Here is a 69,614-nt window from a genome sequence, read left to right on the forward strand (position 1 = left end):
AGCTTTCGTTTTTAATCGCAGAAAGATTTCCGCTGCACTAATTCACCCCCCCCCTCTTAGTGCTCTCGATCCTAACATGAACCTCCGAATGTCAGGCGATCAACAGGCTCACTCCGACGAACCCCCAGCCGTCAGGTCGCACACGGCCGACGCAACGGAAGAACATCCCCGACAGGAGGGAGTTCGGGACGAGCGCCCCGCTGCGATCTCGGAGCGCTATTGGCGATTGTTCAACGACCTGGGTCTATCGCCACCCATCGCCAATCCCGGCGGCCCGTCACCCGTGCCACCCGAAGCCTTCTACGACCTCACTCACCAGGTCCGGGCTCTTATGGGGGTGATGCAAACCATCGTCCCACTGGTCTCTCATCCGACGTCTTCGCACTCAACCCTACCTCCACCACGGCAACGGCCCGCCGCTCAGACCCCCGCACCGCTTCCCAAGTCTCCCGCCTCACCTCCGGGACAATCGACCCGACCCGGGAGTCGAGGAGCGGAGGATCCAACGGCGCGCCCGACGCCCGTGGCCCCAATTTCAGACTCGGCGGAGGGCCTATGGGCCCAGCTGCGCCTCGTAGGCCACCGACTGGACGAGGTGCAGCGTGAGGTTCGCCAGGCCAGGGGAGACACGGGGGCCGAGCAACGCCAGGGGTCCCCTTTCACCCCCGAGATTCAAGAGCAAGCGATCCCGTCGCATTTTCGGCTCCCTTCATTGGATGCCTACGACGGAGCCACCGACCCGGCGGACCACGTAGCTGCTTTCCGCGCCCAGATGGCGCTATATGGGACGTCCAACGCCCTGATGTGCAGGGCATTCCCGACAACCCTGCGAGGCCCAGCCCGAGCGTGGTACAGCAATCTCAAGACCGCGACCATCGCCTCTTTCGACCAGTTGGCCAAAGACTTCGAGCTTAACTTCCTGGCTCACGCCCGGCCGAAGCCGTCGGTGGCAATGCTTCTCGGGCTCAACCAGAGGGAAGACGAGCCCCTTTCTCACTTTGTGAACCGCTTCACCACACAAATTCGCGGGCTGTCTGATGCTCACCCTTCTTTGATGATGCAGGCATTCATGATGGGCCTGCGGCCTACCCGATTCTTTTGGTCTCTGGTAGAGCGACCCCCCACTTCGGTACCTGAAATGCTCCAGCGTGCGAACCAGTTCATCGCGGCTGAAGCATGGATGGTCGGCAAGCGCGACGAGCGCAAGAGGCTCAAGCCGGAGCAGTCCCGGCAACAACAGCCCGCTACCTCCCGGCGTAGGGCCAGCGGCCCCAACGATGCGGTACCTAGGTCCCCCCCCCCCGGGCCTGAACTCCTCTCGGACCGAAATATTTCTCCACATTAAGGAGAAAGGCCTTCTCAAAGACCCCCACCCGATGAGGAGCCCGCGCGAGCTCGCGGACCGCTCTAAATACTGCCGTTTCCACCGACAGCCCGGTCACGACACCGAGGAATGTCGAGAATTAAAAAGGCAAATCGAGGAGCTCATCCGCCGAGGGCACCTCGGCCCCTACCTCCGGCCAGTTAAGGAGCTTTCACCACGCCCGGAGGGTCCCATCGAGCGGCACATAGATGTCATAACCGGCGGGCCTGCGTCCGGAGGAAACTCTATGGCGGGCGGAAAGGCACGCGCCAGGGCCTCCCGAGCTGAAGCTTCCAACATGCAAAAGGACCCGAAGTCACCTTCCCGACCGGGGAACCTGGGCTAGCCGAACATGATGACGCGTTGGTGATATCAGCCAGGATCGCCAACGCGCAAGTGAGAAGGATCATGGTCGACATCGGAAGCTCGGCCAATATACTTTATTGGGACGCCTTCCAAAAGCTCGGCCTGGTCAAGGAGAACATGAAGCCGGTATGCTCGACGCTCACGGGGTTCACCGGCGCCTCAATCTCGTCACTTGGGGTTATCACCCTGCCCCTAACTTTGGGAGTTTTCCCGAAGACAAAAACAGTGATGACCTCCTTTCTGGTGGTCGACCTCCCCACGGCATACAACGCCATCCTCGGACGGCCAACCCTCAACAAGATCCGAGCCGTCATCTCAACTTACTACCGAACCATCAAATTCCCGACCCACGATGGGGTCGGGGAGGTAGCAGGGAACTCCTGGGAATCCGGGCGCTGCTACTTGACTGCCGGGTCGCTAAACAAGAGAGCGAGGGTCCAATCCCCGCTAGAAGACCCCCGGGAGGGAAAAAAAGCTGACTCCCCACCCCGAGCCGAAGGAATTCACCATCGACGTGCCGCTGATCAAAGGCAGCCCCGACCAAACAGTCAAAATCGGGTCGGGACTGCCCGAACAGGAGCAACGGCAGCTCGTCGACCTTCTGCAAGCCAACGCCGACATCTTCGCTTGGACGCCATCTGACCTAGTAGGAGTCCACCCGGAAGTTGCGCTGCACCACCTAAACATCTCGTCCGACGCTCGTCCGGTGAAACAGAGGCCCAGGCGGCAGGCCCCAGATCGGCAGCTGGCCATCCGAGAAGAGGTAAACCGACTTCTGGCGGCCGGTTTCATAGAAGAGGCCAGGTACCCACAATGGCTCTCCAATGTAGTCCTTGTCAAAAAGCCTAATGGAAGCTGTCGGATGTGCATTGACTATACTAGTCTCAACAATGCTTGCCCAAAAGATTGCTACCCCCTGCCGAAGATCGACCAGCTAGTCGACGCCACGGCCGGCCACGCCCGTCTCTCGTTTATGGATGCTTTCTCCGGGTACAACCAAATCAGGATGGCACCCGAAGACCAAGAACACACAGCCTTCCTCACCGAACAAGGGGTATATTTTTACAAAGTCATGCCGTTCGGGTTGAAAAATGCCGGGGCCACCTACCAGAGGACGGTGAACAGGATGTTCGCCCGCCAAATTGGACGAAACATGGAGATATATGTCGACGACATGATCGTGAAGAGCCGAACAGCGGAAGCTCATTCTTCCGACCTGGCTGAAACATTCGACACCCTGCGGAGGTTCAGCCTGCGCCTCAACCCCGCCAAGTGCGCCTTTGGCGTAACCTCGGGAAAATTCCTCGGATTCATCATACACGAGAGGGGGATCGACGCCAACCCGGAAAAGGTCCAGGCTATCATTGACATGCAGCCCCCTCGGACGATCAGAGACCTACAGCACCTTAACGGGAGGCTAGTCTCCCTATCACGATTCCTTTCCCGATCGGGAGATCAAGGCCTCCCCTTCTTCAAGGCCTTGAAGGATCCGAAGAACTTCCGATGGACGACAGAATGTGAGAGGGCCTTCGAGCAGATGAAGCAACACCTGGCCAACCTCCCCCGACTCGCTTCAGTTTCCTCGGGGGAGAAATTGAGTCTCTACCTCGCCGCCTCCCAGCATGCGGTCAGTTCGGTTCTGGTCAAGGAAAACTCCGGCGACCAACTGTCGGTCTACTATGTCAGCCACATGCTGAGCGGGCCAGAGGGATGCTACCCGCCAATTGAAAAGCTGGCGCTGGCGCTCGTCCTGTCAGCACGAAAGCTCCGCCCTTATTTCCAGGCCCACCCGATAGAGGTAATAACTGACCGGCCGCTGCGGCTTGTTTTGTCTAAATTCGATGTTGCAGGGCGTCTCCTCAAATGGGCAGTAGAGCTTGGCGAGCACGACATACAGTACATACCTCGGGCCGCCATTAAAGCCCAGTCCGTGGCAGACTTTATCGCGGAGCTGACCCCGAGCACAGGCAGAGAACTCGAGCCACCACGTGACACGTGGACTCTCCACGTAGATGGGTCGTCCAACGCAAAGGGCGCCGGAGCAGGGCTGGTGCTGGTGACACCTGACGGCCGCTCGATTGAGCGCTCCTTCCGCTTCGGGTTCAGGGCCACCAACAATGAAGCAGAATACGAAGCTCTCCTAGCAGGGCTCCAATTGGCACTGGAAATGCGGGTGACCGACATACGCGTCATCACCGACTCATAGCTGGTGGCTAGGCAGCTCGACGGCGAATACGAAGCCCGGGACCAGACCATGGCGAAATATCTGGCACAGGTAAAAAGCCTTGCCACCAAGTTCGCCCAGTTTGAATTATCGAATGTTCCCAGGAGCGAGAACCAGCGAGCCGACACTCTGGCAAGACTGGCGTCCGGCTCGGCACCCTGGGCTCGACCCGAGACCGAAGAGCTCCCTCACCGAGCCATAGAGATCGTCGCCACAGTCACGGGCGGCGCGCCGGCCACTTGGGTACAGGAGATGCTACGCTTCAAGCGGGACGGAACCCTACCCGACAATGAAACTACGGCTCGACGCTTGCGTCGGACGCAGGCGTGGTACTCTGAAGAAGGAGGGCGGCTGTACAAGCAGTCTTTCTCGCGCCCCTTGTTACGCTGCCTAGAGCCGAACGAAGCCCGGACAGTTCTGTCCGACATGCATGAAGGGGCCTGCGGGGAACACATAGGCGAACGAGCCCTGGCGCACAAGATACTCCGACAGGGATACTACTGGCCGACCATGCGCCAGGACGTGAAAGCTTTCGTGCGGCGATGCAACTCATGCCAGGAGCACGCCCGCACCGCCCGACGGCCGGCGGTCTTGTTCACCCCCGTCGACTGTGCTTGGCCATTCGCGCAGTGGGGACTGGACATACTCGGACCTCTCCCACCCGCTTCCGGGCAGCGGAAATACATCATCGTAGGAGTGGACTACTTTACCAGGTGGGTCGAAGCCGAGCCCCTAGCAACCATCATGGAGTCACAAGTGAAAATGTTCGTGTGGAGAAACCTCGTAACTCGGTTTGGTCTGCCCCGGTCCATCGTCACCGACAATGGACCTCAGTTCGCCGGCAGGAGGTTCCAAGAGTTTTGCGCCAAGCACAAGATTCAGCTGAGGTTCAGCTCGGTGGCTTACCCCCAGGTGAACGGATTAGCTGAAGTAACCAACCGGTCCATCATCGACGGTCTCAAGAGAAGAGTGTCCGCTGCCCGATCGGCCTGGATCGACGAGCTCCCGAGCGTCCTATGGGCGCTGCGCACTACCCCTAAGACCCCAACGGGGGAGTCTCCCTACAGCCTCACGTTCGGGACCGAGGCCGTATTACCATCCGAAGTGGCTGTCCCGACTCCGCGGGCAGCAGGCTACGGTGAAGAGGCCTCGGGCGAAGGGCTCCGATCCAACCTGGATTTGCTCGAAGAAAGACGGGCCGACGCGCACCGGAAAACCCTTTCTTACAAAAGAGCCGTAGCAAGGGTCTACAACCGGAGGGTACGACCCCGATCGATAAAGCTAGAAGACCTGGTCCTGCGCAAAATCGAGGTCAGCCACCCGACCCGAGTAAGGGGGAAACTGGCCCCGAAGTGGGAAGGACCCTATCGAGTCATCGGAGTGTCCCGACCAGGGACGTTCCGACTCGCAACAATGGATGGCGACCCCATACCCAGGACTTGGAACATACAGAACCTTAGGAAATACTTCATCTGAAGAATGCAGACACTACGCAAACACAGAAACTGGAAGAAAAGAGCATTTTATTTTAAAAGGGGGTACAGAAGCGTAACGGTAAGGAACAGACAGACCCCTCACACCCTCGACCCCGACTCCGACATACAAAAACCAAACTCATCACTCTCCTGGAGTCTCTGGGCGATCGTCGAAAGGCACGTCCTCCGGCATGTCCACCTCCAGGTCCACGGGATGAGAGGCAAACGGGTCCCTTTCCACCTCAGAGCCAGAAGGGCATGAGCCAAAGCGACCTAGGGTGATTCTATATCCATACTCGTAAGATACTCGCCCCATTCGGGTCAGTCCGAGCTCAAAGTTCTCGGACTTCTTATAAGCTTCGACCGCCTCTTTATCTTTTGACGGGCGAAGGCGAACCTCCTCGGCTAGCGCATCGGAAGAAGCGCGGGCCTCAGCTTCGGCCTTCTCCGCCCTCTTGGTGAGGCCAAGTGCCTCCGACTTCAGTAGGCGAAGCTCGGCCCGATCCAAACGAAGAAACTCTTGGAGTTCCTTGACTAAGTTGCCCGACTGCTCGAGCTCTGCCTCCAGACGCGCCACCTCCTCCTCGGATTCAGTCGCGCGCTTTTCCGCGGCCGCTACCGCCTCTGGGCCCGAACCGGCCCGAACTTCCTCTAGCTGGCGGCACAACTCGAAGTTTTGCTCGCTGAGGGTCCAGATTACCTGGCCAGCGTTACGCACTCGGTCCATCAGCGCCGTCGAGTAGTGGAGGCCCTGCCACAGAAAAAGGAGGGTCAGCGCGCAGTTACAGGGATGCCCGAAGTTAGCAAAACCCTCACCAGTGTCAGAAACCTCCCCGCCTTGTTGAGCATGGCCTCCGAGGGCAGGGTATATAGGTCCCGAGCCAGATCGGGGTGGAGCACGCCCCGAAGAAAAGCAGCCGAGGGATCTCCCCCGGCCCACACCTTCTCCCCTCGGGACAGCCCCTTCCAGCGGGCGACTAGCGGGTCGGAAGCCTCCCCCGGTGGAAGCTCGCCCATCACCAACGACCACAGGGGCTCGTCGGCCCCCGGAAGTAGCCCGCACAGGTCATCCACCGTAGGCAGGCTCGACCTCTTCCCGGCCGCCCCTTGGCTAGGCCCATCAACTCGGGAGGGCCCTTCGTCCCGAGCGGTCCCCTTTGCGCCCACGGTTGTCGAAGAGGTGGCCCCCGCCTTGACTTTCCCGGGACCAGCCGTCTTCGCCTTCTTTGACGGGCGCCCCTCCGGAATCTCTAATGGAGCACCCGCCGAGCCGGGTAACGGGTCGCTTGAGGAGTGCGGAGAGGAAGCAGCGGACGGGCGTGGGGAAGGAGCCGACGATGACCGACCACTGCGGAGTGACAGAAGCTTCATTCCTACAAAGGAAACAAGCAAACCATCATAAACTACGGAAACAAACAAAACACGGGGAACACCCGCTATAAACATACCCCCGAAAGCCGGGCTAAGACCCGCCTCGGCCAGCCACTCCTCGGTCATAGCTCGGATGGCCTGAGAACCGGGAAGGATTGCCCGAAGCCTCTTCAGGTCCCGACGCTCCTCGTCGTTCAAATCCGGGACTGTGTTATCTATCACCCTCACTGCCCACCGAACTCCGAAGCCCCAATCCTTCGACCAGCTAACATAGAAAAACCGCCCCTTCCACCCTTTGTTGTTCGAAGGGGCTCCCCCGACACGAAAGCCAGCCCGGGCTGACACGAAATAGCCCCCCGGCCCCTTGAGAAGGCGGAAACAGGAGAGAAAGAGGTTTCGGGTAGGGGTGATGTTAGCATAATGACATTCCCCTAAGAACGCTACTAGGTAACGCCATGAGTTAGGCGCCACCTGGGAAGGTGAAACCCGCCACAAAGAAAGACAGGAGACAATGATAGGGTGAAGGGGGAGGTGCAACCCAGCCTCTAGGGCATCTTGAGTCAGCACGAAACCTCGGGGGATCGGGTCGTATGACCGCTGCCCCGGATCAGGCGCAACTAGGACAAACTCCTCCGGGATGTGATAACGATCCCGGAGCTTCTCCAGCGACGACCCACTCACCACCGAGTCAAGGTCGTGCGGCCACATTAGAGCCTCAAGGGCTCGCACCGCCTCCTCGTCTGGGGAGGGCGGAGGCGTGCTCTCCCGGGCTCTGTCGGGGAACAAAGGTGAAGAGACGGGCGAGAGGGGCATCCTTACCGGCTTTGAAACGAACAAGAGGGACGACGAGGGAGCGACTGGGGAATGACGGCACAGGAGAGGAGAAGGTGCGATGACAGAAAGGACGACGAGGGCCGAGGCTCAGCAGCAAAACTCATGAGACGGGCCGAATGCGCCATTTATATAAGAAAAATCCTGCCAAGAGAGACGTCCCTTCGTCTCCCCATAGCGGCCGACAGCTCATCCGCACCCTCACTCGTCGCGTCAGGGAAGTCCAACGAACATCCTATCATAAATGCGGACCCAAGGTTACTGCAGGGGAGGGCCAACGGGCCCCTCGGCCGCATGTCCCCGAGACCACGTCCTCGGCGCGGCCAGCCCGCCCGAGACGTGCTCCTCGGCCGCATGACCCCGAGACCACCTCCTCGGCGCGGCCAACCCGCCCGAGACGTGTTCCTCGGCCGCATGACCCCGAGACCACCTCCTCGGCGCGGCCAACCCGCCCGAGACGTGCTCCTCGGCCGCATGACCCCGAGACCACCTCCTCGGCGCGGCCAGCCCGCCCGAGACGTGTTCCTCGGCCGCATGACCCCGAGACCACCTCCTCGGCGCAGCCAGCCCGCCCGAGACGTGCTCCTCGGCCGCATGACCCCGAGACCACCTCCTCGGCGCGGCCAGCCCGCCCGAGACGTGTTCCTCGGCCGCATGACCCCGAGACCACCTCCTCGGCGCGGCCAGCCCGCCCGAGACGTGCTCCTCGGCCGCATGACCCCGAGACCACCTCCTCGGCGCGGCCAGCCCGCCCGAGACGTGTTCCTCGGTCGCATGACCCCGAGACCACCTCCTCGGCGCGGCCAGCCCGCCCGAGATGTGCTCCTCGGCCGCATGTCCCCGAGACCACCTCCTCGGCCGCGGCCAGCCCGCCCGAGGCGTGCTCCTCGGCCGCATGACCCCGAGACCACCTCCTCGGCGCGGCCAGCCCGCCCGAGACGTGCTCCTCGGCCGCATGTCCCCGAGACCACCTCCTCGGCGCGGCCAGCCCACCCGAGACGTGCTCCTCGGCCGCATGACCCCGAGACCACCTCCTCGGCGCGGCCAGCCCGCCTGAGACGTGTTCCTCGGCCGCATGATCCCGAGACCACCTCCTCGGCGTGGCCAGCCCGCCCGAGACGTGCTCCTCGGCCGCATGACCCCGAGACCACCTCCTCGGCGTGGCCAGCCCGCCCGAGACGTGCTCCTCGGCCGCATGTCCCCGAGACCACCTCCTCGGCGCGGCCAGCCCGCCCGAGACGTGCTCCTCGGCCGCACGTCACCCAAAGCGCCTCCGCAACGCGGCTTTTCCGCCCCGGACATATGTCTCAATCATGAACCGCGAAGAGAACCACCGCCTACCGATCAAAGCCACGCCTCGAATCCCCTCCATCCGATGCCGAGCCATGGCTTCCTTTGGGGGGGGAATATGATATGACAAAAAATGGCAGACCCCACTCCCGGCAACATCCCCCGCACGTGGACAGGCGCGGCGCCCAAGGGGAAGCAACGAGGGTGACGACCCACGTCCGGACGTCAGCCTCACTGAGCCCACAGCCCCTCGGTTGACCCAGCACAGTCGGACGGGACAGAAGCAGGTAACGGTTGAAGCTCGCCCATACCCTGCGATCCCCGCTCCCCCACGCAACATCCTCGGCGATGTCGGACGCCATCAGAGGTACGGCCCCGACCGACGCGATGGCACGCCCGGTAAGGCCGAGCCCCCCCTATAAACATCCCCGAGCGAAAGGGGAAGGGGGGAGAAAGAAAAGAGAAACTCTCCCTGCACCAAAAAAGGCCCCCACATCATTCTCTAACAGTGATCGTCGGAGGGGTCGGGTCGAGCACCCCGACCCGACCTTTGTGTAGGTACAAAGCCCGGGCCCCCCGTCCGGACGTGCAGGCGAGAAGTCCCCGCCCGGGAGGAGTCGCAGCGACGCCCCGAGTCCGAGGCCGCACCCGACCTCCTTAGTGGAGCCGAGCAACGCCCCAGGGAGATTCCCGCCATTCGGACCCCCGAACGAGCCGAGACGCCCCCCCCGGGTCACGGCTAAGAAAAAGGTGTTTACATTAACACTACTTATTGTTAAAACTGCCCTCTTATACTCTGGTGTGTGGGATTGTCTGGACCTTTGCAAGAAATGGTAAAGGGTATGCGCTTATTACCTGCTATGTGGGGTCCCGCTCTGTGGGATATTCTGGACCTTTGCCAGAAATGGTAAAGGGTATGTGCTTAGAGCCTGCGATGCTCTGCCGGCCCCCTCTGACTTCACCTAGACGTGGGTGGATGGAGCTCCCAGACGTGGGAGACTTTTGTCAGGTGGTCATTCAGAAATGGATGAATCACATTCTGACTGAGATCCCACTACACCTTCTATATGTTTGATATGACATCCAGAGTTTTGGTGAGTTGTTTCTGTTCATGCTCTGGATAAGAATGATATGATTGCAACGTCAAGGACGACGTTTGAGCTTCTGTACGATATTTGTTTTTGGATATGCTCTGAAATGCTTCATTCACTGATGATTTTGCTTCGAAATGTTCCACATGCCGTTGATATGCTTCGGAACATTTTATATGCCATTGATAAGCTCCGATATGTTTCCTTTGTTACTGATATGCTCCAATTACTCTATGCCCCATCTGTCAGGAACCAAATATGTAAGATTGAAAGGACCATTGTGTTTCTGCTCTTAATGATATTATGTCTACGAAATCGTATATTCTGCCTTGTATTTTGAAACTGTATCTCTTTGGAAATTGTACTATTTTGATATGGATATGTTAGTCACTTGCTGAGCTCTTTATGCTCACCCCGTTTGTTGATAAATTTTTCAGGATAGCGTATTGCTTGCTTAAATGTTAAGATTGGGCTGAGGCGGTGGAAAGTTTAGAAGATTTTGGGCAGATCTTTGTTAGCATATGTGTATTTGTTGTATAAGATACTCTGCATCTTATGAAATGTGACGATGAATCTAAACCTGTGGATTTTGTGTAAGATAAAGGATCCCTCATGTATAGGATTTTGGAATGTTAAGTTAAATTCATGTAATGATATGATCTTATGGTAATCGTTGGTTTGGTGACTGCATAGACTTCCCCACTTGTGAATTTATGTTGTGGTTATTATTTTGATGAGTCGAGTTCAGATTGTATGAATTATCAAGTGATGTGTGGTATGTTTATGAATTGCACAGGGTTATGAATTTGTAGACTATAGAGGTGAAATTTTGATCTGAATGTTTTCTTAGTGACCTCAAATGTGTGTTTGGATCCTGGGTTTGTTGTGATGAAAATTTTAAATATTGTCGATATTTTGGAGGGGCGTGACAGACGCGGTCGGGCTCGCCGCGCGCGTGCGACCGAGGGGTCGAGGCAGCGTTGGCTGCGCACGGTGCTGAGGGGCCGAGGCAGCAAGCTGCGCTGGCTGTTCGTGCGCGGGGCGCCGACGCGGGCGGGCTGTTCGCGCGTGGGGTGCCGACGTGGGTGGGCTGTTCGCGCGCATGGTGCCGACGCGGGCGGGCTGTTCGCGTGCGGATTGCCGACGCGGGCGGGCTGTTCGCGTGCGTGGGGCCGACGCGGGCGGTTCAACCGTGCGCGTGGGACCGAGGGGTCCAGGCGGGTGGGGCCGAGGGGCCGAGGCGCGCGGTCTGGCCGCGCGCGTGGGGCCGAGAAGCCGAGGCACGCGGGCTGGTCGCGCGTGGAGCCCCAGAAGTCGCTGCTGCTGGTGCAGGTCGGCTGTAGTGGAGCAACCCAAGAGAAGGCTAACGTACTGTCATTCCGGGCCCTCCTTCTAGCGCCAAAATGTTACGGTAGGTAACTTTTTAAGCCGTGGCCTCAGGGCCGACGCGGCTCGGTTCTAGGGTCCAGATGTCGGGGATCTCGGGAGACGTCCCTCGGGGTTTCCTGGCGGCCGAGCACTGTGGTTCGGGGCGGTAGATCGGGTCGGCAACTCCGCAGGAGCACCGAGAAGAGGCCACCTCGCCTTCGTTCCTGCACACAGGTCGGGTCGGAGGCTCGGCCCGACCCCTCCGACGATCAAGTTAGCGATGATGTGGAGAGGGTTTTGGAGGAAGAGAAGCAGAAGTGTTCTCAAATGTCTTCCGAGTCCCCCATGAACTAGAGGGTGGTTGAAGAGGGAGTGTTTCTCTGTCCGTCCCTTTTTCTTCTAATGAGCGAGAGGGTATTTATAGGGAAGCAATCTGCTTCCTAAGCTGCCCACTTGCAGGGGGCAGGTTGACATTAATATGCCTTGGTCAGCGTGTTAGACTTGACTTTTGGCAAGGAAACAGACTGGTATTAATGATGCCTCGATCAACGTGTTGGCCAGTTTGACCCGGTGCTGAGGCGTGATGGGACAAGTGACGTCAGCCAGTCTTGTTGCCATTATTTCCCTCATCAGGCCCCATGAAGCTTGCCTGGGTTCAGACGCCCCATGATGGAAGTGGCGCTGCTGACTTTAATGGGACCATAGAAGAAAGAATAGGGGCGTCTCTCTGTCCCAATGGAGTATTATATCTCCTTCCTTCTCACCTAATGAGCTGTCGGAGTCGATGGGCTTCACTTGCCTTCGCCTGCCTTTCCAGGGTGTGTACTTATGATGGCGCACGAGGCTGTCAACCACTCACCACAGCAAACTGCAGGTTGGGGGAAGCCCTAAGGTAGTTGTCCCATCAATCGAACACTGATAAGGTAGCGCAGTACCAGAGCGAGCGTGTCGATAAGGCAAGCCCTACTCCCGTTGCTCTCGTCCGAAGTGAAGCGCTGCAGCAGCGATAAATTGGACCGAGGGCACCCGACTTGCGCCGCCAGCAGCCGCATCAGCGACCAGCAACGAAACCCGAACGCGGCGGCGCCTCTACTGCAGGCGATAGCCGCCGCAGACATCTGGATCGCGAAGTGAGAACTCGTCCGTCCGATTCGAGATCGAGGGGGATGAAAACGAAAAAAGGAAATATATTGTCGCGTTCGCTATCGACAACCTTTCTTCTTCCTGTTGCTTAGGCCGCGAAGAGAAGGGTTTTATTTGGCTTCTTGGCCCCCTTGGGCGGTCGGGCGGTTGCTATGATGACGAAGACCGTTCCCATGGATGCTAACGAACTTTCTCCACCCGTTCCCGTAGCAGATTTTTATTGATTTACCAAAGTAATCAATTTTCTTTTCTTCGCTGAAGCCTTTTAAGTTTCTCATTTGCTTTCATTTTGTCAGGTACATGTAGATCATAGTATGTAGGGTTAGAATTGGTAAATCAATCATTTGTCCTTGGGGATCTCCTCAGCCGCTTCTACACGCGAGGGACTGAACGTGAGAGCCGCAATCTGACAAGCAACAACACATATAGAAACAACAGTAACGATGCAGAACTTTGTGGCATCATATTTTGCTGCGTCTAGCTGTGCCCTTAATGCAAGGATTTCCTGGAAAATTTACAAAGATAAACCAAATTTAGACATACTAAACCAAAAACTACGGACAGAATTATCAGTAATTTTTTTTCTCCTTAATCTAGGAAACTTACCTTCTCGATTTTGGTAATAAGTTTTGTGGTTTCTGCATTTTGTTTGGCTAACTTGTCACGTAACTTGTGACGTATGCGCCTAAACAATTAGAAAAAAGAAGTTAAAATTAAAGCTACTACATTCATCCGGTACAGCACATTAAAAATGAAAAGCTACTTGCAATAAGCACATACATAATCATTGATCGATGCTACTGATGGTAGTCCTATTTGTTTGCTCCAGGCATAACAAAGGTGATAAAAAATGAACAAAGTCAAATGAAACATTGGATCAACATTAGCACAGTGATCTAGCAACACTCAGACCAGAACGTCTTGATGATAAATCAGAATTCAAATCAATATGAACTCTTGTTTTTTGTTACCTACAACATGAACTCTTCATCTGAACTAGCATGGTTAACCTAGTTGTTAAATTAAAAAAGTGTATTTTCTGTAACAAATATGGACAATAATTCAGCCTGAGGTATCACCACATATTCCATTATCAAATAGACATTAACATCCCTTACCGTCTCTCGAGGATTAGATCCAAGCGCTGCCCAGCAATTACCTTGTCGATTTCATATCTGTTTAAGACAGTGAGTTTAAATTAAAGAAAGAAGTATTAATCTGGATATAATTGGCTTACTAATCTGTTATATACTTCAATGCAAACCAGACCTAAGTTCACTACGCATTTTCTCGATATCAACTCGAAGATTTTCTTCAGTCTCTCGTTGCAGCATTGGATAGTGTTGATCCTGCAATCATATGACATAAGTTTAAAAAAAAAAGAGTATATAGAGTAGAATCTGAACAGAGTGCCTAATGAACTGTAAATCGACAAACTTGTTACCCTCATGTAGTATTATAATAGATAAATCAGCTATCAGTTGATACATCACAAGACTGACTAACATGTTCACAATCCAATTGAGATGTACCTTTACTGAATGATATTAATTCCATGCTTTGATGTCCAAGCTTGTTGAAACTGCTAATTTCAAATATGGCATGATAAAGTTCAACATGTTCACAAGTACTTTAGGGTGTCTTCATCAAAAATTTCTGAAACGTTCCTTTGGGAAGAATATTTATGGAAATGATTGCAAATGCTTGCGATATGTCTAATCATAAAAGGTCTGTTAACTTCGAAGTGATTATCTGATCAAATAAGTGTTTAGTAAAACAACTTCTTAACAAATATCGGTAGTAGCAAAGCTACTGACATTGGTGGAAATGGCAGTGGAAAAAATACACACTAATTGTTCAATTTTTTCAAGCTAGAAAAGTATCAGTTCTGGAAGTCTGCCATAAATTTTCATGCATTATGCGTCACTTCATAAAATTGCAGCATAACAAAAACATAGCTAGAAACACTTGTGCATGCAATATTAGCTATACTAACAAAAAAGATGCTTGTTGATGCTACCACACAGACTTGTGATCAAATCTATCCAAACTAAATCAATAACTTAAACATAGATTGAAGTTTCTAGACTCATTTTAAACTATTCTCACAGTGGATGTACCGAAAACTCATGCTCAGTTTGTCAATTCACAATAGAAATAACTAATATATAGTGAGCATTCAATTACTTAAACTGATATGAAAAAGGTCTCAAGAAACATAAAAAGAGATCAAACCCTCTGTATCTCGGGCTTGGACCCAAGGGAGCGGGCGATCTCGTTCAAAACCTTCGTTATGGCCTCCGCTTGCTTCGACGGGACCCCTTCCTTCTCCAACTTCTTGACCTACACAAGCAAAAACACAAACACCTGTAGCGCAACCAAGACCCCCTCCCATCAGTCGAACACCGATAAGGTAGCGCAGTACCAGAGCGAGCGTGTCGATAAGGCAAGCCCTACTCCCGTTGCTCTCGTCCGAAGTGAAGCGCTGCAGCAGCGATAAATTGGACCGAGGGTACCCGACTTGCGCCGCCGGCAGCCGCATCAGCGACCAGCAACGAAACCCGAACGTGGCGGCGCCTCTACTGCAGGCGATAGCCGCCGCAGACATCTGGATCGCGAAGTGAGAACTCGTCCGTCCGATTCGAGATCGAGGGGGATGAAAACGAAAAAAGGAAATATATTGTCGCGTTCGCTATCGACAACCTTTCTTCTTCCTGTTGCTTAGGCCGCGAAGAGAAGGGTTTTATTTGGCTTCTTGGCCCCCTTGGGCGATTGGGCGGTTGCTATGATGACGAAGACCGTTCCCATGGATGCTAACGAACTTCTTGATTTACCAAAGTAATCAATTTTCTTTTCTTCGCTGAAGCCTTTTAAGTTTCTCATTTGCTTTCATTTTGTCAGGTACATGTAGATCATAGTATGTAGGGTTAGAATTGGACCTATTTGAATCAGATTATTTAATCCTCATCATTCCTAAGGAGTTTGGTGTCCACTAAACCTAGTGTCTTCTCTGGAATCAAGTTTGGAGATTCTATGCAATTGAGTGTGTTTTGATTATATTGTAAATGTCATTATTTGAGGAGTATGCATAAAAGAGAATAAACATGTAAATAGGAAAGCAAGCTCAAATAGGATGAGAGAAATCAGAAGCTTCCATACGTGATGAAACAAAAGAACAAAGCATATTATGTTTATTAGCACAATAACAGATGTTTCAACTCAAACACATGGAATTAATTTTCAGTCCTTAATAGTCAAAGATGGTTTGAGCACTTATGCTTATATTGGTTACCAGTGATATTTGTTTTGCTTTGGGCAATTGCTTCTTCTACAGCTGGCTTTTTTACTTGCGCATTATATTATCCAGATTTGTGAAGGTAATGTATGTGAGCCAAAGTACATTTTAGCTAGTGATCCTTATCATCTGATACTTCCTGGTCACCCCTGCCTCGATCAACGTGGGCGGGGTGACCGCTCAGGTGTGTCTCGGGATGCGTAAAGCTGAGGGCCGAGGAGCACAACGTGGGCGGGGTGACCGCTCGGGTGTGTCTCCGGATGGCGTAAAGCTGAGGGCCGAGGAGCACAACGTGGGCGGGGTGACCGCTCAGGTGTGTCTCGGGATGCGTAAAGCTGAGGGCCGAGGAGCACAACGTGGGCGGGGTGACCGCTCAGGTGTGTCTCGGGATGGCGTAAAGCCGAGGCGCTCGGTTCGGGCAGGCTGTAACCGAGGCGATGGCCCCGGTTGTAACACGGACGAGGCGATACTTGGCTTTCGATCGGTGTTTTGGTCGTTTTTGACCATTGTGCGGGCGCAGTCAACCGGGTTGCCTTTTGCCTGGGGAAGATCAAAGGGCCACGCCTTTCGGGCGTCGTCGGTTTTCGAGGTTGACATGATTAGGGGCTCCGTACTTCGCATCGCACTGTGATTAAGAGCCGTACCAGCCGAAGTTATGGCGATACAGCCTTTGCGTCTTCGTAGCATATCTCAGGAGGGGAAGGGTCGCCGCTTCGGCGGGAAGCAGGCTATAAATAGCGCTCCATCGGTCTCTTTCACTTCTTGGTACCTGCATTTGCTTCAACCCCTTCTCTGGGTGACTCGACCTAGCACTCTTCAGTCGCCCTGCCTTCCCAAAAGCTCGGTAAGGATGGCTTCCCCTCCGTCGTTGTCTCCTTCTTTGCCTCCTTTTTCTGGTGCTGCTGGTGAGGTGGCGTTGGCGAGCCCCCGCTCGTCGTCCGAGGAACGGGCCACCAAAGCCCTTGAATCGCTGATGTGGCCGCACGACCTCGACTCCACTGTGAGCGAGTCGTCGCTGGGGCTCCTTCGGGACCGCTATGGTATCCCGCCGGAGTTCTCGCTCCTTGCCCTTGAGCCGGGGCAGCGGGCGTATGATCCCATTCCTAGGGGCTTTGCCCTAACCATAGATGCCTTCGAAGCCGGACTACGCCTACCGTTCCACCCGGTCATAACCTCCTGTGTCGCGTGGTGGCGCATTTCCCCTTCTCAGATGGCGCCGAATTCTTGGCGCTACCTGGTGGCGTTCCTCGGGGAATGCTACTTCGCCCGAATCACCCCGAGCCGGTCTCTTTTCCTTTCCTGTTTTCGCCTGTCCAGGGGGTCGGGGGGCTATTACTTGTCCGCCCGACCTGGTTTCCGGGTCGGCGGGGCTCCCTGCAGCAACAAGGGGTGGAAGGAGCGCTTCTTCTATGTCTGCCATCCGGAGAGTTGGAGCTTCGGGCTCCGGTGGGCCGCGCGCGCAGTCGATAACACTGTCCCGGCCTTGGATGAGGGGGAGCTCCAAGCCCTTCGAAGATTGAAGGAGATCCTCCCATCTTCCAGAGTCATCCGAAAGATGACCGAGGCGTGGTTGGTCGAGGCGGGCTTGAGCCCGGTACCTCGAGGTATGCCTTGAGAAGGTGGCGGTAGGCCCTCATGTTTTATTTTCTTCTTTCGGGGTGCTCACCGAGGCCGATGTGTTTTTGCAGTGATGGTGAAACTTGCTGTAGTGCGCGGAGGACGCGTCCCGTCCGCAGCATCTCCGCGGCGTCAGGTCGGCCTAGGCGCTGGTACAAGAGAGGCGCCAGTGGAGCTCGAGGATGCCCGCCCTCGGAAGAAGGCCAAGGTCGGAGCTTCAAAGAAACCGACTCCCCCGCGGGCTCAGGAGAGCGTGGGGGCGGCGGAGTCGGGCTCACACGACAGGCGAGGGCGAGGCAGGCCCGAGCAACGAGGCGGGGAAGGCGCCGCGGGAACCCTCGATCCGGGACTTGTGCCGTCTGCCCTCGGGGCCGCCAAACGACTCCTACCAAGCGCGCTTGATGGGCGAGCTTTCCGAAGGCCAACCCTCTGACCGGTTGGTAGCCCGCTGGGGGGGGCTGACCCGCGGGACCCGGGTGTGGGCCGATGCGGAGACCGCAGCTGCATTCATCCGAGGGGGGCTGCATCCCGACCTGGCTCGCGAAATGTATATTCTGCCGTCGGATGTCCTGCTCGGTAAATCCGTGAAGTCGCTGTTGTGGGTAAGTGCTCTGCTGTTGGCTTTCGATCTATGACGCAACCGAGGGTTCTGACTTTCCTCCCGCAGGGTCAGCACTACGCTATGGCGTTGGCAGATCATGTTCGCGACTCGGGCCGGGTCTTAGGTATTTTGTGCGATCGCAACGCCGAGCTGCGCAGGCAGCTTGAGGAGGTTCGTGCGGGGGCAGCTCCTGAGGCGGTCGCGGCAGCCGAGCAGCGTTCCTTAGAGCTTGAAGCGGAGGTGACGCGTCTCCGGGTTGAGGCTGGGGAGACCGAGGCCGAGGTCCTTCGCCTAAGGTCCGAGGCGAAGGCGGCTGAGGAGGAGAAAGACAACCTCCGAAGGCTCCTGGAGGGGGCACAGTCCGAGGCTTGCCTGGCCCGAGGCGAGGCGGCCGCTCTTACCCAGCGGCTGGAGGGGGCTTTGGCCGACGCGAAGGGGGCCTCGGAAGCCCTGGCGGCCGAGCGGGAGCGGCGGCCGGAGAAGGAGAGGGAAATAATCGAAGCCTACAAGCAATCCCCCGGCTTCCAACTCGGGCTGGTTCGGTCAGGGCAGGTTACCTATGAGTACGGGTACCGGATAGCCCTGGGCCGATTCCGGACGTGCCATCCCGGGTTGGGGGTCGAGGCGGATCCTTTCACCTCGCACCCCGAGGACTTGGACGTAGACATGCCGAAGGAAGTTCCTTTCGACGATAGCGTCGGGGGCCCCGACGGCTTAGGGCAGTCTTGAAGTCGGCTCAGCCGAGCCGTTTTTGCTTGTAACTTTTGTGGTCTTCGGGTCAGGTCGTAGTTGTAATCATGTGCTTCGTAAAATCTTCCCAGTGTGCCTTTTTGCTTCGAGAGTCTTCTTGTATTCTCATGCTCCAGAAATAAAGGTCCTTTCCTCGTATGTTTTTGAGCTTCAGAAATTGCATAGCTTCGACTTGGGAGACTTGGGAGATGCTTAACACGGATGTTGACCTCAGACAAAGAACTTTTTGAGGTTCTGGATGTTCCACGTTCTCGGCAAGGAGGAACCGTCCATTGCTGTGAGTCGATACGTACCCGGTCGGACCACGGCGGCAACTCGATATGGTCCCTCCCACTTGGGGGCCAGCTTCCCCCTCGTTCGGGTCGGGTCGCTGACCTCGGCCCTTCGTAGGACTAGATCGCCTAACATGATCGGTCGGGGTCGCACCTTTTTGTTGTAGGCCCTGGCGACGGCTCTCTGGTGAGAGAGGGCCTTCAGGTGCGCGTCGGCGCGTCGCTCCTCGAGCACGTCGAGGCTGGCGCGAAGTCCCTGGTTCGAGGTTTCCTCGTCGTAGCTCCTTGTCCGACGCGTGGCGATAGACATCTCGGGTGGTAGGATGGCCTCGGTTCCGAACGTCAAACTGTACGGGGATTCTCCAGTCGCAGTCTTGGGAGTGGTTCGCAGCGACCATAACACACTAGGGAGCTCGTCCGTCCAGATCGATCGGGCCGCTGACACTCTTCTTTTGAGGCCATCCAAGATGGACCGGTTGGTTACCTCGGCCAACCCGTTCGTCTGAGGGTGGGCCACCGAGCTGAACCTTAGTTGAATGCCGTGACCGGTGCAGAATTCCCGAAACCTTGTGCCTGCGAACTGAGGTCCGTTGTCGGTGATAATGGCCCTGGGCAACCCAAACCGAGTTACAAGGTTCTTCCACACGAATTTCTCCATCTGATGTTCCGTGATCGTCGCCAGTGGCTCGGCCTCGACCCACTTTGTGAAGTAGTCTACTCCTACAATTATGTACTTCCGCTGTCCAGAAGCCGGTGGGAAGGGACCGAGGAGGTCCAGCCCCCACTGGGCAAAAGGCCATGCGCAGTCGATGGGGGAGAGCGGGACCGAGGGTTGTCGGGGTGCGCGGGCGTGTTGCTGACACGATCCGCACCACTGCACGTAGGCTTTCGCATCTCGGCACATGGTTGGCCAGTAGTAGCCTTGGCGGAGTATCTTGTGCGCCAAGGTTCGTCCGCCGATGTGTTCGCCGCAGACCCCCTCGTGAGTTTCGGCCAAGACTGTCTATGCTTCGTCAGGTTTGAAGCATCGCAGGAGGGGGTGGGTGAAGGACCGTTTGTAAAGCCGACCACCCTCCTCGGCGTACCACGCGTGTGTGCGGCGTAGACGTCGAGCGGCGACTTCGTCGAGAGGGAGAGTTCCATCCCGTTTGAAGCGCAGCAACTCTTGCACCCAAGTAGTCGGCGCACCGCCTGGGGCCATAGTCGCTACTTCGATGGCGCGGGCGGGGAGCTCCTCAATCTCTGGCCACGCCTCGGGGGTTTGTCTTGACGCCAGCTTAGCGAGCGCATCGGCTCGCTCGTTTTCCTCCCTCGGGACATTAGATAATGTAAAGTAAGGGAACCTCGCGGTTAGGTCTCTTACCCGTGCCAGGTACTTGGCCATGGTTGCGTCCCGAGCTTCATATCCACCGTTGAGCTGTTTGGCCACAAGTTGCGAGTCGGTGAGGACGTGTATTGCGTTTACCTGCATCTCGAGGGCCAGCCTTAATCCCGCTAGGAGTGCCTCGTATTCCGCCTCGTTATTAGTGGCTTTAAACCCGAAGCGGAGGGAACGCTCGAACGAGCGTCCGTCAGGGGCGAGGAGGACCAGCCCCGCTCCGGCACCACTTGAGTTAGCTGAGCCGTCCACGTGTAGGATCCAAGCCTCGGGGGTTTGCTTGGGATCTCCGTCCATGGGAGCCAGCTCCGCGATGAAGTCGGCCACCGCCTGGGCCTTCATGGCGGTCCTGGGTGCGTAACTGATATCATGTTCACCGAGCTCCACGGCCCATCGGAGGAGTCGACCTGCAACATCGAATTTTGTTAAGACCTGCCGGAGAGGCTGGTCGGTGATGACTTTCACCGGGTGCGCCTGGAAGTAAGGGCGCAACTTCCGAGCCGAGAGCACTAGGGCGAGTGTGAGTTTTTCTATCGGCGGGTAGCGCTCTTCAGGTCCACTAAGGACGTGGCTGACGTAGTAGATCGGTAGTTGCGGGCCGGAGCTTTCCTTGACAAGGACGGAGCTGACCGCATGCGGGGAGGCCGCTAGGTAGAGTCCCAGCTCCTCGCCGGGGGAGACAGAGGTGAGCCGAGGGAGGCTGGCCAGGTGCTGCTTTATCTGCTTTAAGGCCTCCTCGCATTCCGATGTCCATTGGAAATCCTTCGGGTTTTTGAGCGCCTTGAAGAGCGGGAGGCAGCGATCGCCCGCTCGGGCGAGGAAGCGGGACAGGGCGACAAGTCTTTCGTTGAATCGCTGTAGGTCCTTAACCGTCTGGGGGGTCTGCATATCGATTATTGCCTGTACCTTCTCTGGGTCGGCGTCGATTCCTCTCTGGTGTACAATGAATCCTAGGAACTTCCCGAAGGTGACGCCGAAAGCGCACTTTGTGGGGTTGAGCCGCATGCGGAACTTGCGTAGCGTGGCGAAGGCCTCGGCCAGGTCGGCAAGGTGCGTTCTGGCCTCTCGGCTTTTTACGATCATGTCGTCTACGTAGACTTCCATGTTTCTGCCGATTTGATGGGCAAACATTTTGTTTACCGTCCTCTGGTATGTGGCCCCGGCATTTTTTAACCCGAACGGCATGACCTTGTAGAAGTATATCCCTTGATCGGTGAGGAAAGCCGTACGTTCTCTGTCTTCGGGCGCCATCCTGATCTGGTTATACCCTGAATAGGCGTCCATGAAAGAGAGGCGTGCGTGTCCCGCCATCGCGTTGACCAGCTGGTCGATCTTCGGGAGGGGATAGCAGTCTTTAGGGCACGCACTATTGAGACTGGTGTAGTCAACGCACATCCTCCAGCTTCCATTGTGTTTCTTCACGAGAACTACATTGGATAACCACTGGGGATACTTGGCTTCTTCTATGAAGCCTGCCGCTAAGAGTCGGCCCACCTCCTCTCGTATGACGCATTGTCGGTCAGGGGCGTGGCGCCGGGGTTTCTGTTTCACTGGGTGAGCGTCAGGTGGGATATTGAGATGATGCTCTGCGACCTCTGGGTCGACCCCCTCCATGTCCGATGGGGACCAGGCAAAGATGTCGGCATTTTTCCGCAGAAGACCGACGAGCTGTTCCCGTTCCCGTTCGGGCAGTTCCGATCCGACCCTTACCGTTTGGCTTGGCCGCGCTTCCTGCAAAGGAACGTCAACAGTGGATCCCCTCGGCTCGGGATGAGGAGCCAGTTTCTTCGCTTCCCGCGGATCTTCCAAGGGCGCCCCGGCCCTAGTTCTCTTGCCCAATGAGACGGAGGTAAGGTAGCAGCGCCTGGACTCTCGGGGGCTTCCGGTGGCCTCCCCGACCCCCTCGCGAGTCGGGAATTTGACGGTCCTATAGTAGGTCGAGACAACGGCTCTGACCTTGTTGAGGGTGTTGGGAAATCATAGGGGGGGCGACATCATATGCGCAGCGGAAGAACAAGAAAACAAAAAATCCCCGATTCCCAAAAGGATGTTCATCGTCGTGCGAAGATTGGTGCGCAAAATCCGCAAAAACACAAAACTGCGTATAGAGATTGTGTTACCTAGGGAGATCGTATATCCCTGTTTCCTTGCAGATCCTTAGGAGAGGGTGAAGGAGGTCAAGCGTCCTCCTCTCTAGCGGTGATCCACACAGCAGGGTTGCGACGACGCTCCTCAAAACTCCAGGCCTACTCTGAGGTGGAGAGGGAGAGGAGAATAGGAAGGGCAAGCAAAGACTCTAGCCTATGAGGCTGTGAATCCCTCCTATTTATAGAGATCCCGTGTCAAAACCCTAATGGGTCCTTCCCTAGTGGGTATTGGATCTGCATCCAATAAGACAAGGGCTCCGTCGGATATCTCATATCCGAACCTCTACTCATCGCAATGCCTACCATATGTGTGTGACCCTCTAGGCCCAATATCGAGCTGGCCGTGAGTCATACCTGTCAGAACTCCTTCTGACTGAGTGAATTATTATCTCTGTAATAATTCACTCGACTCATCGACTACGGAAGTACTAGGCCACTACGCCGTAGTCCCCAGACGATACAGGGGAATCCAATCCATTGGACCTGTCTGTCCTCAGTTACCATGTACCTATAGTCCCTCATCCATCTAATATCCCAGAGACCGTATATCGAGCATGGTGCTGTCAGACCCATACGGTTTCTACTCGAGTCTCGCTCTAATCGGATTCTCCCGGAGAACTCTTTCTCTCTCAACCCGAATGACCCTGGCCAGGGATTTGTCTGAGCAAGAACACATGGGATATTCCTCTCATTATGCCGAGAGTGGATGATCCTCTGTCGACACTCAATAGCCCTCGTAAGGTCGACTACCACTCCCAATGACCAGCTGTACTAGATCTGGGAACAGTCAAACCTATAAGTCTGGTATCAAAGAGTGGAGCACTCATACAGGACATCCTTGGTGTCTCAAGTCTAAGGACCAGATACACCACTAGGACTACGGAATCGCTGTATGACAATAAGGCATCATCAACCATCCAGCATTCCGTAAGCGGATCAATCAGTGAACTCATTCTCCAATGAGCACCTGTACTGTATCCCTAGTGTCCCTACACGAGCAGCTATGAGACCAGCTGCATCCATCATATGGACGGGTATACAGCACACCAGTCTATCCGGTTATCACGATGTCCCTCTCGAGTAACCTATGACCGGGATTATTTAGGATATGTGTTTAAAGGTGAATCGATCTCATTATCGTGATCTCATCACGATCCGATTCCCATTGCACAAATCCAAGGACATCACAATATATATGCATTTATGCAATAGTTATAAAGTGATATACGCCAAAATATAATAAGCAAAAAGATTCTGTATCAAGTCACACGTGCCATCACTCACGTGATTGGCTTGCTGGGCACCTATGACTAGCAGAGGGTCGGTCGACCTAGTATGGCATTGTAAGCGGTGGGAAGGTCGACCACCAAGAACGTAGTCATTACGGTCTTCGATCTTGGCGGGGTCCCCACGGTCAGAGGCAAGGTAATGGCTCCCAGGGGCGATATTGAATCTCCCGTGAAGCCGGTGAGCGCTGAGCAGATCGGGCTTAAATTTTCCCTGGCCAGGCCCAGCTTCTGAAAGGCACTGAAGTAGAGTATGTCGGCCGAGCTTCCCGTGTCGACCATGATTCTCCTCATTTGCGCATTGGCTACCCTTGCCGATATCACCAAGGCATCGTCGTGGTCGGGTCGCTCAGCAGCTCCGGTTGGGAAGGTGATCTCGGGCTCGGGCTCGGGCTCGTGTCCCGAGGCTTCGTCGGGAGCGGACCAGGCGTACGCCTTTCTGCCCGACATGGAATTTCCTCGGATGCGGGGCCTCCGGCTATGACATCGATGTGTCGCTCGACAGGGCCTTCTGGGCGAGGTGACTGCTCCTTGTTCGGCCGGAGGTATTGGCCGAGATGACCTCTGAGGATGAGCTCCTCGATTTGTCTCTTCAACTCGTAGCACTGCTCAGTGTCGTGCCCGTGTTGTCGATGGAATCGGCAATACTTTGAACGGTCTGCGAGCTCCCGCGGGTTCTTCATCGGGTGAGGGTCCCTGAGCATCCCCTTCCCTCTCTCGTGTAAGAATATTTCAGTCCGGGAAGAATTCAAGGCGGGAAGAGGAGGCCTGGGGTCGGGCCTGTCCAACTTTCGCCGGGAGGCGGTAGGTTGTTGCTGTCGGGGCGATTCTGACTTGACCTTTTTGTGCTCCTCCCGCTTTCCAGCCATCCAGGTTTCCGCGGCGATAAACTGACTGGCACGTTGGAGCATTTCGGGGACCGCGACGGGGGGCCGCTCCACGAGTGACCAGAAGAACCTGGAGGGCCGCAGGCCAACCATGAAGGCCTGCATCAAGAGAGAGGGGTGAGCATCCGCTAGTCCCCGGATTTGTGTTGTAAATCGGTTCACAAAGTGGGAGAGGGGCTCGTCCTCCTTCTGGTTGAGCCCCAAGAGCAACGCCATGGACGGCTTTGGCCGGGCGTACGTCAGGAAGTTAAGCTCGAAATCCTTGGCGAGCTGGTCGAAGGAGGCGATGGTCCCTGGCTTCAGGCCGCTGTACCACGCGCGGGCTGGTCCCCGCAGAGTCGTCGGGAACGCCCTGCACATCAGGGCGTCTGAAGTCCCGAATAGCGCCATCTGGGCCCGGAAAGCAGCCACGTGGTCCGCCGGGTCGGCTGCGTCGTCGTACGCATCCAGTGAGGGGAGGTGGAAGTGCGGCGGGATCGCCTGGTCCTGTATCTCGGGGATGAACGGAGATCCTCGATGTCCGTCCGCCCCGAGCTCTCCCTTTGACTTACGAACTTCCTATTGTACCTCGTCAAGCCTTTGACTGACGAGGCGCAGCTGAGCTCGTAGAGCGTTCGTCGAATCGACAATCGGAGCCTCAGGTTCGGGATGGCTCACCGTGTCCTCTGCTTCCCGACTCCCGGGATGAGTTGTGGGGTTTCGAGGCGAGCCAGGAAGTTCTGTGAGTGGCACGTGGGTCCGGGCGGGGGGCTCCTGTTGCCGCGAAGGCGGCGCTGCCTGCGAAGACGTTCGCTGGGAGACGATGGTCTGCACTATGCTTGTCAAAGTTTGGACCTGGTGGGCGAGGTCATGAAAGGCCTCAGGTGGCACTTGCGACGGGTCGGCGGGTGCACCGCCGGGGGGCGCCAAGCCCGGGTCGTTGAACAGTCGCCAGTAGCGTTCTGATACCGCTGCGAGGCGTTCGTCGTGGGTTTCGTCACGCTGTTCCCCTAAGGCGGGGAGCTCCGTATTTGAGGATCCGCCGAGGTGGATTCGCTGGTCGCCTGACATTTGGATGCGGCCCTCCTTCTAGCACCAATCTGTTACGGTAAGTAACCTTTTAACCGCGACTTCGGGGTTGACGCGGCTGATTCAGGGCTCCAAATGACTCGGATCAGACGTGACTCCCTTTGAAGTCCCGGGGCGGCGGATGCGGGGGATCTTGCCGGGGAACTCCGTCTTGTCGAGCAGGCTTAACAGCGGTCGGGTACCTGCACACAGGTCGGGTCGGTAGCTCGGCCCGACCCCTCCGACGATCAAGTCAGTGCGGGGAAGTATCGTGTTTTTTGGCCTCCCCCTTTCCCCCATGTCCGATGGGTATTTATACAAGGGTTTTGATGTTACCTGATGGTCCATCCTGCAGGAGGGGGGCCGTACCTCTGATGGCGTCTGTCGTCGTGGACGTTGCGTGGAGAGCCAAGCTTCGGCAGGGTGAGGGGAGCGTCGATCAGCCGAGGGGGTCTGGGTACGGTGGGTGTGGGCTCATGTCGCGTCGTTATTAACGTTCGTTTTGGGGCAGTGTGCCGCACAGGGCGTTCGACGTGGGGGGTGTATTACGTCAAATCCGGGGTGTTACGTCAGGCCAATTTTTTACCCCTATCAACAGGCATTATAGAACTGGGGCAATCAAGAAATAATAGATCAGTGTTAGTGAGATGGCACAGAGAATCTATTCGGTCAAAGAGAGGATCACTGTCAAATGACCAACCATATTTATAGTTCATATCACTCGAATTGAATTGCTTTCATGCATCTCAAAGCACGCATTACCTTGATTTCTGCATCTAGCCTCTGACCTGTGGGCGCTAGCCGTCTGCCATTCCTCTCCTTTGCCTTCTAACAGAAGAAATCGTTCGCTTCCTAAATGCCTGTGTGCAACGATATCTAATCAGTATCAAAGCCTTGTAGAAACAGCCAGATGATCCAATGAGTTGAGGTTCCCCCAACCTGCAGTTTGCTGTGGTGAGTGGTTGACAGCCTCGTGCGCCATCACAAGTACACACCCTGGAAAGGCAGGCGAAGGCAAGTGAAGCCCATCGACTCCGACAGCTCATTAAGTGAGAAGGAAGGAGATATAATACTCCATTGGGACAGAGAGACGCCCCTATTCTTTCTTCTCTGGTCCCATTAAAGTCAGCAGCGCCACTTCCACCATGGGGCGTCTGAACCCAGGCAAGCTTCATGGGGCCTCACCCCAGTTTCCTTGGAGACCGTTCATGACTGCAGCAGCAGACTCCGTTTCCACGCCTAATTTGCTGCTGCATCTCCACATTTCTGCCGACCTGAGAGCCCATTAAAGAAGTAGAAACTGCGAGGAAATGGTCTCTTAAGAGACCCTCTGCTGCCACTTTCATGGCAGTAACGAATGCTTTTCGACTCCAGTTTGATCCACCGCCTTTTCATTGCAAGTTCTTCGACTGGGGAGAACATCGGTCGACCCTCGTCGATTCTTTCACGTAAGAGATGGATAACATGCAGCCGCTGTGCCTCGTCTTCCTCTTCCTCTGCTCCACCCTGTTGCTGCAGTGGTCGCAGGGATGTCACCCCCACGACCGTTCGGCCCTTCTCACCTTCAAGGCCGGCATCACCGCCGACCCCTCCGGCCTCCTCCGCTCCTGGGACTCGGCCACGGACTGTTGCTCCGCGTGGGACGGCGTGGCCTGCGACGCTGCCACTGGCCGCGTCGTCAACGTCTGCCGCCCTGGCCTCTCCTCCGGGCCCGACTTCATCTCCGACGCCTCCATTGCCGGGAGTCTCTCGCCTGCCCTCGGCGACCTCTTCTCCCTCCGGTTGCTCGATCTCAGCAACCTCAAGCAGCTCGCCGGCCCCGTTCCACCCGCCCTCGGCCGCCTCTCCCGCCTTGAACACCTCCTCCTCGACTCCAACCAACTCACCGGCTGCATCCCCTCCGCCTTCGCAAACCTCACCCGACTCCGGAAGCTCTCCCTCGGCAACAACCGCCTCTCCGGATCGCTTCCCCCTTCCATGTTCACCTCTCCATTTCTTTCCGTGGTCTCTCTTTCCAACAACAGGCTAACCGGCGGCATCCCGGCATCCATCGGGCGGGTACCTGCAATGGAGGCACTAGACCTCCATGGCAACCACCTCACCGGCTCCATCCCCATGGAGATCGGATTGCTGCGAAGGCTCACTGTTCTTGATCTTTCAGAGAACAAGATCTCCGGCGGCATCCCCAGCTCCATAGGCAAGCTCAAAAACCTGGTGGTTCTCTACTTGAACCAGAACTGCATCACGGGAAGCATTCCGCCTTCCATCGCCGGTATGGTCTCGCTGCAGTTCTGTAGGATGTCGGAGAACCAGCTCACCGGGAGCATCCCGGATTCGATCGGCGGCCTACCTAGCATCGAGAGACTGATACTGGAGAACAACAAGCTCACCGGTCAGCTGCCCGCCGCTATAGGACGCCTCGCCACGCTCACGGACATCTTCTTCTCCAACAACCGATTTACCGGCAGGATCCCTTCCAGCTTCGCCAACCTGGCCAATCTGCAGACGTTAGACCTGTCGCGGAACCGCCTCGGTGGTCCAATCCCCGCCGAGCTCTCCCGGCTGCGGAACCTCCAAGAGCTGGATCTCTCCTTCAACTCCCTGATGCACTTGGGCAGGCCGCCGAGCTGGCTCGGCCAGATGAACATATTCAAGCTTGTCCTGGCGGACACAGGGATCTCCGGTCCGCTGTCTGACTGGCTGTCGTCGGCGTCGTCCATCTCGATCCTCGACCTTTCCAGCAACGGACTGGTGGGGGATCTCCCGCCGTGGATCGGCAACATGACCGGGCTCTCGTTGCTCAACCTCTCCAACAACACTCTGCATTCGGGGATCCCGGAGGGGTTCAAGAACCTGACGCTGCTGATGGACCTGGACCTGCACTCCAACGAGCTGTACGGCCGGCTGCGGCCAGTGCTGGCGAAGGGGACGCAGGACCCCTTGGGGCACTACCGGACGCTGGATCTGTCACGCAACCGGTTCACCGGGGGGCTTGACGAGGGCGTGGGGGAGCTGGCCGCGATGGACACAGTAGAGAGGCTAGTGGTGTCGCACAACCCAGAGCTTGGCGGCGGGATACCGGCGTCCATGGCGAGGCTGGCGGCGCTGAAGGAGGTGGGGATGGCGGGGAACGGGCTCTCCGGGAGCATACCTGAGGGCGTGCTGGACCTCGCGCGACTGACCGAGTTCGATGTGTCAGATAACAGGCTCAGCGGTCGGATACCGCGCCATCGGGCTCCCTTGACGGCGGAGGGCTTCAGAGGAAACACGGGGCTCTGCAGCGCGCCTCTCCCGCCATGCAAGCTGTGGTAACGAGCCAAAGTACACAGGAAGGAGTCTCAGATTTAATTTCCCGATGTCAAGGTGACGGAGAACAAAACAAAACTTTCTTGTTTGACAATTCATGGAAACGTAAGAACGGCTTGCACTTTTTTCTTTTTCGTTTTTTGGAGTCCAATTGTCTATTAAGGTGAGGAATCTTAATATATCAAACTATATAATATAATATAAGGCTACATACTTACATAATTTATAGAGATTGATGAATATATCTATATACTTGAGCTCCTCCAATCGAACAATATCCATGTGTTGTGTCAGTCGACGTAATAAAATCTGGTTCAAACCGTTTTCAGTTAGATTTGATTAAAATAAGATAGTTTGAATCGTAATCGATTCAAATTTATTTAATCGATTCGATTAATTCGATTCAATTAATCAGTTTATAATTAAAATAATTATATATATATATATATATAATAAATTAGTTCAATTCAATTGATCCGAACTGAAATCTTGGTTAGGTTCAATTTGAACACCTCTACCATTTATGGCTTGCACAATATTTTTCTAATAATATATTTACAAATATGTGTACCAAATCTAAATCTATGATTATATAAGAGGACCTCGATAAAATGAATATTCTTTATGTTTTTATTTTCATCACAAGTAAATTTGATTAGGTTTTACACTAATCTCCAATCTCCAACCGATGTTTAAGAGTGGCAGAAGTCATGAGATTGTTAAGAAGAACCGTTTAATAGTCAAAATCATATATCATGGTCTACATCGACTCAAAATATTTATCATGGTATTAAGTTTCAATTATATATTGATCTGATATTTAAGTTTTTTTTTCACTTAAGTTCAGTTTACGATCATTCGAACAAAAATCCTATTTATCATGTCATATCGTGACAAATCTTAGTTTTAATGTCACTCCAATGTTTAACCGGTTGACAACGTTGTTTTTGCATTAGAGAAACCGTCAAAGAAAGGCTGCTACTTTCAACGACACTTGCAACGAGCATGATCTCGAACGGAAAGCAAATAGTGGAAGAAAGCCGATCAACCAGAAGCTTCACATCAAGAAAACAAACAGTTCGATCCAACCCTCCATGGGAACTAATCAGGCAAAGTAAAGGATTAGCTTCTTCGTAAATGAAGTGAAATCCATGTCCCAAGTGCCACTCCAAAGAAACGCAGCTGAAGGTGATCCCACCCTAATCACAGACAAACCCCATTCCAAGATCAAGAACCAAGGAAGGAAGCCAATTCAAGAAACCGTTGAGAGATCGGATTTACCTAAGAAGCCGATGAACGTTCAAAAGAAATTCTACTTCCTCGGTGAATGACTTGGTAGAAGATATAATTTCTTGAAATTTAGGTTTATTGTTTTTTAAGTAGTTACGTAACTGATTGATAAATTTCTTTACCTGTCCAATTTCTAGCGGATCAAGATATCCATTCGCTCCGGTATAAATAGTAGCTATCTGTTCTTCCACTGCGAGAGGGTCTGATTGGGATTGTTTAAGCAACTCGCGTAATCGTTGACCTCTTGCCAATTGATTCTGAGTAGCTTTATCGAGATCAGAAGCGAATTGTGCAAAGGCTTCTAACTCTGTGAATTGCGCTAGTTTCAATTTTGATTTGCCGGCTACTTGTTTCATGGCTTTAATTTGAGCTACGGATCCTACTTTGGAAACGGAAATACCCACATTAATAGCAGGTCGGATTCCAGCATTGAATAGATCGGCAGATAAGAATATTTGTCCATCTGTAATGGAAATTACATTAGTAGGAATATAAGCTGAAACGTCTCCGGATTGAGTCTCAACTATCGGTAAAGCGGTCATACTTCCTTCACCTAAACTAGAATTTGATTTAGCGGCTCTTTCCAAAAGTCGTGAATGCAAATAAAAAACATCTCCTGGATAAGCTTCACGACCGGGAGGTCTTCTTAATAGAAGAGACATTTGGCGATAAGCTTGTGCCTGTTTGGAGAGATCATCATAAATTATTAAAGTATGTTGTCCACGATACATAAAAAACTCAGCCAGAGCCGCTCCCGTATAAGGAGCGAGGTATTGTAATGTAGCAGGTGAATCCGCCGTTTCGACTACCACAATAGTATATTCCATCTTTCCTACCTGAGCCACAGAAGATGCTTTTTGACCAATAGCTACATAAACACACATTACATTTTGACCTTTTTGATTGAGAATCGTATCTGTGGCTACGGCTGTTTTGCCGGTATGTCTGTCTCCAATAATTAATTCTTGTTGACCGCGTCCTAGGGATCATCAAATCAATGGCAATAAGCCCCGTTTGAAGAGGCTCATATACAGAACGTCTAGAAATAATACATGGGGCAGGAGATTCAATTAACCGAGATTCAGAAGCTGAAATTTCACCTCTCCCATCAATAGGTTTAGCCAGAGCATTTATAACACGACCCAAATAACCCTCACTCACAGGTATCTGAGCAATTCGTCCTGTTGCTTTTACGGAACTTCCCTCTTGTATCATCAAACCATCACCCATTAATACAACGCCAACATTATTTGATTCCAAATTCAGAGCAATGCCTATTGTACCCTCTTGAAACTCTACTAATTCACCTGCCATTACTTCATCAAGACCATGAACACGAGCAATTCCGTCGCCTACTTGAAGTACGGTACCGGTATTCACAATCTTTATTTCTCTACTATATTGTTCAATACGCTCACGATTAATATTACTAATTTCGTCGGCTCGAAGGGTTACCATTAGTGTTTCTTTATTCTTTTTAGGAAGGAAAAGAAAAAAATAATGCCTAAACTATAACTAAAAAAAGAAGGGCTAATCAGTTATTTCTTGCATGGCCCTGAGAATGCCAATATTAGCACGGATCGTACGGAAATGTAACTCGCTATTCAAGCAACTATTCAGAGCTCCTTGTAAGGCTTGTTGGAAAACTCGTTGTCGGACCTGATTAATCGCTCTTTGTTGTTCAAACTGAAGGGTTTCATTTTTGTAATTTTCTAATTGTTCCAAACTATTACTAGTGGCATTAATCAAATTTTGTTTTTCTCATTCTATTTCAGAGTATCCATTCATTCGATACTCATATGCTTCCATTTCCACTTTACATAAGCGAGCCCGGGCTCTTTCGAGCTGCTCAATGGCCCCTTTACGTAATTCTTCCGAATTTCGAATAGTATTCAAAATCCTCTGTTTTCGATTATCTAATAAATCATTTAATGAAAGTAGATTATCTTATCATTAATTTCAAAACTTCCATGATCTCTTCCCAAACCAAACATGAATCTTTCGATTCATTTGGCTCTCACGCTCAATTATTTATTTTATTTATGGTGTGGGTATTCCCATATCTTTTTTAATGTTTTATTTATGGTGTGGGTATTCCCATATCTTTTTTAATGTAATGAGCCTACCCTCTCTTTTCTGTTTGTATTCAAAGATGTCAAAACTGATACAAGACCAGAATATCAGGAGGACTCTTCCGACTAGACCAGACAAAAATCTAGAATTGTCAACAAAGTTGTTTCTTTATTTGTATTTTATTTATATTTGTTTTGTATTTTATTTATCATTTTCAATTTTAGAATTCTATTTCATTTTTCATTTTTTAAAAATGAAAATAATAATTATTATATTTTTTTATTTGTTTCTTCAAGTCCAAAAATTCCTTTTTTTTATACATAGGTCGTCATTTTGGCATTAGATAAAAAAAGCAAAGTGCTCATTTTTCTAGTAAATAGTTCAAATTCTTTTATCGATACGAGTGTTCTATATCAAATCAAATAAATTACCAACTATTTTTTTTTAACCATTTCGTTACTAACGTAGTGGTAGAAGTGGTAGAAAGAGTACCATGTTTTACCTAGACTTTAAACAATTTAGCTTTAACCATGTTAATGGTCTCACATTATTGGTTGATAGAGAATCAAAGTGGATTTACCAATAAGTCACGAAATGCTATGGTTCTTACATATGATTTCTTAATTTATTCAGAAGTAATTCATCGAGATCGTGCACCTTTTTCCTATTTCTCCTATAAATACCATAAATAAAGTGCAGCCGGATGGATCCAACCTATTCTTGAAATACACAACTCGCACACACTCCCTTTCCAAAATAAATCAATACACCAAGCACTACACTTAGATTTATTGGATTTGTTGCTAAAATATCGGTATTAAACCCGAAACTCCCGGCAGATGGCCAGTGACCCAAGGAAACGAAAGAATCGATTACATTTTTCATATGCTCCCCTCTCTTATGGATAGGACTAACAAAGAACAGAGTTCTTTTTGTATCACTTCACTCGCCTTTTTTTGATCGATTTCTTTGTTGAATCTCGTATTTTGATAATGAAACTACTTGATATATGTTTATGATTTAATCTGCGGTTTGAGTAACGCAGGATGCTTCGATCAGGATGAGACAATTAAAGCAGGAAAATCATGTTGTGCCGAAGGAACATGTCAGAAGATTGGACGTCGGGCCGGTGGATCGGTCGACGTATCGACAGAAGGCTTCGGGCCGTGGAATCGGGCATCAGGCCAAGAAGAGCGGGTATTGTGCCAAGGATATCGGAGTTGCGGAGTCAACTGGCTGATTGGGCAATAGGCTGCAGGAGAGGACGATGCGCCGAAGAATCGGACGAAGCGTCGAGTGACCAATGACATGTCGGACAACTTGGTTAATTGCTTAGGATTAATTGTCTCGATCGAAGTTTTGTTTTATTGTGCAGGATTAACTATGATAACGATGAAGACATAAAGCGAAACAAAGTGTCGGAGTCAAGCGCGAAGGATTTGTTGCGAGTTCGAGAGTTCGACGGAAGTCCGAAGGTTCGTCGGGAATGCTACCGGAACTAGCCGAGAATGAGTTGGGAGCTTGCCGAAGGGTTTTTCGGAAGCTCGCCGGAAGGTTCGTTGGAAGTTCGCGGAGCTCGCCGAGAAAGATCGGAGCTTGCCGAAGAAGCTCGTTGGAACTCGCTAAGATCAAATCGTGAAGTCTAGAAGCTTGCCGGGAGTCCGCAGAATGGTTTCCGAGAGTTCATCGGAAGACCGCCGGAAGTTTGCCGGAAGCTCGCCAGAAGAAGTCTTGACTTGCGGACTTTGTAATAGCTTAGAAAATGTCTTTAAAATCATAGTTAGCACGTTAATTAGGGTTAGGATTAGGTGTTAATCCTATAACCCAAGTAGGGGCCAATTAGGCTCAAGTTCGGACTGGTTTGGGCCAAGTTTGGAGCCAAACCAAGTGAGCTGAAATAGTGAAGGAGGTAAAACCGCCCCAGGCAGGAGGTGCAACCGCCTGGGCTAAGTCTCCCAGTGAGACTGGGCGGTGCAACCGCCCCAGCCAGGAGGTGGCACCGCCTGAGCTCAGTCTTCGAGCTAGACTGGGCGGTGCAACCTCCCTGACAGAGAGGTGGCACCGCCTGAGCTCGGTCTTCGAGCTCTGGCAGAGAGGTGCAACCGCCTCAGTCAAGAGGTGGCACCGCCTGGGGCTCAGTCTCCGAGCCAGAATCAGGCGGTGCAACCGCCCCTGACAGAGAGGTGCAACCGCTTGAGCTCAGTCTTCGAGCTCTGCCAGGCGGTGCAACCGCTCCAGTCAGGAGGTGCAACCGCCTGATCCCGGAATTCCAGGATTTGATCGTTTTGAGCTCCAAATTTGAACTGGGTTGGGGCCTATAAATACCCCACCCATTCAGCACAGAAAGCACACAGACCTACACCGAAATCTTGATCCTTTCTGTGATTCTAAGAGCTCAAAATTGTTGTAAAGCCTTTAAGTCTCCTCCTTCTGTTCTTCAAGCTTTTGAGTTGTAAAGTGAGGAGAGAAAGGTTCTGTAAGGGTTGTCTCCTGAGCCCATCAAAAGGAGTGAAACTGTAAAAGGGCAGTTGGCCTTCGCCTATTGAAGGAAGGCCTCTAGTTGACGTCGGTGACCTCGTCGGAGGAGGAAGCCAAAAGTGGAGTAGGTCAAGACTGACCGAACCACTCTAAATCTCTGGTTTGCTTTTATTTCGAGTACCTTATCATTACTGCAAACCTCCTACATAGCTACTGCTCTCTGCGCCTTTACGAACAAGTTTCTAAGTGCTGATCTTTCCAAATCTGCATTCAGACGTAAATCGGTGTTTTTCGTACGATCTTTACATTGCAGCTTACGTTTGCGTTTTGATTCTGCAAAACTGTCTTCTGCGCTTTTACGAACTAGTTTCTAAGTTCAGATCCGTTTGAAACTGTTTTAGACGCAAACTACGTTTAGACGTAAAACTGCGTTCAAACGTAAAACTGCGTTTAGACGCAAACTGCGTTTAGACGTAAAACTGCGTTTAAACGTAAACTGCGCAAACTGTGTTTAAACATAAAACTGTGTTTTAGACGTAAACTACTTTTAAACATAAAACTATGTTTAGACGTAAAACTGTGTTTAGACGCAAACTGCGTTTAGACGTAAAATTGCGTTTAGACGTAAACTGAGTTTAGACGCAAAACTGTGTTTAGACGTAAACTGCGCAAACTGTGTTTAGACATAAAATTGTGTTTTAGACGTAAACTACTTTTGAACGCAAAACTATGTTTAGACATAAAACTGCGTTTAGACGCAAACTACGTTTAGACGTAAAACTGCGTTTAGACGTAAACTAAGAGCCATTACCTCTAAAACACAGTTTACCTTGCCTCTGCGTTCATGGGAGATTCAATATCGCCCCTGGGAGCCATTACCTTGCCTCTGACTGTGGGGACCCCGCCGAGATCGAAGACCATAATGACCACTTTCCTGGTGGTCGACCATCCCACCGCTTACAATGCCATACTAGGTCGACCGACCCTCAACAAGGTCAGAGCCGTCGTCTCAACCTACTACCAGACCGTCAAATTCCTGACTCGCGAGGGGGTCGGGGAAGTCACCGGAAGCCCCCGAGAGTCCAGGCGCTGCTACCTTACCTCCGTCTCATTAGGCAAGAGAACCAGGGCCGAGGCGCCCTTGGAAGATCCACGGGAAGCGAAGAAACTGGCTCCTCATCCCGAGCCGAGGGGATCCACTGTTGACGTTCCTTTGCAGGAAGCGCGGCCGAACCAAACGGTTAGGGTCGGATCGGAACTACCCGAACGGGAACGGGAACAGCTCGTCGGTCTTCTGCGGGAAAATGTCGACATCTTCGCCTGGTCCCCATCGGACATGGGGGGGGTCGACCCAGAGGTCGCGGAGCATCATCTCAATATCCCACCTGACGCTCGCCCAGTGAAGCAAAAGCCCCGGCGCCACGCCCCTGACCAACAACGCGGCATACAAGAGGAGGTGGACCGACTCTTAGCGGTAGGCTTCATAGAAGAAGCCAAGTATCCTCAGTGGTTGTCCAATGTAGTTCTCGTGAAAAAACACAATGGAAGCTGGAGGATGTGCATTGACTACACCAGTCTCAACAGTGCGTGTCCTAAAGACTGCTATCCCCTCCCGAAGATCGACCAGCTAGTCGACGCGACGGCGGGGCATGCACGCCTCTCTTTCATGGACGCCTATTCAGGGTACAACCAGATCAAGATGGCGCTCGAAGATAGAGAACATACGGCTTTCCTCACCGATCAAGGGATATACTTCTACAAGGTCATGCCGTTCGGGTTAAAAAATGCCGGGGCCACATACCAGAGGACGGTAAACAAGATGTTTGCCCATCAAATCGGTAGAAACATGGAAGTCTACGTGGACGACATGATTGTGAAAAGCCGAGAGGCCGGAACGCACCTTGCCGACCTGGCCGAGGCCTTCGCCACGCTGCGCAAGTTCGGCATGCGGCTCAACCCCACAAAGTGCGCTTTCGGCGTCACCTCCGGGAAGTTCCTAGGATTCATTGTACACTAGAGAGGAATCGACGCCGACCCGGAGAAGGTACAGGCAATAATCGATATGTAGTCCCCCCGGACAGTTAAGGACCTGCAGCGATTCAACGGAAGACTTGTCGCCCTGTCCCGCTTCCTCGCCCGATCGGGCGATCGCTGCCTCCCGTTCTTCAAGGCGCTCAAAAACCCGAAGAATTTCCAATGGACATTGGAATGCGAGGAGGCTTTAAAGCAGATAAAGCAGCACCTGGCCAGCCTCCCTCGGCTCGCCTCTGTCTCCCCCGGCGAGAAGCTGGGACTCTACCTAGCAGCCTCCCCGCATGCGGTCAGCTCCGTCCTTATCAAGGAAAGCTCCGGCCCGCAACTCCCGATCTACTACGTCAGCCACGTCCTGAGTGGACCTGAAGAGCGCTACCCGCCGATAGAAAAACTCGCACTCGCCCTGATGCTCTCGGCTCGGAAGTTGCGCCCTTACTTCCAGGCGCACCCGGTGGAAGTCATCACCGACCAGCCTCTCCGGCAGGTCTTAACAAAATTCGATGTTGCAGGTCGGCTCCTCCGATGGGCGGTGGAGCTCGGTGAACATGATATCAGTTACGTACCCAGGACCGCCATGAAGGCCCAGGCGGTAGCCGACTTCGTCGCGGAGTTAGCTCCGATGGACAGAGATCCCGAGCAAACCCCCGAGGCTTGGATCCTACACGTGGACGGCTCGTTCAACTCGAGTGGTGCCGGAGCGGGGCTGGTCCTCCTCGCCCCTGACGGACGCTCGTTCGAGCGTTCCCTCCGCTTCAGGTTTAAAGCCACTAATAACGAGGCGGAATACGAGGCACTCCTAGCGGGATTGAGGCTGGCCCTCGAGATGCAGGTGGACGCAATACATGTCCTCACCGACTCGCAACTTGTGGCCAAACAGCTCAGCGGTGGATATGAAGCTCGGGACGCAACCATGGCCAAATACCTGGCACGGGTAAGAGACCTAACCGCGAGATTCCCTTACTTTACATTATCTAATGTTCCGAGGGAGGAAAACGAGCGAGCCAATGCGCTCGCTAAGCTGGCGTCAAGACAAACCCCCGAAGCGTGGCCAGAGATTGAGGAGCTCCCCGCTCGTGCCATCGAAGTAGCGACTATGGCCCCAGGCGGTGCGCCGACCACGTGGGTGCAAGAGTTGCTGCGCTTCAAGCGGGATGGAACTCTCCCCCTCGACGAAGTCGCAGCTCGGCGTCTGCGCCGCACACACGCGTGGTACGCCGAGGAGAGTGGTCGCCTTTACAAACGGTCCTTCACCCATCCCCTCCTGCGATGCTCGGAGCCTGACGAAGCACGGACAGTCCTGGCCGAAACTCACGAGGGGGTCTGCGGCGAACACATCGGCGGACGAACCTTGGCGCACAAGATACTCCGCCAAGGCTACTACTGGCCAACCATGTGCCGAGATGCGAAAGCCTACGTTCAGCGGTGCGGTTCGTGCTAGCAACACGCCCGCGCACCCCGACAACCCTCGGTCCCGCTCTGCCCCATCGACTGCGCATGGTCGTTTGCCCAGTGGGGGCTGGACCTCCTCGGTCCCTTCCCACCGGCTTCTGGACAGCGGAAGTACATAATTGTAGGAGTAGACTACTTCACAAAGTGGGTCGAGGCCGAGCCACTGGCGACGATCACGGAACATCAGATGGAGAAATTCGTGTGGAAGAACCTGGTAACTCGGTTCGGGTTGCCCAGGGCCATTATCACCGACAACGGACCTCAGTTCGTAGGCACATGGTTCCGGGAATTCTGCGCCGGTCATGGCATTCAACTAAGGTTCAGCTCGGTGGCCCACCCTCAGACGAACGGGTTGGCCGAGGTAACCAACAAGTCCATCTTAGATGGCCTCAAAAGAAGAGTGTCTGCGGCCCGATCGACCTGGACGGACGAGCTCCCCAGTGTGTTATGGTCGCTGCGCACCACTCCCAAGACTACGACCGGAGAATCCCCGTACAGCTTGACGTTCGGAACCGAGGCCATCCTACCACCCGAGATGGCTATCGCCACGCTTCGAACGAGGAGCTACGACGAGGAAGCCTCGAACCAGGGACTTCGCGCCAGCCTCGACATGCTCGAGGAGCGACGCACCGACGCGCACCTGAAGGCCCTCTCTCACCAGAGAGCCGTCGCCAGGGTCTACAACAGAAAGGTACAACCCCGACCGATCAAGTTAGGCGATCTAGTCCTACGAAGGGCCGAGGTCAGCGACCCGACCCGAACGAGGGGGAAGCTGGCCCCCAAGTGGGAGGGACCATATCGGGTCGCCGGCGTGGTCCAACCGGGTACGTATCGGCTCACAGCGATGGACGGTTCCTCCTTGCCGAGAACGTGGAACATCCAGAACCTTAAAAAGTTCTTTGTCTGAGGTCAATACCCGTGTTAACATCTCCCAAGTCGAAGCTGTGCAATTTCTGAAGCTCAAAAACATACGGGGAAAGGACCTTTATTTCTGAAGCATGAGAATACAAGACAACTCTCGAAGCGAAAAGGCACACTGGGAGAAGATTTTACGAAGCACGGGATTACAACTGCGACCTGACCCGAAGACTACAAAAGTTACAAGAAGCTAAAACGGCTCGGCTGAGCCGACTTCAAGACTGCCCTAAGCCATCGGGGCCCCCGATGCTATCGTCGAAAGGAACCTCCTCCGGCATGTCTACGTCCAAGTCCTCGGGGTGCGAGGTAAAAGGATCCGCCTCGACCCCCAACCTGGGATGGCACGTCCGGAATCGGCCCAGGGCTATCCGGTACCCGTACTCGTAGGTAACCTGCCCTGACCGAACCAGCCCGAGTTGGAAGCCGGGGGATTTCTTGTAGGCTTCGATTATTTCACTCTCCTTCTCCAACTGCCGCTCCCGCTCGGCCGCCAAGGCTTCCGAGGCCCCCTTCGCGTCGGCCAAAGCCCCCTCCAGCCGCTGGGTAAGGGCGGCCGCCTCGCCTCGGGCCAGGCAAGCCTCGGACTGCGCCCCCTCCAGGAGCCTTCGGAGGTTGTCTTTCTCCTCCTCAGCCGCCTTCGCCTTGGACCTTAGGCGAAGGACCTCAGCCTCGGTCGCCCCTGCCTCAGCCCGGAGACACGTCACCTCCACTTCAAGCTCCGAGGAGCGCTGCTCGGCTACCGCGACCGCCTCAAAGGGTTGGCCTTCGGAAAGCTCGCCCATCAGGCGTGCTTGGTAGAAGTCGTCCGGCGGCCCCGCGGGCAGACGGCACAAGTCCCGGATCGAGGGCTCCCGCGGCGCCTTCCCCGCCTCGTTGCTCGGGCCTGCCTCGCCCCGACCTCGCCCTCGCCTGTCGTGCGAGCCTGACTCCGCCGCCCCCACGCTCTCCTGAGCCCGCGGGGGAGTCGGTTTCTTCGAAGCACCGACCTTGGCCTTCTTCCGAGGGTGGGCATCCTCGAGCTCCACTGGCGCCTCTCTTGTGCCGACGCCTAGGCCGACATGACGCCGTGGAGATGCTGCGGACGGGGCGCGTCCTCCGCGCACTGCAGTAAGGTTCACCATCTCTGCGAAAACACATCGGCCTCGGTGAGCACCCCGAAAGAGGAAAATAAAACATGAGGGCCTACCGCCACCTTCTCAAGGCATACCTCGAGGTACCGGGCTCAAGCCCGCCTCGACCAACCACGCCTCGGTCATCTTTCGAATGACTCTGGAAGATGGGAGGATCTCCTTCAATCTTTGAAGGGCTCGGAGCCCCCACTCATCCAAGGTTGGGGCAGTGTTATCAACTGCGCGCGCCGCCCACCGGAGCCCGAAGCTCCAACTCTTCGGATGGCAGACGTAGAAGAAGCGCTCCTTCCACCCCTTGTTGCTGGAAGGAGCCCCGCTGACCCGGAAACCAGGTCGGGCGGACAGGTAATAGCCCCCCGACCCCCTGGACAGGCGAAAACAGGAAAGGAAAAGAGACCGGCTCGGGGTGATTCGGGCGTAGTAGCATTCCCCGAGGAACGCCACCAGGTAGCGCCAAGAATTCGGCGCCATTTGAGAAGGGGAAATGCGCCACCACGCGACACAGGAGGTTATGACCGGGTGGAACGGTAGGCGTAGTCCGGCTTCGAAGGCATCTACGGTTAGGGCAAAGCCCCTAGGAATGGGATCATACGCCCGCTGCCCCGGCTCAGGGGCAAGGAGCGTGAACTCCGTCGGGATACCATAACGGTCCCGAAGGAGGCCCAGCGACTACTCGCTCACGGTGGAGTCGAGGTCGTGCGGCCACATCAGCGATTCAAGGGCTTTGGTAGCCCGTTCCTCGGACGACGAGCGGGGGCTCGCCAACGCCACCTCCTCACCGGCGGCACCGGAAAGAGGAGGCGAAGAAGGAGACGACGACAGAGGGGAAGCCATCCTTACCGAGCTTTTGGGAAGGCAGGGCGGCTGAAGAGTGCTAGGCTGAGTCACCCAAAGAGGGGGTTGAAGCGAATGCAGGTACCAAGAAGTGAAAGAGACCGACGGAGCGCTATTTATAGCATGTTTCCCGCCGAAGCGGCGACCCTTCCCCTCCTGAGATGTGCTGCGAAGACGCAAAAGCTGCATCGCCATAACTTCGGCTGGCACGGCTCTTAATCACAGCGCGGTGCGAAGTACGGAGCCCCTAATCATATCAACCTCGAAAACCGACGACGCCCAAAAGGCGTGGCCCTTTGATCTTCCCCAGGCAAAAGGCAACCCGGCTGCCCGCGCCCGCACAACGGTCAAAACGACCAAACACTGATCAAAATCCAAGTATCGCCTTGGTCATGTTACGCCCGGGGCCATCACCTCGGTTACAGCCTACCTGCACCAAGCGCCTCGGCCAAATCTCTGCCGAGACTCACCGCGGCGCGGCCCCAAACGCCTGCCGTGTTCCTCAGCTGTGTGGTGCCCGAGGCTGCGTCCTCGCGTCCTGCCCACTTGGTCGTGTTACTCGGCCCCTCGGCCCTCGGCTTTACGCCATCCCGAGTCACACCTGCGCGGTCACCCCGCCTGCGTTGTGCTCCTCGGCCCTCGGCTTTACGACATCCCGAGTCACACCTGCGCGGTCACCCCACCTGCGTTGTGCTCCTCGACCCTCGGCTCTCGATCCTCATCGGCTCTATTGGCCCCGAGTCCAACCCTGCTCGGCCTCCCGATAGAGTTGCGTGTCTCGGCCTAGCGCTGCTCAAGAAGCGTTAACGCGACCGATCCGTCTACGGCGCGCCTCTCAGACCCACACGAATAGCACGCCTGAAGCAGGAAGCCATGCATCGGACTCCCCACATGCAAAACCGACGCATAGCTCCTTTCGGATGGGGCATATGATAGGGGTAAAAAACTGACCTGACATAGCACCCCGGATTTGACGTAATACACCCCCCACGTCGAACACCCTGTGCGGCACACTACCCCAGAACGAACGTTAATGACGACACGACATGCGCCCACACCCACCGTACCCAGACCCCCTCGGCTGACCGACGCTCCCCTCACCCTGCCGAAGCTCGGCTCTCCACGCAACGCCCGCGACGACGACAGACGCCATCAGAGGTACGACCCTCCTCCTGCAGGATGGCCCATCAGGTAACATCAAACCCCCTGTATAAATACCCCCCCCGACTCCCAACCGAAAGGGGGGGGATCGATCTCTCAATACTATACTTCTCCCCACTGACTTGATCGTCGGAGGGGTCGGGCCGAGCTACTGACCCGACCTGTGTGCAGGCACTCGATCGCTGTTAAGCCTGCTCGACAAGGCGGAGTTTCCCAGCGAGATCCCCCGCATCCGCCGCCCCGGGACTTCAAAGGGAGTCACGTCTGATCCGAGTCATTTGGAGCCCTGAACCAGCCGCGTCGACCCCGAAGTCACGGCTAAAAAGTTACTTACCCTAACAACATCCATCCTTGTTTTAAATAAAATAGAACTTCCAAAAGATCATTTATGGTCCATCACCTTCCTTGTTAACATTTGCAGGAATATGACCAGCAGTTGAAGTTCTTCTGTCCGCCAATATCTGCAATAAATTTCACATGGATGCTAACGAACTTTCTCCACCCGTTCCCGCAGCAGATTTTTATTGATTTACCAAAGTAATCAATTTTCTTTTCTTCTCTGAAGCCTTTTAAGTTTCTCATTTGCTTTCATTTTGTCAGGTACATGGAAATCATAGTATTTAGGGTTAGAATTGGACCTATTTGAATCAGATTATTTAATCCTCATCATTCCTAAGGAATCTGGTGTCCAGTAAACCTAGTGCCTTCTCTGGAATCACGTTTGGAGATTCTATGCAATTGAGTGTGTTTTGATTTTATTGTAAATGTCATTATTTGAGGAGTATGCATAAAAGAGAATAAACATGTAAATAGGAAAGCAAGCTCACATAGGATGAGAGAAATCAGAAGCTTCCATACGTGATGAAACAAAAGAACAAAGCATATTATGTTTATTAGCACAATAACAGATGTTTCAACTCAAACACATGGAATTAATTTTCAGTCCTTAATAGTCAAAGATGGTTTGAGCACTTTTGCTTATATTGGTTATCAGTGATATTTGTTTTGCTTAGGGCAATTGCATCTTCTACAGCTGGCTCTTTTACTTGCGCATTATATTATCCAGATTTGTGAAGGTTATGTATGTGAGCCAAGTACATTTTAGCTGGTGATCCTTATCATCTGATACTTCCTGGTCACGTTTGTCTTGTTTTTCTCCAAACAAATCGTGCAAAGACTTGCTTTCTACTGTCATAGCACCAGCCGGAGCACTTTAGTGCATTGCGTTGGTCTTATCCACTCAGAAACCACAAATTTCCTTAACTTGTTTTGTATGTGTAAGTGGAGGTCGGGCCAACGGGGATATGGGTTCCTTAATTGGAGGATGCTAATAACCTAAATCTTACTTGATATCTTACAAGTGAATCCCTAGAAACGCAGTTCCATGATGACAGGCATTATAGAACTGGCGCAATCGAGAAATAATAGATCAGTGTTACTGAGATGGCACAGGGAATCTATTCGGTCAAAGAGAGGATCACTGTCAAATGACCAACCATATTTATAGTTCATATCACTCGAATTGAATTGCTTTCGTGCATCTCAAAGCACGCATTACCTTGATTTCTGCATCTAGCCTCTGACCTGTGGGCGCTAGCCGTCTGCCATTCCTCTCCTTTGCCTTGTAACAGAAGAAATCGTTCGCTTCCTGTTACGGTGAGTAACTTTTTAAGCCGTGACCTCGGGGCCGACGCGGCTCGGTTCTAGGGCTCGGAATGTCGGAGATCTCGGGCGCAGCTCCCTCGGGGTCTCTCGGTCGGGATCGGTCGTTCGGGGCGGTAGATCGGGTCGGCAGCTCCGCAGCAGCGCCAGGAAGAGGCCACCTCGTCTTCGTTCCTGCACACAGGTCGGGTCGGAAGCTCGGCCCGACCCCTCCGACGATCAAGTTAGAGGGAGATGTGGAGGGGGTTTTGGAGGACGAAATGCCTCCATACAAGTATGGTGTGTGAGTGTGTCCTCCTCCGCTTGTCTGGAACTCCCTAGTATTTATAGATGGGCCTGGGTAAATACCTCACGTTGCGTCTGACACGCCCATTGGGGCTGTGTGGGAGGCCGGGTTGCTGCAGGGTATGGCGCGTCTCGGTTGGCGTGTTCCTTACCCTTGACCGAGCCCAGAAGGCACAGAGCCGGGCTCGTTGGCCGAGGGGTGGTGGCGTTGTTGTGACGGACGGGGTCCAGTCCGGGCGTTAATGCGCCTGGGTCGGTGTCCCAGGGTTTCGTTGACCGGGGAGTGAGGCCTTGGTACAGGGTGGCTGGCGTCATTCACATCATGTCGCCATTATTGCCCTCATCATATTCCCCCCCGGAAAGAAGCTATGCGTCGGCAGTCGTAGCGAGAGTCCGAGGCATGGCTTTCGTTTTTAGAGATGGTCGGGTGCGGAGTCACAGACCCTGGGGGTGCGGAAGGGGAATGGCCTCCCGTGCGGTGCAAGGCCAAGGGACCGGGAAGGGGCCAAGTATGTGTCGGGAGGTGGAAAGCCGAAGGGTCGAGGAGCGGCCGAGCATGTCTTGGGTGGCGTAAAGCCGAAGGGCCGAGGAGCGGCCGAGCATGTCTTGGGTGGCGTAAAGCCGAAGGGCCGAGGAGCGGCCGAGCATGTCTTGGGTGGCGTAAAGCCGAAGGGCCGATGAGCAGTCGAGCATGTCTTGGGTGGCATAAAGCCGAAGGGCCGAGGAGCGACCGAGCATGTCTTGGGTGGCGTAAAGCCGAAGGGCCAAGGAGCGGCCGAGTATGTCTTGGGTGGCGTAAAGCCGAAGTGCCGAGGAGCGGCCGAGCATGTCTTGGGTGGCGTAAAGCCGAAGGGCCGAGGAGCGGCCAAGCATGTCTTGGGTGGCGTAAAGCCAAAGGGCCGAGGAGCGGCCGAGTATGTCTTGGGTGGCGTAAAGCCGAAGTGCCGAGGAGCGGCCGAGCATGTCTTGGGTGGCGTAAAGCCGAAGGGCCGATGAGCGGCCGAGCATGTCTTGGGTGGCATAAAGCCGAAGGGCCGATGAGCGGCGGAGCATGTCTTGGGTGGCGTAAAGCCGAAGGGCCGATGAGCGGCCGAGCATGTCTTGGGTGGCGTAAAGCCGAAGGGCCGATGAGCGGCCGAGCATGTCTTGGGTGGCGTAAAGCCGAAGGGCCGATGAGCGGCGGAGCATGTCTTGGGTGGCGTAAAGCCGAAGGGCCGATGAGCGGCCGAGCATGTCTTGGGTGGCGTAAAGCCGAAGGGCCGATGGGCGGCCAAGCATGTCTTGGGTGGCGTAAAGCCGAAGTGCCGAGGAGCGGCCGAGCATGTCTTGGGTGGCGTAAAGCCGAAGGGCCGATGAGCGGCCGAGCATGTCTTGGGTGGCGTAAAGCCGAAGGGCCGAGGTGCGGCCGTGGCGGCTCTTAAAAGCTGCCGTGTTGATTGTTGCCTCGTGGACGGGGGTTACTTTCTTTGCACGTTTTCGGGCGTTGAGGTCGAGGAGGTCCTTGGGCGGCACCGCGTCCTCCGGGTTCGCCACGTCAGGCCATTCCTTTAATTCGGGGTGCCTTTGGGCGCTCTTCGATGTGACGTAACGGCCGCGCCTTTGCGCGAGTGCGCTGCCGCCCATTCACGGGAAGCGATGAGGCATTGACTCTGGGGGGGTGTCTCCTTTAATCGTTTGGGCGCCTGTCCTTTCCTCCACCCCCTTGCTGCCGTGCTTCCTCCTTCGAGCCCCGCCATCGTGTCCCCGAGCTTCTCCCCGGCTTCTTCCCGGTTTTTGTCTTCTTCTCGAGGTCAGTCGAGATGTCGTCCTCTCCTTCTTCGCTTTCCTCCCCATCTTCCTCTCCCTCTTCTTCTCCCGTGCTTGGGGCTGGAAGGGGCGGTCCTCCTTCGACCCTCGACGAGTCCCCTGACGAGGAGGTGGCGCGGTCTCTTGAGGCTTTGATGTGGCCGCACGATATTGACTCAACTGTGAGTGGACCCTTGCTGGAGGGACTCCGCGAATGCTATTGCATCCCGGGAGATCACGCCCTCGGTGTACCTGAGCTAGGGCAGCGGGCGTATGACCCGATCCCGAAGGGTTTCGCTTTGTCCCTTGATGCTCTGGAGGCGGGTTTGCGTTTCCCCCTTCATCCCTTCATTGTATCTTGTTTGTCCTTCTGGCGGGTTTCTCCGTCTCAGGTAACGCCGAACTCCTGGCGTTACCTAGTGGTATTCCTGGGGGAGTGCCATTATGCCCATATCACCCCCACCCTCAGCCTCTTTCTTTCCTGTTATCGCTTTTGCAAAGGCTCGGGGGGTTACTTCTTAACGCCTCGGACTGGATTTCGCGTTGGGGGTGCCCCTTCCAATAACAAGGGATGGAAGGGGAGGTTTTTTTATGTCAGCCGTACACAGGACTGGGGCTTCGGGGTTCGGTGGTCTGCGAGGGTGATTGACAACACCCCCCCTTGTTTGGGCGAAGTGGATCGCCAAGCTCGGGAGAGGCTCAGAGAGATTCTCCCTAAGTCGCAGGCCATCCGGACCATGACCGAGCAGTGGTTGGTCGCGGCGGGCCTTAGCCCGGTGCCTTAGGGTATGTGAGTGACAGTTGTGTCGGGTCTTCGTGTGGCTGGTTTCGGACACTAATGTTATTCATTTCCTGTAGAGATGGTGAACCTTTGGTCGCTCCTGGAGAATCCGGCGTCGCAGCCTCCTTCCCCGACTCCAGATACCGCCTTGCGGCCTCCTCCCCCCGCTCCGGCGACCGAATCACAACCTCCACAGCCGGCTTTGGCAGCCGAATCGTCGCCCCCTCCCTCGGCGCTGGTGACCGAACCGCAACCCGGTACGGAGGGTGCCCCCTTGGAGGTCGGGGACGGGCGCCCTTCAAAGAAGGCGAAGGTATGCGCGTCGAAAGGGCCGGGAACGAGCTCCCGTCAGGGCGGGGTGGGGCCTGATCGGCGCGTGGCGGGGAAGGGGCCCCACCCCGTCTCCGTGCATGGCTTGTGCCGGCTCCCGGCTGGGGATGGGGAGCCGTTCCTGGCACGGCTGGTCGGCGAGATCCCGCGTGGCGAGCCCCGCGAGCCCCTGGTCGCCCGCTGGGAGGGTCTTTTCCGGGGGGATAGGGTGTGGGCCGGAGGGGATCCCTCTGCGGCGTTCCTCCGAGGGGCGCTCCATCCCGACCTGGCTCGGGATTTGTACACCCTGCCCTCGGAAACGCTCCTTAACAAGTCTGCTCAATCGCTGGTCTGGGTAAGTATATCTTTCTCTTGGGGTTTGGCTGCTTGGTGCCGACTTCCTTGACACTTTTCTCCTTCTGCAGGGTCTTCATTATGCGATTGCCCTGATGGACAGGGTGCGGGATGCCGGCCGAACCGTCGGGGGCCTCGTTTGTCGTAACGCTGAGCTCAGCCACCAGATTGTCACGGACTTAGCTGGTTTTGCCTAAGTCGTGCGGCACCCTTGCGCGTCCGTCCGCAAAGGTCAGCCTCCCCGAAGCCTCCCATGGTCCCATAGGTCCCACAAAAGAGAGAACAGGATAGAGAAAAGGCCTCGCTCGGGATCCACAAGCAAACATCTCCGAAAAACACTTTATAGACAATGCAAATAGCAAACAGACTTTACAAGCTCTGAACAGTTGCACAATAAAGGGTAAAATGGTCCATTACAGACCGAAAAGCTCTCGCGCGTGTCCACATGACACAACCTTTATTTACAAGCCTAAAGAGGCCACAAACTTAACTCAAATGGGACTTTGAAGCCTTCGGCCGCCCCTTTACATTCTGTACAAGGCATGAACATGCCAAAAGACACGGACACACATAAGCATTACATCCAACATCTTGTTTAGAAGTTTGTCCGTGACATTCTCCCCCACTTATCCCTTCGACGTCCTCGTCGAAGCCTTTGTGAACACTGCAACTCTTCGCCTTTGCTGAGTCTTCAATCTTCCGCTCTAGCTGCAATGCGCCTCCTGGCTCCCAACTGCTCTCCGCTGCTGTTTTTGAGTAGTCGACCCTTTAATCCGCCATGCTGCTACAACTCACCAATGACTATGACTCTGTTGGGGGGTTGGCTGAGTTGTGTTAATCCTTGTTGATTTATGCGGATCCGTCAGATGAAGGAAAAGACCATCTTTACTGCGCCAGTTTCTCAAAAATTCCACATGCTGCTTGAACTGGATGGATGCTTGTTGGAGCTTTAACGAGCATCGCCTCGCAAACTTCTGAAGTTTTGGGTCCTTCCTCCACAAAATCTGCTCATTGGCTCTTCTTTCAGTTAGTTGTCACATCCAAGTAGGTTCGCATCACTTCCGCTTTCGATTGGCATTTCATTGGGAAATGAAGCGGACAATATACTCTCAGTAGCACTGATCACCGCTGGTGAGGATTTGACAACTATTATCTTCCGTTACCTTCGAAGGGTCTTTGAACTTGTGCAGAGCTCCTCTGCTGGATAGATAAGAGAACTGGGGTACTCGATTTCGCCCATTCTCTGAAGAGTAGAGAAGGCAAAGGTTACTTGACTTCGCCCGCCTCCTCGAGGTTGTACTTCATGCATCGAGCTGGTTACTGGCCTTCGCCTGCTCTTTGCTCACACTTCTGAAGCACTTGAAGTGTTTGCACTCCTTGCGTTGAGTTAGCTACTGTGATTCACTTTCTCAATGCCATTGAACTTCTGGAATGCAGGAAGTTTTCGCCCCAACTTGGAGTAATTTTCTGATAGATGAGGTCGCCTCTGGGATTGTACCGTCTTCTCCATCAACCCTGCCGCCTACTCCGCTGAGTAGCAAAGGTACAGCACCGCGTACTGCCTGCTTCGTTCCTTGGTCGTGCACTCTTGCATGACCCGAAGTCCTTCACTTACGGCAATCTTGATGAGAAACTTGTTGACACCGGTCTTACGAAGTTTCTTAGCCTCTGCCCTTCAGCCTTGTCTCGATACTTGGAGATTGCCACTGCATGCTCCACCTCCTCGGCCCCTTTCACGACCAAGCGCTCTCCCTCCGTAAGAGCAAGGGATCAATGACTTGCATGGAAGTCCCGCCTCTGCGGTACCATGGCGCTGCCATGCCCATGGCACTACTATCCGTCGCCTCGCATCTGCATCCCTTTTCTTCACAATCAGTAGATATGCCTCTGTGGTACTCCTCCGAGTCCACCTCCATTCTACCTGCTGCTTGATTTTGGGTAGCTAAGTCCCTCTGGACTCGTCGTCGCTTCCTCGCCCCTTTCGACCCCCTGCTTCAACACCTCTGTGTTCTCCAAGCAGTCCGTCTGGTCGATGGAGAGACAGACTGCAACTCCCATGCATGGCCTCTGCCATCACGTTGTAGAGTTTGCACCGATTTTGTTCTCCTTAGCTTCCTTGGTAGCAACGTTCGCTTACTCGACCTTGTCCTCTGACTTGTCGGGCTCCCGTAAGCGAATATGAGCTCTGGAGCAGTCCAACTCTCCAGCTGCTTCGATCATACCGCTGTATGATCAAGTCCCTCCCATGGAACTCACTGGTACTTGCATTCGAACTTTTCCCTTGGTGGAACACAGCCCCCATATGCTGATGACCAAGGCTTTCATCCGATGCAAAATTCGATGCACGCACGGAAGACCCGCCTCTGCGGTACCATGGCCTTCACTCCTTGAATCCATAGCCCTTCTTGCCGTCGTGTTGTTCACCGAAGTGGAGCTTCCAGTAGCTCCCAATCATACCTCCGTATGATCTAGTCCCTCACGGGGCCCATTGTGTGTATCGCATTGCCACGAACTGTTCCACCACACGATCCGCTGCACCATGTCGCCTCCTGGTGACATCTCCATTGCATTCTGATCCTTGTGGGATGAACTCAAATTGTGGTCCCTCCATGTGTGGCCTATGCCAATACATCGCAGGATCTCTTCCACCTTCGATTTTGTTCGCTCCTTTGGCAATCGACCTTCATCCACCCACTCTTGGGTCACACCAAGATGAAGCACCGCTCTAGGACAGTCTATCGCCTAGTAGCTCCCGAAGTCCCCCGACTTCGCTGCAATTAGTGCACCATTGTCTGGATCCTGGGCCTCTACCCCTACCAGCACAATCTTCGCTGCGCACCGCCCCCTTTATAGCAACTTGAATGACAACACTGTGGCATATTCTTCAAGAGTATCCGCCTCTGCGTCCTCTTGCCCCGTGCTAAGACCTTCTGAACCCAACTTCGCCTCCGCAAATTGAGTCGCCTTAGTTCCTCCATCAAATGCTCCTCCGAGAGAAAGTGCATGTGCCCAGAAGCTCCCTTCGTCTTTGGCACCATGCAAGATGAGTCCGCTCCGTCAAAATGAATGACCCATGGAACAACATGATCCTGCTCTTGCCTCTGCAAGAGTTCATGTCCTTGACCTCTGTCCAAGGAAAGCACAATGCCTCTGCTCCATGTTCCATCTTCTATGCTGGCTCCCTTCATGCGGCTTGGGTACTTCACCAAGTTACACCCAAGTTGCTCCGCTCCTCGTTTTTGCATTGAGTTGATGGTGGCCCTCGCGCCCACCATTCCACGGGTCAGCCCTCCCTTGAGTCCGATCTCCATATCGACTCCAAGTGTGCCATCATTTGTGTTGCTTTGGGTCGCTCCCCCACTTGATCTCGCAATGCATCCACCAATGCATTCTCTCAAGCGAGATCATGCGACGACTCCTCGCCGCTTGCTCAGTCCATTGAGTTTCGTGGAGTTATTGTTTGTTGAGGTACTCCTCCTCAACTGGTGAGGTCCGCCCCCACATGATTCTCCCTCTGGAGAGCCGGGACTTATCCCTCCTGGATAACTGTCCCATTGGAGCAACATCTCTCTTCGTTTCGGAGACCACCATCCCCTTGGACTACTCCGATCTGCTGAACAAACTGTGCCTTGTTCTGCCTCCTGCAAACGCACTTGCTAGATTGCGACTCCACGTCAATACAGCCCCAACTGCACCCCTCAAGGTCTAGCAACATGCTGAACTAGTTGCACCCTTCAGCCTCCACCGGACGTATCCTTCACATGCCGAAGAGAAAGTTTCAATGCTCCAATGGCGCCAAGTTTCGGTCGCCTTGGGATGGCCACGAACATTCCATCGTTCGCCTACAAGCCCATGTATGAGTACCAAATTCTTCGAGCTAGCAATTCCCCTCACCTCTGTGAGCTTTGCACAACTCTTTTGGTCGTTGAGCAACTCATTCCACTTTGCATGGTCTCATCCTTTACCAAGCGCCTCGCTTGCCTTGAGCACCATCAAGTATAGTTGTCAACGTTGAGCCATAGCTCAAACTCAGCCATCCCAACTTTTGTGCGCTTCACATTCTTCCAAGCTTGTCTGTTCTCGTGGTGCCTCTTGCGCGAAGGGTTGGCCATTCCTCTGAATGCAAATCTTAGATGCCCGCTCCTCTGAGCGACTCCTTTTCCCTACATCTCCATGCCCGTTTTCCCCCAAACGGTCGCGCGTGTGCTGACTGCCCTCAACGCAGTCCCGCTAGGTCCCCCACGTTTGCATGCTAAGTGTTTCTATGAGTGCTTGTCCCGCTCTGATACCATCTGTCACGGACTTAGCTGGTTTTGCCTAAGTCGTGCGGCACCCTTGCGCGTCCGTCCGCAAAGGTCAGCCTCCCCGAAGCCTCCCATGGTCCCATAGGTCCCACAAAAGAGAGAACAGGATAGAGAAAAGGCCTCACTCGGGATCTACAAGCAAACATCTCCGAAAAACACTTTATAGACAATGCAAATAGCAAACAGACTTTACAAGCTCTGAACAGTTGCACAACAAAGGGTAAAATGGTCCATTATAGACCGAAAAGCTCTCGCGCGTGTCCACATGACACAACCTTTATTTACAAGCCTAAAGAGGCCACAAACTTAACTCAAATGGGACTTTGAAGCCTTCGGCCGCCCCTTTACATTCTGTACAAGGCATGAACAAGCCAAAAGACACGGACACACATAAGCATTACATCCAACATCTTGTTTAGAAGTTTGTCCGTGACAAGATGGCGGAGATTCAGGCCAAAAGCGGGCCGGAGGTTGTGGCGACTGCTGAGGAGCGTGCCTCGGGCTTTGAGGCGGAAGTCGTCCGTCTCCGGTTGGAGCTTGAGGCCTCCAAAGAGGCCAACGACGCCATGAAGGAGGCCAACGGGGAGCTCCAAAAACTGATGCGGATAGAACGGACCGAGCTCCGTCTGGTGAAGGCCGAGGCGAGTGCCCTTAGCAAGAAGCTGGAGGGCGCAAATGCCGAGGTGAAAAAGGCCTCGGAGGCGTTGGCGGAGGAGACCCTGCTTCGACCCCTGAAGGACAAGGCACTCATCGAGGCGTACAAGAAGTCGGAAGGGTTCGAACTCGGGCTGACGCGGACGGGGCGGGTATCCTTCGAATACGGGTATCGAATCGCTACGTCGCGCTTCCGTGCTCACCATCCTGGTCTCGAGGTGGACGAGGACCCCTTCAACTCTCACCCCGAAGACCGAGGTGTGGACATGCCCGAGGAGGTTCCCTTCGACGACCGTTTGGAGGTCCCCCGGCAGTGAGGACGGGCTTCAGCCCTGCGGGCTTATGTGCGCCGAGCCTTTGTGCTTCCTCTGGGTGCCGAGTCTTGTATTTCTCCATTTTTTAAATAAAGGAAGCTTTCTACCATTTGTGTACTGTCCGGCCAGAGAGGCCTTTCGCTTGGCGGCGCGATCTTCCCTTGTTCTAAACAAAAAATCTCCTAAGGTTCCGGACGTTCCATGTTCTTGGCAAGCGGGACCCGTCCATTGTCGCGAGCCTGTATGTGCCTGGTCGGACTACCTCGATGATCCGATAAGGTCCTTCCCAGTTGGGGGCCAGCTTCCCCCCGGCCCTGGTCGGGTTGCTGACTTTGGCCCTTCGCAGGACTAAGTCGTTCATTTTAATAGGCCGAGGTCGTACCCTGCGGTTGTACACCCGGGCAACTGCTCTTTTGTAAGAAAGATCCCTCAGGTGTGCGCCGGTGCGCCGCTCTTCGATCAGGTCCAAGCCGGCGTGCAGCCCCTGGTCCGATGTGGTCTCGTGGTACTCTTCTACTCGAGGGGTAGGGAATACTACCTCGGGGGGTAGGACGGCCTCGGTCCCATACGAGAGGTTGTAGGGTGATTCCCCGGTGGCTGTTTTGGGGGTGGTCCGCAAGGACCACAAGATGCTGGGTAACTCCTCGACCCAGGCCGTTCGGGAAGCTGATACCCTTCTTTTGAGCCCGTCCAGGATAGATCGGTTTGTTACCTCGGCCAGTCCATTCGTCTGGGGGTAGGCTACCGAGTTGTGTTTTAACCGGATTCCATAGCTAGCGCAGAATTCTTGAATCCTTTTGCCGGCGAATTGGGTCCCGTTGTCCGTGACGATGGTCCTGGGGAGGCCGAACCGGGTCACGATGTTTTTCCATATGAACTTCTTGATCTGCTGCTCGGTGATCGCCGCCAGCGGTTCAGCTTCCGGCCATCGGGTGAAGTAGTCTATTGCGACCACAATGTATCTTCTCTGCCCTGAGGCTGGGGGGAAGGGGCCGAGGAGATCCAGCCCCCATTGCGCGAACGGCCACGCGCAGGTGATGGGGGAGAGCGGCACCGCCGGCAGTTGGGGGGTCCGGGCGTGCCTTTGGCACGGGCCGCACTTCCGTACGTAGGCCTTCGCGTCCTGGACCATGGTGGGCCAGTAATAGCCTTGGCGGAGAATTTTGCAGGCCAGGGTTCGGCCGGCGATGTGCTCTCCACAAATCCCTTCATGGACCTCGGCCAAGACAGTCGTCGCCTCCTCTGGCTCGAGGCACCGTAGAAGAGGGTGGGAGAAAGTTCGCTTCGGAGTACCATGCATGTTTTCGGCGAATATGTCGGGCTGCGGCTTCGTCGGTGGGGAGGGTCCCGTCGCGTTTGTAGCGCAGCATGTCCCCTACCCAGGTGGCTCGGGAGTCGGCCGCCGAAACACACGCGACCGGGATAGAGGGGGAGGGGAGCTCCTCGATCCCGTGGGTGGTGCCCGGGGGTCGCTTCGAGGCTAGCTTGGCCAGCTCATCGGCACGGTCGTTCTGAAGTCTTGGCACCCTGGATATCGTGAAGTGTGCGAAACATGAGGCTAAGTTTTTTACCTCCGCTACGTACTTTGCCATGGTGGGTTCTCTGGCCACGTATCCGCCGTTAAGTTGCTCGGTCACCAGCTGCGAATCGGTGAGGACTTTGATGGCGTCAACCTGCATCTCGCGGGATAGTCTGAGCCCCGCCAGGAGTGCCTCGTACTCGGCTTCATTGTTGGTGGCATGGAACCCGAAGCGGAGGGAACGCTCGAACGTCTGCCCATCGGGGGCCGACAGCACTAGTCCTGCGCCTGCGCCGGTTGAAGCGGACGAGCCGTCCACCTGTAGGACCCATGTTCCGCCTAGTTCACTGGGGGGCCGCCCTTCGGGATGGGCGAGCTCAGAGATGAAGTTGGCCAGTGCTTGTGCTTTGATGGCGGTCCTGGGCGTGTAGTGGATGTCGAACTCTCCGAGCTCGACCGACCACTTGAGGAGTCGCCCTGCGACATCGAATTTTGACAGTACTTGACTGAGAGGTTGGTCGGTGATTACCTTGATCGGATGAGCTTGGAAGTAGGGGCGTAACTTTCGGGCTACCAGCACGAGCGCGAGGGCGAGCTTCTCGATTGGAGGATATCGCTCCTCGGGCCCGCTCAGGACATGACTGGTGTAGTAGACGGGGAGCTGTTGGCCGGCTTCCTTGACGAGGACCGAGCTGACTGCGTGCTGTGAGGCAGCCAGGTAAACGCAGAGCTCCTCTCCAGCAGTGACTGAAGCGAGGCGGGGAAGGTTGGCTAAATGCTGCTGGACCTGTCGGAAAGCTTCCTCACACTGGGGCGTCCATTGGAAATTCTTCGGGTCTCTTATTGCACGGAAGAAGGCGAGGCAGCGATCGCCCGACCGGGACAGGAATCGGGATAGGGCGGCCAGCCGTCCGTTCAGTCGCTGTAGGTCTTTGACCGTCCGAGGGGCCTACATGTCGAGGATCGCCTGGACCTTTTCCGGGTTGACGTCGATCCCTCTTTCGTGTATAATGAATCCGAGGAACTTTCCTGTACTGACGCCGAAGGCACACTTTGCGGGGTTGAGCCGAAGGCCGCAGTTTCGGAGTGTGGCGAATGTTTCTGATAGGTCCGTTAGGTGATCTCCCGAGACCCGGCTTTTTACAATCATGTCATCCACATAGACCTCCAAGTTTCGCCCTATCTGCTGGGCGAATATCTTGTTGATGGTCCTCTGATAAGTTGCGCCTGCGTTCTTTAGTCCGAACGGCATTACTTTGTAAAAGTATGCCCCGAGGTTGGTGATGAAGGCTATGTGTCTCTGATCCTCAGGCGCCATTCGGATCTGATTATATCCGGAGAAGGCATCCATGAATGAGAGTCGGGCGTGCCCTGCGGTTGCATCCATGAGCTGATCAATTCTCGGAAGGGGGTAGCAGTGTTTTGGGCACGCCTGATTAAGACTGGTGTAGTCAACACACATTCGCCAGCTCCCATTATGCTTTTTTACCAGAACTACATTGGATAGCCACTGTGGGTACTTGACCTCTTCTATAAAGCCGGCCGCTAAGAGCCGTTCTACCTCTTGGCGGACAGCTTGTTGCCTGTCCGGGGCCTGGGGTCGCGGCTTTTGTTTCACCGGGCGGGCATCAGGCGATATGTTGAGGTGATGTTGGGCTACCTTTGGGTCCATGCCTGCTGCGTCGGATGGCGACCAAGCGAAGACGTCGGCGTTCTCTTGCAAGAGGCCGACGAGTTGTTCCCGCTCGTCTTGGGGTAGGTCAGTCCCGACCTTAATGGTTCGGTCCGGGCGTCCCTTTTTCAGTGACACGTCGTAGGTTGGGGCCGACGACTCGGGATGTGGATTTGGCCATTTCATTTCTCTGGGATCGTCCAGGGGTGCTTCGGTTTTTGCCCTGTTGTGTAGGGAGACCGCCGTCAGGTAGCATCGCCTGGATTCCCGAGGGCTTCCCCAAACCTCTCCAGTTCCCGCGTGAGTCGGGAATTTCACTGTCTGATGGTAAGTGGAAACCAGGGCCCTGCTTTTGTTGAGGGAAGGTCAGCCGAGGATGGCATTGTACGCTGTAGGAAGATCTACTATCAGAAAGGTCGACATCACCGTTTTAGTCTTGGGCGGTGTCCCCAGCGTCAGAGGTAGTGTGACAGATCCCAAAGGCGAAACCGAGTTGCCGGTGAACCCGGTGAGGTCCGAGTGGACGGGTTTCAGGGCTTGCTTCGTAAGTCCCAACTTCTGGAAGGCGTCGTGGAATAGTATATCCGCCGAGCTTCCTGTGTCAATCATAATCCTTCTTACCTGGGCATTGGCGATTCTGGCGGTTATTACCAGCGCGTCGTCGTGCTCCAGTCGTTCGGCGTCTTCGGGGGGAAATGCGACCTGGGGGTCAGGGGTTCCATGGGGACCCTCGTCCCTAGCCGAGCGGGCGTAGGCCTTCCTTCCAGACATGCTATCCCCTCCGGACGCTGGGCCGCCAGTGATGACACTGATTAGGCGCTCGGCCGGACCGTCTGGGCAGGGCGGGGGGATGTTGCCTGTCTGAACGTGGGGGTCGAGGCGCCCCTCCCGGCGGAGTTCGTAGATTTGCCGCGAGAGCTCGCGGCATTCCTCAATGTCATGTCCGTTTTGGCGGTGGAAGCGGCAGTACTTGGACCGGTCGGCCAGCTCTCGCGGGTTGTTCATCGGGTAAGGGGTTTTGAGCAGTCCCCTTTCCCTGGTCTGGAGAAAGATTTCTGTCCGGGATGTACCCGTTGGGAGCGGGAGGGGTCTTAGCAGGGGAGGATCGGGTTGGTGGAGCTTGCGTCTGGGAGGGAGCGGTCCCTGAGCCGGCTCTGGTCTTTCCCTCTTGTGTTCCTGCCGTTTCCCCCCCGTCCAGGCTTCGACTTCCACGAACTGGTTCGCGCGCTGGAGCATCTCGGGGACCGAGGTAGGAGGTCGCTCCACGAGAGACCAGAAGAGTCGGGAGGGACGCAGACCTGTTACGAACGCCTGCATTGACAGTGAAGGGTGAGCGTCCGGGAGTTCCCGGATCCTTGTAGCAAAGCAATTTACGTAAAGGGAGAGGGGCTCATCCTCCTTCTGGCTAAGCCCGAGGAGGAACGCCATGGAAGGCTTCGGGCGAGCGCAAGCTATGAAGTGGAGCTCGAAGTCCTTGGCGAGCTGGTCGAATGAGGCGATCGTCGCAGTCTTCAAGCCTCCGTACCACGCGAGGGCCGGCCCTCTCAACGTGGTGGGGAATGCCCTGCTCATCAAGGCGTCAGAGGTCCCGTACAATGACATCTGTGCGCGGAAGGCCGCCGTGTGGTCGGCCGGGTTGGCAGAGCCATCATAAGTGTCCAGGGGGGGGAGTCGGAAGCCTGGGGGAATGGCGTGCTCCAGTATCTTCGGCACGAACGGCGACCCCTGATGCGGGCCTTCCGTGGGCTCTCCTGGTGGCCCGGCACGGATTTCCCTTTGCACATTGTCAAGCCGTTGGTTGACGAGACGCAACTGAGCGCGGAGGGAAACTGCAGAGTTCGAGGATAGTGCCTCTGGTTCCGAATGGCCTTCCGGGCAGATCGCCGCCTGCTCACGGGGTTGAGATAGCGGCACTCGAGGTGAAGTGGGGAGCTCTCGAGGCTGGGTGGGAGCTTGACTAGGGACCCCCTGTTGATACAACAGTTGGGGTCCCGGGGGCCGAGATGGACGGGAGACAAGGGGGACAATGGTTTGTACCATGTCGGTGAGTAGCTGGACCTGGTGAGTGAGGCCGTGGAAGGCTTCGGCCGATACGGGCGGCGGATCGCCGGTGGTTCCGTCGGGGGGCAATAGGCCCGGATCGTTGAAGATCCGCCAATAGCGCTCCGAAGCCGTAGCGGGATGCTCTTCCCGAGGTCCTTGGAGAAGGGGGGGTTCCCCCGTAGCCTCGGTCGGGAATGGTCCCCCGATCGCGAGTCTGGCACGATCGTCCTGATGATCGCTCGACATGCTGGGCCCTCCTTCTAGCGCCAAAATGTTACGGTAAGTAACTTTTTAAGCCGTGGCCTCGGGGCCGACGCGGCTCGGTTCTAGGGCTCGGAATGTCGGGGATCTCGGGCGCAGCTCCCTCGGGGTCTCCCGGTCGGGATTGGTCGTTCGGGGCGGTAGATCGGGTCGGCAGCTCCGCAGCAGCGCCAGGAAGAGGCCACCTCATCTTCGTTCCTGCACACAGGTCGGGTCGGAAGCTCGGCCCGACCCCTCCGACGATCAAGTTAGAGGGAGATGTGGAGGGGGTTTTGGAGGACGAAATGCCTCCATACAAGTGTGGTGTGTGAGTGTGTCCTCCTCCGCTTGTCTGGAACTCCCTAGTATTTATAGATGGGCCTGGGTAAATACCTCACGTTGCGTCTGACACGCCCATTGGGGCTGTGTGGGAGGCCGGGCTGCTGCAGGGTATGGCGCGTCTCGGTTGGCGTGTTCCTTACCCTTGACCGAGCCCAGAAGGCGCAGAGCTGGGCTCGTTGGCCGAGGGGTGGTGGCGTTGTTGTGACGGACGGGGTCCAGTCCGGGCGTTAATGCGCCTGGGTCGGCGTCCCAGGGTTTCGTTGACCGAGGAGTGAGGCCTTGGTACAGGGTGGCTGGCGTCATTCACATCATGTCGTCATTATTGCCCTCATCACTTCCTAAATGCCTGTGTGCAACGATATCTAATCAGTATCAAAGCCTTGTAGAAACAGCCAGATGATACAATGAGTTGAGGTTCCCCCAACCTGCAGTTTGCTGTGGTGAGTGGTTGACAGCCTCGTGCGCCATCACAAGTACACACCCTGGAAAGGCAGGCGAAGGCAAGTGAAGCCCATCGACTCCGACAGCTCATTAGGTGAGAAGGAAGGAGATATAAAATACTCCATTGGGACAGAGAGACGCCCCTATTCTTTCTTCTCTGGTCCCATTAAAGTCAGCAGCGCCACTTCCATCATGGGGCGTCTGAACCCAGGCAAGCTTCATGGGGCCTCACCCCAGTTTCCTTGGAGACCGTTCATGACTGCAGCAGCAGACTCCATTTCCACGCCTAATTTGCTGCTGCATCTCCACATTTCTGCCGACCTGAGAGCCCATTAAAGAAAGTAGAAACTGCGAGGAAATGGTCTCTTAAGAGACCCTCTGCTGCCACTTTCATGGCAGTAACGAATGCTTTTTTACTCCAGTTTGATTCACCGCCTTTTCATTGCACAAGTTCTTCGACTGGGGAGAACATCTGTCGACCCTCGTCGATTCTTTCACGTAAGAGATGGATAGCATGCAGCCGCTGTGCCTCGTCTTCCTCTTCCTCTGCTCCACCCTGTTGCTGCAGTGGTCGCAGGGATGTCACCCCCACGACCGTTCGGCCCTTCTCGCCTTCAAGGCCGGCATCACCGCCGACCCCTCCGGCCTCCTCCGCTCCTGGGACTCGGCCACGGACTGTTGCTCCGCGTGGGACGGCGTGGCCTGCGACGCTGCCACTCGCCGCGTCGTCAACGTCTCCCGCCCTGGCCTCTCCTCGGGGCCCGACTTCATCTCCGACGCCTCCATTGCCGGGAGGCTCTCGCCTGCCCTCGGCGACCTCTTCTCCCTCCGGTTGCTCGATCTCAGCAACCTCAAGCAGCTCGCCGGCCCCATTCCACCCGCCCTCGGCCGCCTCTCGAACACCTCCTCGACTCCAACCAACTCACCGGTTGCATCCCCTCCGCGTTCGCAAACCTCACCCGACTATTAATGCTCTATTTTACGTCTTATATAAAACATAGTTTAATCGGATTTCTTTGTGCGAAATGACTTTCGATATTTGACATTTTTTCTTGAAACCACACACGAATAAGTGTTAAGGTTTCAAAAATCAATCTTTTAATGTACGATTTTGAACTCTTTTAAATGAAACCAAAAGAAACCGTTGTTGACATGTACATCCGTTTTACGGATGTCGTCAATGGTTTAAAAACAATTGGTAGAAGTTTTTCGGATTTTGAACTTGTAAACAAGATTTTACATTCTCTTTCTAAAAATTGGAATTCAAAAGTAACTGTGATAAAAGAAGCTAAAAATCTAAACAACTTACCACTTGAAGAACTAATTGATTCGTTAATGACATATGAAAATGGTGTACAATACACATGATGAACATGATGAACAAAACAACCTTTCAAAGAACATGAACGATTTGAGATATAGAACACAAGAAAACCACTTGAGCATAAGCTGAAGTGGTGATGAATTTGAACTTGTATAGAAATTTAAAAAGTTAATAAAACAAAAATTAAAGAATAAAAAAAACGGAATTCATCGGTTGGGTACATGCAACGGAGGCATTAGACCTCCATGGCAACCACCTCACCGGCTCCATCCCCATGGAGATCGGATTGCTGCGAAGGCTCACTATTCTTGATCTTTCAGAGAACAAGATCTCCGGCGGCATCCCCAGGTCCATAGGCAAACTCGAAACCTTGATAGTTCTTGATAGGGGTAATAATGGCGACATGACGCGTCACGACGTCGGCCTCACCTGGGTGCCACTCTATCCGAGGAGGAGGGCAATAATGCTAACTCGACATGCGCTGACGTCATCCGCTCTTAGACAACGACTTCATCGTTGCTTGACCTCGTGCGCTTGACCGAGGTAGAGGAGGACAACAACCGACCCTCGCCCATACCCTTCGACATTTCGGTTCTCCACGCAACGTCAATAGCAATGTCAGACGCTACCAGCCTGCCCCTTGCAAGCGGGCACATCAGGGAACAGTAAGCTTCCCTATAAATACCCTTACCTTCTGAATGGAAAAGGGGGACTGGAACTTCTACTTCTCCACCTAAAACCCTCTTCGCTTCCTCTAACTTGGTCGTCGGAGGGGTCGGGCCGAGCTTCCGACCCGACCTCCGTGCAGGTATGAAGACGCCCGACCTCCCGCTGGGCTCCCGACGTGGAGCCGCCTCCATGAGGACCCGACGACACCAGCACGCGACCACCCAGACGGTTCGTCGAAGCCCACCTCGGAGAGATCCCCTCGTCGACCGAGCCCGAACCAAGCCGCGTCGGCCCCCAAGGCCACAGCTTACAGTTGTTTACCACAACATTTTGGCGCTAGAAGGAGGGCTCGGAATGTCGGGTGATCACTCGAGCGGCTCAGACGAGCTTACGGCTGAGAGGTCGCGCCCGACCGAAGCCTCGCGGGAACGGCCCTCGCACGGAGACCATCGTGACGAACACCTCGCCATGACCTTAGGACGATATTGTCAAATAATCAACGACTCGGGCTTGTCGCCACACGGCGGCGCCCCAGCCGACTCGACGCCCGTGTCGCCCGAAGCCTTTCAAGCCCTTGTTCATCAGGTCCAAGCTCTAACGGACATGGTGCAATCCATCATCCCGTACATTGCTAAACCGCTGTGGCAAGAAGAGCCACCCGTTCAGGCTCACACGCCGCCCTTGGAGTCTCCCGGCTCGCCTCGGATCCCGTCATTACCACTCGAGGATCGAGTGATGGCAAACCCGAGCGACTGCACAGAACCCGAGGCACTCTCTTCGGAATCTCTATGGGCCCAGTTGCGGCTCGTCAGCCAGCGACTCGACGAGCTGCAGAAAGAGGTCCATAGGTCCAGGGGAGAGGTAAGGGAGGACGTACACCAAGGGTCTCCATTCACGCCCGAGATACGGGATTTGATAGTCCCCTCGGACTTCCAGCTCCCCTCTCTAGATGCTTACGATGGCTCCGCCGACCCGGCGGACCATGTAGCTAGTTTTCGCGCCCAGATGGCGCTATACGGGACATCTGATGCTCTGATGTGTAGAGTGTTTCCCACAACTCTGAGAGGGCCGGCCCACGCGTGGTACGGCGGCTTGAAGACCGGAACGATCGCGTCTTTCGACCAGCTCGTCAATGACTTCGAGCTCCACTTCATGGCATATGCACGGCCGAAGCCTTCCGCGGCACTGCTCCTTGGACTCAGACAAAGGGAGGACAAGCCCCTCTTACATTTCGTGGATCGCTTTGTCACGCAAATCCGGGGTTTGTCGGACTCTCACCCCTCTCTGTTAGTGCAGGCGTACGTGATAGGCATGCGACCTTCCGGATTTCTCTGGTCCCTCGTAGAGCGACCTCCCACCACGGTGCTAGAAATGCTCCAGCGGGCTAACCGGTACATCGCAGCGGAGACCTGGGCGGCCGGGAGGAGAAGAGACGACTCCCGATCGCGGGCTCTACGAGAGAGGCCAAGCGCACACAGTGGCTACTCGATGTAGTCCTCGTGAAAGAAATCAAAGCCCTGCCTCGGTCTTTTCCGAGCGAAGGTTCAGTATCTGCCTTACCTCCACTCGACTCGCTTCGCTGTTAGCCCCGGCCTAAACTCCTCCGAGCCTACACGGCTCGGCCGGAGACAACCTCGGCCTTCGCTGCGTCCCTCGGCAGCAAACTGCCGAGTCCTATCTCAGCGCGGCCTTCCCGTCTGAGATGCATCCCTCGGCCCGAGTCATACCTTTGACCCGAGCCGTGTCCCTCGGACGTAGACTGCTGAGTTCCACCTGCGCAATTTGCCCGCCTGCGTCATGCTACTCGGTCGCTCGATGCCCGAGACCTCACCAGCGTGGCCTGTCCGCCTGCATGGTGCTACTCGGTCGCTCGATGCCCAAGGCCACACCTGCGCGCCCTGCCCGCTTGTGTCGTGCTACTCGGTCGCATGATACCCGAGACCACACCTGCGCGGTTTGCCCGCCTACGTCGTGCTCCTCGGCCGCGTAATGCCCGAGACCACTAGCGCGGCCAGCCCGCCTGCGTCGTGCTCCTCGGCTTCCTGCTCCCGAGACACACCTGCGCGGCCAGCCCGCTTGCGTGGTGCTACTCGGTCGCTCGATGCCCAAGGCCACACCTGCGCGGCCTGCTCGCCTGCGTCGTGCTACTCGATCGCACGATGCCCGAGACCACACCTGCGCGGTTTGCCCGCCTGCGCCATGCCCCTCGGCCGCGTAATGCCCGAGACCACCAGCGCGGCAAGCCAGCCCGCTTGCGTCGTGCTCCTCGGTCGCGTATTGCCCGAGACCACCAGCACGGCTAGCCAGCCCGCCTTTGTCATGCTCCTCGGCTTCCTACTCCCGAGACACGTGCGCGGCCAGCCCGACTGCGTCGTGCTCCTCGGCTTCCTGCTCCCGAGACACACGTGCGTGGCCAGCCCGCCTGCGTCGTGCTCCTCGACTTCCTGCTCCCGAGACATACCTGCGTGGTTTACCCGCCTGCGTCGTGCTCCTCGAGCCGTATCCTTCGGCTTGAGCCATATTCCTCGACCGCAGACCGCCGAGTCCTACCTCAGCGCGGCCTTCCCGCCTGAACTGGATCCCACAGCCTGAGCCACATCCTTCGGGTTGAGCCATATCCCTCGGCCGTAGACTGCTGAGTCCTATCTCAACGCGGCCTTCCCGCCTGAGATGCATCCCTCGGCCCGGGTAATAGCTTCGACCCGAGCCGTGTCCCTCGGACGTAGACTGCCGAGTTCCACCTCAGCGCAGCCTGCCCGCCTTCACCATATCCCTTGGCCTTCACCGTGTTACTCAATTGCTCGATGCCCGAGACCTCACCAGCGTGGCCAGCCCGCCTGCGTCGTGCTCCTCGGCTTCCTGCTCCCAAGACACACGCATGCGGCCAGCCCGCCTGCGTCGTGCTCCTCGGCCTCCGCTAGAAGGAGGGCCCGAATGTCGAGGGATCGGCAAATCGACTTGGACTAAGCCACAACTGAGGGGTCACACCCGATCGGGGTTCCGGGGGAGCGCGCCACGTAAGGAGAACCTCGAGATGAACACCCCGCCATGACCTCGGAATGCTTTTGGCGGTCATTTAATGACCCGAGTTTGTCGCCACCCGAGGGTCCCCCTACCGACCCATCATCGGTGTCATCCGAGGCCTTACAGGACCTCTCCTATCAAGTCCGGGCTTTGACGGGCATGGTGCAAACCATCATCCCACTAGTCCCTCGTCCGGAGCACCCGCCGGAGATCTAACCAGTGCGGCAACAAGCGCTGCCTGTCCAGGCCCACACGCTACCTCCGGAGTCATACCTTTGACCTGAGCCGTGTCCCTCGGACGTAGACTGCTGAGTTCCACCTGCGCAATTTGCCCGCCTGCGTCATGCTACTCGGTCGCTCGATGCCCGAGACCTCACCAGCGTGGCCTGTCCGCCTGCATGGTGCTACTCGGTCGCTCGATGCCCAAGGCCACACCTGCGCGCCCTGCCCGCTTGTGTCGTGCTACTCGGTCGCATGATGCCCGAGACCACACCTGCGCGGTTTGCCCGCCTACGTCGTGCTCCTCAGCCGCGTAATGCCCGAGACCACTAGCGCGGCCAGCCCGCCTGCGTCGTGCTCCTCGGCTTCCTGCTCCCGAGACACACCTGCGCGGCCAGCCCGCTTGCATGGTGCTACTCGGTCGCTCGATGCCCAAGGCCACACCTGCGTGGCCTGCTCGCCTGCGTCGTGCTACTCGATCGCACGATGCCCGAGACCACACCTGCGCGGTTTGCCCGCCTGCGCCATGCCCCTCGGCCGCGTAATGCCCGAGACCACCAGCGCGGCAAGCCAGCCCGCTTGCGTCGTGCTCCTCGGTCGCGTATTGCCCGAGACCACCAGCACGGCTAGCCAGCCCGCCTTTGTCATGCTCCTCGGCTTCCTACTCCCGAGACACGTGCGCGGCCAGCCCGACTGCGTCGTGCTCCTCGGCTTCCTGCTCCCGAGACACACGTGCGTGGCCAGCCCGCCTGCGTCGTGCTCCTCGACTTCCTGCTCCCGAGACATACCTGCGTGGTTTACCCGCCTGCGTCGTGCTCCTCGAGCCGTATCCTTCGGCTTGAGCCATATTCCTCGACCGCAGACCGCCGAGTCCTACCTCAGCGCGGCCTTCCCGCCTGAACTGGATCCCACAGCCTGAGCCACATCCTTCGGGTTGAGCCATATCCCTCGGCCGTAGACAGATGAGTCCTATCTCAACGCGGCCTTCCCGCCTGAGATGCATCCCTCGGCCCGGGTAATAGCTTCGACCCGAGCCGTGTCCCTCGGACGTAGACTGCCGAGTTCCACCTCAGCGCAGCCTGCCCGCCTTCACCATATCCCTTGGCCTTCACCGTGTTACTCAATTGCTCGATGCCCGAGACCTCACCAGCGTGGCCAGCCCGCCTGCGTCGTGCTCCTCGGCTTCCTGCTCCCAAGACACACGCATGCGGCCAGCCCGCCTGCGTCGTGCTCCTCGGCCTCCGCTAGAAGGAGGGCCCGAATGTCGAGGGATCGGCAAATCGACTTGGACTAAGCCACAACTGAGGGGTCACACCCGATCGGGGTTCCGGGGGAGCGCGCCACGTAAGGAGAACCTCGAGATGAACACCCCGCCATGACCTCGGAATGCTTTTGGCGGTCATTTAACGACCCGAGTTTGTCGCCACCCGAGGGTCCCCCTACCGACCCATCATCGGTGTCGTCCGAGGCCTTACAGGACCTCTCCTATCAAGTCCGGGCTTTGACGGGCATGGTGCAAACCATCATCCCACTAGTCCCTCGTCCGGAGCACCCGCCTGAGATCTAACCAGTGCGGCAACAAGCGCTGCCTGTCCAGGCCCACACGCTACCTCCGGAGGCGCGCGGGGTGCCGACGCGGGCGGGCTGTTCGCGCGCGGGGTGCCGACCCGGGCGGGCTATTCGCGCGCGGGGTGCCGACCCGGGCGGGCTGGCCGCGCGTGTGTCAGCCGAGGAGCTCTCGGGCATACCGCGCAAGTGCGCCTCGGGCATTATGCGACCGAGGTGGTAGGCTCGGGCCGAGCGACAACTCAGCCGGGCTTGCCCGGCTGAGGTGAACTCGACAGCGTATGGCCGAGAAGCTCGGCGCAGGCGGGCGGACCGTGCATGGGGCCGAAGGCCGAGGCAGCGTGCAGCGTGTTGGCTGCGCATGTGGCCGAGGGGCCAAGGCAGCGGGCTGCTTGCTACGCTTGGGGCCGAGGAAGCGTGTTGCTGCGCACGGGGCCGAGGCGCCGAGGCAGCAGGCTGCTAGCGCGGGCTGGCCGCGCATGGGACCGAGGCAGCAGGTTGCGCCGTCAGCCGAGGAGCTGAGGCAGCGTGTTGCCGCGCACGGTGCCGAGGGGCCGAGGCAGCGTATTGGCTGCGCACGGGGCCGAAGGGCCGAGCGGCGCCGAGAGGCCGAGGTAGCGTGGGGCCGAGGCAGCAAGCTGCGCTGGCTGGTCGCGCGCGTGGGACCGAGGGGTCCAGGCGCGAGGGGCCGAGGCAGCAAGCTGCACTGGCTGGTCGCGCGCGGGGCACCGACGCGGGCGGGCTGTTCGCGCGCGGGGTGCCGACGCGGGCGGGCTGGTCGCGCGCGTGGGGCCGACGCGGGCGGTTCGGCCGCGCGCGTGGGACCGAGGGGTCCAGGCGCGAGGGGCCGAGGCAGCAAGCTGCGCTGGCTGGTCGCGCGTGGGGCGCCGACGCGGGCGGGCTGTTCGCGCGCGGGGTGCCGACTTGGGCGGGCTGGCCGCGCGCGTGGGGCCGAGGCAGCTCGGCGCAGGCAGAGACCAGCCCCAGAAGTCGCTGCTTCTGGTGCAGGTCGGTTGCAGCGAAGCAACCAAAGAGAAAGCTAACGTACCGTCATTCCGGGCCCTCCTTCTAGCGCCAAAATGTTACGGTGAGTAACTTTTTAAGCCGTGGCCTCGGAGCCGACGCGGCTCAGTTCTGGGGCTCGGAATGTCGGGGATCTCGGGCTTAGCTCCCTCGGGGTCTCCCGGTCGGGATCGGTCGTTCGGGGCGGTAGATCGGGTCGGCAGCTCCGCAGCAGCGCCAGGAAGAGGCCACTTCGTCTTCGTTCCTGCACACAGGTCGGGTCGGAAGCTCGGCCCGACCCCTCCGACGAACAAGTTAGAGGAAGATGTGGAGGGGGTTTTGGAGGACGAAATGCCTCCATACAAGGGTGGTTTGTGAGTGTGTCCTCCTCCTCTCCTAATGGATGAGAGGGTATTTATAGGGGAGTATTCTGCAGGATGCACCTCGGTCAGCGTGTTCGGCCTGCCTTTTGCAGGATGTACCTCGATCAGCGTGTTGGACCTCGGTCAGCGTGTTCGGCCTGGCTTTTGCAGGATGTACCTCGGTCAGCGTGTTGGACCTGGCTTTTGCAGGATATTAGTGTGCCTCGGTCAGCGTTTTGATCAATTCCGAGGTGCATGATGTCATTTGGAGCAGCTGAGACTGTTTGCCATTTTTTCCCTTAACAGGAGGTTTCGGGGAAACTGACCTTTGCGGACGAACACGCAAGGGTGCCGCATGACTTAGGCAAAACTAGCTAAGTCTGTGACAGATGGTATCAGACTGGGACAAGCACCCATATAAACACCTGGCATACAAATCTGAGGGACCTAGTGGGGTTGCGTTGAGGGCAGTCAGCACACGCGCGACCGTTTGGGAGAAAACGGGCATGAAGATGTAGGAAAAAGGAGTCGCTCGGAGGAGCGAGCATCTGAGACTGGCATTCGGAGGAATGGCAAACCCTTCGCGCAAGAGGCACCACGAGGACAAGCAAGCTGGGAAGAATGTGAAGCGCACAAAGGTTCGGATGGCTGAGTTCGAGCTACGGCTCAACGTTGACAACAACACTTGATGGTGCTCAAGGCAAGTGAGGCGCTTGGTAAATGATGAGACAATGCAAGGTGGAAAGAGTTGCTCAGGGATCGAAAGAGCTGTGCAAAGCTCACAGAGGTGAGAGGAATTGCTAACTCAAAGAATTCGGTGCTCATGTAAGGGCTTGCATGCGGATGATGGAATGTTCGTGGCCATCCCAAGGCGACCGAAACTCGGTGCCAAGGAGCATTGAAACTTTCTCTTCGGCATGTGAAAGATACGTCCGTGGAAGGCTAAAGTATGCAGCAAGTTCAGCATGTTGCTAGGGCTTGAGTGATGCAGCGGGGGCTGTATTGACGTAGAGTCGCAATCTAGCAAGTGCGTTTGCAGGAGGCGGAACAATGCACAGTTTGTTCAGCAAATCGGAGTAGTCTAAGGGGATGGTGGTCTCCGAAACGAAGAGAGATGTTGCTACAATATGACAGTTATTTAGGAGGGATAGATCTCGGTTATCCAGAGGGAGAATCATGTGCAACAGATCGCACATGTTGAGGAGGAGTACCTCAAAAACAACAACTCCACGAAGCTCAATGGACCGAGCGAGCGATGAGGAGTCGTTGAATGATCTCACTTAAGAGAATGCATTGGTGGATGCATTGCAAGATCAAGTGAGAGAGCGATCTAAAGCAACATAAATGAAAGCACACTTGGGAGTAGATATGATGATCAGACTCAAGGAAGGGCTGACCCGAGGAATGGTGGGCGTGAGGGCCACCATCAACTCAATGCAAAACGAGGAGCGGAGCAACTTGGGTGTAACTTGGCGAAGTACCTAAGCCGTATGAAGTGAGCTGGCATAAAAGATGGAACATGGAGCGGAGGCACAAAGCTTTCCTTGGACAGAGGTCAAGGATATGAACTCTTGCAAAGGCAAGAGTAGGATCATGTTGTTCCATGGGTCATTCATTCTGACGGAGCGGACTCATCTTGTATGGTGCTAAAGACGAAAGAAGTTTATGGGCACATGCACCTTATCTCAGAGAAGCATTTGATGGAGGAACTAAGGCAACTCAACTTGCGGAGGTGAAGTTGGGTTCAGAATGCCTTGGCATGGGGCAAGAGGATGCGGAGGCAGGTATTCTTGAAGAATATGCCATAGTGATGCCATTCAAGTTACTTGAAGGAAGCGATACGCAGTGGAGATTGTGCTTGTAGGGGCAGAGGCCCAGGATCCAGACAATGGTGCACTAATTATAGCGAAGTTGGTGGACTTTGGGAGCTACTAGGCGATGGATTGTCCTAGAGCGATGCTTCAACTAAGTGTGACCTAAGAGCGGGTGGATGAAGGTCGATTGTCAAAAGAGCGAACAAAACGAAAGTGGAGACCCTGCGATGTATTGGCAGAGGCTACACATAGAGGGTTCACAATTCAAGTTCATCCCACAATGATCAGAATGCATTGGAGATGTCACCAGGAGGCGACATGGTGCAGCGGATCGTGGTGGAAGCAGTTCGTGGCAATGCGATTCACACGACACAGTCCCGTGAGGGACTTTATCATACGGAGGTATGATCGGGAGCTACTGGGAGCTCCACTTCGGTGAACAACACGACGGTAA

General features: G+C 55.3%; 4 protein-coding genes and 1 pseudogene across 5 annotated transcripts; 3 read left to right on the forward strand and 2 right to left on the reverse strand.

The window, feature by feature from the left end:
• Positions 1 to 12,766: 12,766 nt before the first annotated feature.
• On the reverse strand, positions 12,767 to 16,032 carry LOC135666175 (uncharacterized). Of its 2 annotated transcripts, none has more exons than XR_010509725.1 (3): positions 14,758 to 16,032; positions 13,129 to 13,871; positions 12,767 to 13,027 (listed from the first exon to the last, which is right to left on the reverse strand). XR_010509725.1 is itself a non-coding variant. In XM_065177746.1 (3 exons), the coding sequence occupies exons 1-3, from the start codon at positions 15,128 to 15,130 to the stop codon at positions 13,776 to 13,778; spliced, it is 387 nt and encodes a 128-aa protein (XP_065033818.1). In that variant the 5' UTR covers positions 15,131 to 16,001; the 3' UTR covers positions 13,415 to 13,775. The 2 variants fall into 2 exon arrangements, 1 of the variants encoding a protein (XP_065033818.1); XM_065177746.1 differs by lacking the exon at positions 12,767 to 13,027 and having other exon boundaries at positions 13,415 to 13,871; positions 14,758 to 14,865; positions 14,948 to 16,001.
• A 2,033-nt stretch (positions 16,033 to 18,065) lies between these two features.
• Positions 18,066 to 19,192, forward strand: LOC135666233 (uncharacterized). The gene has a single exon (XM_065177801.1). It carries the CDS (start codon positions 18,066 to 18,068, stop codon positions 18,762 to 18,764), a length of 699 nt encoding a protein of 232 aa, XP_065033873.1. The 3' UTR covers positions 18,765 to 19,192.
• A 7,861-nt stretch (positions 19,193 to 27,053) lies between these two features.
• Positions 27,054 to 29,338, forward strand: LOC135666244 (LRR receptor-like serine/threonine-protein kinase GSO1). The gene has a single exon (XM_065177813.1). It carries the CDS (start codon positions 27,258 to 27,260, stop codon positions 29,112 to 29,114), a length of 1,857 nt encoding a protein of 618 aa, XP_065033885.1. The 5' UTR covers positions 27,054 to 27,257; the 3' UTR covers positions 29,115 to 29,338.
• A 1,047-nt stretch (positions 29,339 to 30,385) lies between these two features.
• LOC135666199 (ATP synthase subunit alpha, chloroplastic-like) lies at positions 30,386 to 31,997 on the reverse strand (annotated as a pseudogene).
• Positions 31,998 to 59,685: 27,688 nt separating this feature from the next.
• LOC135666200 (DNA damage-repair/toleration protein DRT100-like) lies at positions 59,686 to 60,150 on the forward strand. Its single transcript, XM_065177771.1, has one exon. The coding sequence runs from the start codon at positions 59,686 to 59,688 to the stop codon at positions 60,148 to 60,150; it is 465 nt and encodes a 154-aa protein (XP_065033843.1).
• Positions 60,151 to 69,614: the final 9,464 nt, after the last annotated feature.

The sequence above is a fragment of the Musa acuminata genome, unplaced genomic scaffold (genome assembly GCF_036884655.1).
Source record: "Musa acuminata AAA Group cultivar baxijiao unplaced genomic scaffold, Cavendish_Baxijiao_AAA HiC_scaffold_1077, whole genome shotgun sequence".
NCBI classification, from domain to species: domain Eukaryota; kingdom Viridiplantae; phylum Streptophyta; class Magnoliopsida; order Zingiberales; family Musaceae; genus Musa; species Musa acuminata.

Excerpts from the sequence above, each read along its gene's own strand:
- LOC135666175 (XM_065177746.1), bottom strand. The coding sequence starts at position 15,130 with ATGTCTGCGGCGGCTATCGCCTGCAGTAGAGGCGCCGCCACGTTCGGG. Across the intron at positions 14,866-14,947 it reads TTATCGACACGCTCGCTCTG|GTCAAGAAGTTGGAGAAGGA; the intron begins GTACTGCGCTAC and ends TTGCTTGTGTAG. Across the intron at positions 13,872-14,757 it reads CCAAGCCCGAGATACAGAGG|GATCAACACTATCCAATGCT; the intron begins GTTTGATCTCTT and ends ATATGATTGCAG.
- LOC135666233 (XM_065177801.1), top strand. The coding sequence starts at position 18,066 with ATGACGCAACCGAGGGTTCTGACTTTCCTCCCGCAGGGTCAGCACTAC.
- LOC135666244 (XM_065177813.1), top strand. The coding sequence starts at position 27,258 with ATGGATAACATGCAGCCGCTGTGCCTCGTCTTCCTCTTCCTCTGCTCC.
- LOC135666200 (XM_065177771.1), top strand. The coding sequence starts at position 59,686 with ATGGATAGCATGCAGCCGCTGTGCCTCGTCTTCCTCTTCCTCTGCTCC.